Source organism: Eptesicus fuscus, chromosome 6 (genome assembly GCF_027574615.1).
Source record: "Eptesicus fuscus isolate TK198812 chromosome 6, DD_ASM_mEF_20220401, whole genome shotgun sequence".
Lineage (NCBI taxonomy): Eukaryota > Metazoa > Chordata > Mammalia > Chiroptera > Vespertilionidae > Eptesicus > Eptesicus fuscus.
This window is the reverse complement of record NC_072478.1, coordinates 6,110,779-6,177,973: the sequence shown is the minus strand read 5'-3', so window position 1 is coordinate 6,177,973 and position 67,195 is coordinate 6,110,779. Positions and strand designations below refer to the sequence as shown.

Here is a 67,195-nt window from a genome sequence, read left to right as displayed (position 1 = left end):
TTAAAGATTGTTTTTTACCATTCCCTTGGCACCTCAAGATAAACAGAGATTTGCATTTTCAGTGCCATCCTACCTTATAATAGAGAAACATGCAAATTGACCGCACCTCTGCTATGCCCATGATTGGGCCTGCGAGAGGCTGGGGGCAGGATTCCGGGTGGCCTATCCGGCCGTTGAGAAGACCAAGATGTCGGCGCCCAATCCTCTTAGTTCCGGGGGTCCCGGGGGCGATTGCCACCCCGGGGGGGCGTGGCCGGGCCGAGCCAGCCGCTCCCGGGGGTCCCGGGGAGATTGCCACCCTGGGGGGGGGGGGGGCGTGGCAGGACTCGCCCAGCCCCTCCCAGGGTCCCTGGGAACATTGCAGGCATGTGGTTGCTGAGACCCAGACCAGGCCTCTGGTCACAGATTCATAGCTTTGCGGAGACCTAGGGCAGGGATCTGCCTCATCTGCAGAGAGACAGAGGTTCTGCAGTGCCCCCAAGACGTGGGTGGGCCCAGCCAGGGATCAAGGGGCATGGAAGGACTCCTGGCAGAGGGGCAAGGACCCTCACCCCTGAGGCGGGGGTTGAGGGGTGGAGCCACCTCAGTGAAGGGGTGCTGCACTGCAGGGTACTGGACTGACTGACATGATTCAGAGAAGCTCCCAGTGCTAATGGGCCTCGCTCAGGTGGCCTTCACACTTCAGAGGCAGTGACTCCTGCTCCTGCCTTGACCCAAAAGCAAGCTTGCTACACCCTGCCGCATGGCAGAGCATGCCTAGGCAGTGAGTGGGAAGCCTTCCACCTGCTTCGGAGAAGGGGGGGGGGGCAGTAAAGAATGGGGGGAGAGGAAAGAATGTGGAGCATCCGCAATGAAGAGGTGCTTGAGAAAGAGGCTGGGAAGCCTGACTGGAAGGTTTGTTCTGTTTGCTGGGCTGCTGCCCCTCAGGAAGTGCAAAGAGCATGGCTCTGAGGGCTTCCTGTGTGCTCTGAGGGCTTCCTGAGTCAAGTTCCACAGCCAACTGGAATTGGCCTCAGTTTCCTGGTCTGTAAAATGGATGAAGTGTGTCCCAGTACCTTCACTGAGCTTTGATGGCCAATTGAGATACTATATAAAGAAAATGAGGGAAGAAGTGAGAAAGAAAAGGAAGGACAAAAAACACAAAAGAAAGACTGAAAGGAACCTGTAAACCCATTGTCACTTAAATAGGGAATATAGTCAGTAGTGTTGTAATGATGGTATGATGCCAGGTAGGTACTAGAAATATCGGGGAACACTTTGTAAAGTATATGATTGTCTAACCACTATTCTGTAACTAATATAAAACCTGAAACCAATACAAAATAATGTTGAATGTAAAGAAATGAAAATTGGAGTGAGATTTTTATAAATTTCAAAGTTTAAATAAAAGCTGTAAAGGAAGGAAGGGGAGAATAAAAAGTGTTTTTCATTTTGCCACTTCATTAAAAAGACAGTTGTCTTTATATGGTGTTTTTATACTTTTCTAAGTCATTATCTCATTTTAATTTCCGGGCAACTTAAAGACAAGATAAGTATTCCCTCCACTATTCAAAGAAAGGAAATCTTGGTGTCTGGTCTTAATGATTCAATTGTCAAGCCCTTATTGTAAAGCAGGGTTAGTAAAATTTTCTGTGCAGGGTCATATCTATACTAATAAAAGCCTTGGGGGTGATCAGGCCAGCAGGGGAGGGTATTTGGGGGCAATCAGGCCTGCAGAGGAGCAGTTAGGGGTCAATCAGGCCAGCAAGGAAGCAGTTAGGGGGCAATCAGGCAGGTAGGTGAGCGGTTAGGAGCCAGCGGTCCCGGATTGTGAGAGGGATGTCCAACCTGCAGGGTCCCATATTAGAGAGGGTGCAAGCTGGGCTGAGGGACACCCTCCCCAGTGCACAAATTTCGTGCACCAGGCCTCTAGTCTATTAATAATATAGAACCCATGAAAAGATATCAATGGAAGGTTTTACCTCAAGGAATGGCTAATAGCCCTACTTTGTGTCAAAAATATGTGGCTCAAGCTGTTCAGCCTTTAAGGGACAAATACTCCCAATGTTACATTATTCATTACATGGATGACTTGCTCTTAGCAAGCCCACGGGAAGAGCAGACTTTAGCCATGTTTTCCCAATTGGAAGAGGAGCTCCCTAAATGGGGCTTAAGAATTGCTCCAGAAAAGGTACAGAAAGAAACAGCTTTCCAATATTTGGGAACCATAATTGAAAACCAATGCATTAGGCCTCAGAAAGTGGAGATAAGAAAAAATTGTCTTAAAACTTTACATGACTTTCAGAAATTATTAGGGGACATTAACTGGTTAAGACCTTATCTAAAGATCTCTACAGGGCCAAAACTGGTTTGGCTCAATGGATAGAGCGTTGGTCTGTGGACTGAAGGGTCACAGGTTCAATTCCGGTCAAGGGCATGTACATTGGCTGCGGGCACATCCCTGGTGGGGGGTGTGCAGGAGTCAGCTGGTCGATGATTCTCTCTCATCGATGTTTCTAGCTCTCTGTCCCTCTCCCTTCCTCTCTGTAAAAATTCAATAAAATATATTTGAAAAAAAAAGATCTCTATAGGAGAAATGACAAATTTATTTAATTTACTTAGAGGTGACTCTAATCTTTCCTCTCCCCAAACATTAACAGATGAAGCTAGGAATGAGTTGCTAAGAGTTGAGCAGGCAATTTCTTCAGCCCAAGTAGCACGGGTACAGCCCGAATTACCTTTATTGGACAAATTAACCCTACTGCAAATAGTCCCACTGGAGTCATCTTTCAAAATAAAAATTCTCCTGCCATTATTGATGGGTCCACCTACGGCATAAATCCTCTAAAACTTCAGTTACATATGTAGAACTATTGGCCCAATTAATATTTCAAATTAGAAAACATTGTAAACAGCTTAGAGGGGAAGAGCCCCAGTGTATCTACCTCCCCCTCACTGGGAAGCAATTAGAAATGTTATTTCAGACTGATATAAATTGGCAAATTGGGTTAAGTGGATATTCAGGGGAACTTAGCTGTCACCTATTATAAGATAAATTACTACAATTTTTATATAATACCTCCATCATTATACCAAAAAATACTAGGCAGGAACCTATTCCTGGAGCTTTAACTGTTTTTACTGATGGATCATCTAATGGGAAAGCTGCCTATCAGACAATAAATTCAGACCGAGTCATACTGACCAGTCATACTTCTGTACAAAGAATTGGACTAGAAGCTATTAAGGCTGCATTGCAGGATTTCCAAGAGCCTCTTAATATCGTCTCTGATTCCTTTTATTCTGAGAACTTAGTGAATAGAATTGAAACTGCACGGTTGAAATGGTTTAGTGACCAAAGTTTATTTTTACTATTCAAACAAGTTCAGCAGATTGTACAACAGAGACAATATCCTTTTTATATCACTCACATCAGGGCTCATAGTGTCTTACCTGGTCCTTTAACAAAAGGAAATTGGTTGCTTTATTAAAAGAAGCCTTAGAATCTCATCAGTTTTTACATCAGCCTGCCAAAATGCTGTCTAAACAATTCTCAATCACTTGACAACAGGCAAAACAGGTTATTAAGGAATGTCCCACTTGCATGTTACATCTACCTCAAGGGCCTAACACAGGAGTCAACCCTAGAGGTTTGCTAAGAGATCATATCTGGCAAATGGATGTAACGCATTATACTTCCTTTGGACGCCTTGGGGCATTACATGTCTCTGTAGACACCTTTTCAAAAGTAATATGGGCTACTGCATCTATAGGAGAAATGGCAAAACAGGTTATTAATCATTGCCTAGCTGCTTTTGCCATCATGGGAGTTCCAAAAATTATTAAAACTGATAATGGGCCTGCTTACACAAGCTGTCAATTTCAGGAATTTTGTAAAAAGTGCAAAATTCAGCACATTACAGGAATACCATATCATTCCCAAGGACAGGCCATTATTGAATGACAGCATCAGCGGCTAAATCCCAACTTGAAAAACAAAAAGGGGGGATGATGGAGAAATCACCTGTGGTAGGCTGCACCAAGCCTTAATTACTTTACATTTTTTCTCTTGTGATGCTGATGGAAGACACCTATGGAGCTACATTGGTGTCAGAATAAAACAAAAGAAAGTGGTCTAGTTAAAAGGAAAGATCCCGAATCCGGTTTATGGAAGGGACCCTGTCCATTATTAACCTTTGGCAGAGGGTATGCTTATATATTTCCAGAGAATTGTTCCAAACCAGTGTGGATTCCTGCTAGAAATATTAAACTGCAACAGGGATCCAAGAGAGAAACTAGCCAGAATAATGAGGACCTTGCATCTGGAGCCACACCATGCAGCTGCAGACAATCAACCACCTCAGTCACAGGGAGCAGCGACTCCAAGCAATCCACTGAAGATGAGGAGCAGGAGGAAGATGAGCCGGACAACAAACAGCCCAGAGACCACCTGGGGCATGGTAAAGAAGACGGTACAGAACGCCTGAGAACGTCACTCTTGCCATGCTAGCAGTCATCAGCTATACAGTAATATTACCTGGGACAAATGTCAAGTATTTTGGACTTATGTTCCTGACCCTTCATGGGTAAGAGCCCTTACGTGGACTGATCCCCGCCTAATGTTGTCACCAATAATACCAAACACGTTGGTAATCCAGGAGGAACATGGATAGGGCAAGAAAGTGTAATTACACAGGTGTTTCCACGCAGCTTCCCTCTTGTATGACACAAAATCAAACCACTGCTCCTTTGTGTGTAAAATTAAAGAGAGGCTTCTGGCTTGCGTGGACACCAAAGGAGGGGAGGCAAAAGCAAAAATACGTCTACTATCACTACTTGCTCCTGGGAGAGGTGCAGAAAATGTAACTAAGACCTTGTCTACACAAAAAGAAATTGACAGCCAGTTTGAAATTGGATTGCCATGGCCTAGAGCAAAGAATATCCTTACATGATATTATTCTACAATGTCATTATAATTTTTGATATTTTACAATAGCATATTGTACAATTATCCCAAACAAACTTAAAAACTAATTCTTTGAATGCTTGGCAGCAATTTAAAAAAGGACATGAAAGGAATTAAGGCACTGGGAAGGCACTTGAGCATTCTATATTGGCCTCTCTTGCCTAGAGGGACCCTCTTCTCACAATTTAATTGCCCACAGCTGTTGCCTGAGCTTTCTGTTCATGCTGAGGTTGAAGCCTTGTGGTGGCTGGTACCATGGATCTGTCTCTCGTCCAATGGCGTGAGCTGGGCCCTCCCTGGAGAAGAAACCTGGGTTCCCCAAGATATGTGATCAGTGCCCGGGCCCCGCCAGCAGGCGAGGGTATCCCAAGGCAGGTGCTGGGCATGGAGGCCATGGGGGCATAGGCTACCAAGGAGACAGAACTGAACCTCACATCACCTTGCTTGGCCCCAGAGGATGGCTGGTTAGCCAGAGACGGGTAAGATTCCTCAGGGAAGGAACAACCTAAGACAGGCACAGTCACAGAGGGGCCATCAGGAGAGAACTTGGGGATCAACAGAGGTGGGGCACAGACCCTCACCCCCCCCCCCGCAACATTGCAGGGGCTTGAACCCCCACCCCTTCTGAGGGAGGTCTCCTGCCCTTATGGCTGCTTTGCTTCCCACGCCCAGCACAGATAGGGACCCAGGCAACAGAAAGAGACTTGGCCCAGCTCAGATCAGGACCCAGGTAACAGACAGAGACTTGGCCATCAGCAGCTGCCCTATATCTAAATCCAGCCTAGCACCAGGAATGCTCAGAGCCTACTCAAGAATGCAAAAAATTCTTTCCACTAATATTTACAGGGTTGCCGAAACCAGTTTGGCTCAGTGGATAGAGCGTCGGTCTGCGGACTGAAAGGTCCCAGGTTCGATTCCAGTCAAGGGCATGTACATTGGTTGCGGGCACATCCCCGGTGGGGGGGGCGGGTGCAGGAGGCAGCTGGTCGATGTTTCTCTCTCATCGATGTTTCTAGCTCTCTATCCCTCTCCCTTCCTCTCTGTGGAAAATCAATAAAATATATTTAAAAAAATATTTACAGGGTAAACTAAGATTGTTGTTAGAGTATTAAATTTGACAGTAAAATAGTAGTCAAGTTTTCAGATTAATTTAAATTGGCTAATTGAAATAAGTGAATATTCAAGAAAAATTAATTGTACTGGACAAAGAGCTGTTCCTAAAGTATTAACTAAAATTTCTATTGGTAGTTCATTTCATGGTAAAATTGCTTAACATGCAATGAACCTAAAGCAGTCATATTTTTGTGCAAAAAAAATAAAATTTAAAGTTATCAAGACTGCATTATAAAATTTTCCAAAAGCCTCCTAATAATTAAATACAAAAAAGGGGGGGGGGATAGTGGAGTAATGTTAGGTAAGGAAAAATATCCTCTAAGTAAATTACATCTAGAAAAAATTTTTACTTTGAAAATTAATTTTCATTTGTAATGCTAACAGCAAGACACCCATGAAAAACACACATGGTGTCAAGATAAGCCAAAGGAAAATCATTTGGGTGAAAAATAAAAAGGATCCCAAGTCAGATTTATAGAAAAGATTCCTTTATTAACTTTTGGTCGAGAATATATTTGTATATTTTCAGAAAACAACTCCAAGACCATGTGGATTCCTGTAACAGAGAGGAATTGACAGGACTACTCCAGCCATGAAGACAAGAGGAGAAACAATCCAGAGATGGAAGACGCTGACGACGCCTTGCCATGCTAGCAGTCAGCAGCCATGCGTCGCTGCAGGTTGCCCAGGACCAAACCAGAGAGGGTCGGACCTGCATTACCACCATTTGTCCACCATCCAGAACTGAAATACCATTGTTGACATGTACACATAAGGAACTGTTTGACATTGAAATTGGGACTCAAAACTATTGGACATTGAAATTGGGACTCAAAAAACTGTTGGCCCAGAAAGAAACTTACTACAGACTGATTCATTTGCTTCTCAGCATAACCATTATTGCTTGTCTCATTTTTTGTTCGTATATGTCTATTTCTAGTCTGCAGATGCAAGATTTTTTTTTTTTTTGCAAGATTTTTTAAAGAAAAGAAACGGGGTAGATGCTGGAAACCGATCATTATCTCACTAATTAGAAAGGTGTGGACAAAAAACCTGGAAGGCTAGTCAACCTTGAAGCTCTGAAAGGTCAGAGCCAACAACTCCCTATCTAATTAAGACAATGGTAACTGAGGCAACTTCCCCACCAAATAATCATGTAAATCCTTACTGATAAGATCATCTACCTGTTACTGGAATTACCTGCCTAAGGGCAATGGGTGTATCCCAAACCTGAATAAAAGGGATGGCAAGGCCAAAGCAAGGCGTAGTCCTCCCACTAGAGGTGGGCTCCCGCCTGGCCCCCAATATTCCTAAATTAATACTTTTCTAGTCTCTTTCATTTGTGTGCGGCCTTCTCCAGAACCCAAAGCCTGAACCGGAACCCTGAACCACGCGGGACGTGAAAGGGGTTCCCACAAACCTTGTTCAAGTTCCCGCTGCCCCCTTACCCGACAGCACCTGAACAAGACTGTTTCCCAAGGGGACCTCGGGAGCCCCTCACTGCCTACGGAGGGCGGGACCCAGCACCTGCCCTTTGGCCACTCGGGCAGGCAGCATCCCCTCAGTTAACAGGCCACAAAGAGGTTCCCAGGAAGAGGTCATTTACCCACGGTCATGCATTAATTAATTTGACAAGTATTTATTGAGTGCCTGCTATTTGCCAGGTGTGGGGGACACAGCTGAGAACAAAACAAAGGTACCTGCCCTGAAGGTAGAAGCTTGTGTTCCAGCCAGCAGAGACGGGCATCAGACAGATCAGTAAATTCAACATTTTGTTAAAAGGAGTGCCGTGGTGAGAAAGTACAGTGGGCAAAAAATCAGAATTGGGGTGTCACTTTAAATGAGAGGGAGAGAGTGCTCAGGATGGGTCTAGCTGAGGAGTGTGGGGAGGGGACAGGCGCCGAGGCCCTGAGGCTGGAGGAAGCCTAAGTGTTGAAGGGACAGTGAGGAGGCTGGGTGGTGGGAGGAGAGAGGAGATGAAGCTGGGGAGGTGAGGCGCATGGGAGGGATTCTGCGATGGCAAAGGACCTTGAACTTGGCTTTTTTTCTGAGCTAGAAGGGAACTTCTGGAAGGTTTGGGACAGTGAAACGTGAGACCACACCAGTTCGGGTGGAGCGAGGAGGGGTGAAAAGTGGGCGGGTTCTGTATATGGTGTGGGCCGTCCTTACAGGAAGGAAGGGATGGCGGGGATGACCCCACTGCTGGCCCGAGGGACTGGGAGAGTGGAGTCATGAGTTCCCACCTGGAGCCTTCTGAGGGGCCTGGGGGAGACCAATCTGGGGGTGGGCAGCAGGGGTCTAGCTCTGTCCCTTACTTTCTGAGCCCCAGGACTCCCAGGTGCCAATATAGTGCCCTCCCCAGGCCCCTGGGTCGTGGCTGGCCCTTGGTCTGGCCCTTGACTCCCAGGGTCCCAGGTGGTCCAGTGTGGGCGCCTGCCATGATTCCTCCTCCTCCAGGGGACCTGAGAATCACATGAGCATGCCTGGCTCTTCTCTAGGCCAGGAACTGGGGGTGGGGCATTAACGAGGGGTGGCCTGAGATCCTGGCCTGCCTCCCTCTTGCCTTCGGTGCTGGGCTGACCTTGGCCAAGCCTGGGCCTGGTGCTGCCCGGGCCGCTGAGTGGGAGTGGGGCTGGACCCTCTGGACCTCAGCGGGCTGCCGGGTGACCAGGCCACCTCCCCCTTGGTCTCTCCGGCTGGCTGGCACTTAGCACCTTCTGTGTACTGGGCTCGGCGTGGGCCTAGGTCTTCTCTCCAGCAGCCTGGGCAGGGGCACGAGGGTCAGTGCAGTCAGTCCACAGCTTCACCCCGCAATGTTCCGGGGGACCGGGGGTGTTCTGTGCTCCACTGGACCGCAGAGTCCTCATCTCCGGCCCTGACTAGTAAATGCTCCTTGTAATGAAGTAGGGAAAAAAGGTGGGGAGGGCCCTGGCTGGTGGCTCAGTGGTTAGACCACTGGTCCACAGACCAAAGGGTCATGGGTTCAATTCCCTGTCAAAGGCCTGGGTTGCAGGTTTGATCCCTGTGCAGGAGGCAACCAATCGATGTGTCTCCCTCCTATTGATGCCTCTCTCACTCTCTCTCTGTCTCCCTCCCTCCCTTCCAGCTGTCTAAAAAGTCAAGATATCCTCAGGTGAGGATTAACAACAAAAAGGTGGGGAGGTACAAATTCCCGTACTCAGAGGGCCTCAGGCATTAGGCTCTGGAACGCCCAGCTCCCACCTTCCACACCTGGAAACCAGAACTCGCGAGGCCCCTGAGGAGGGGCGTGCGTGAGGGGCTGCCTTCACCCCATTTTCCTGACGCAGGCAGGAGGGCGGGAGGAGCCAGGCACAGGGCCTGCATCTGGGGCGGACGAGGGCAAGGTCCACTCCCGACTCCAGCAGGTGGGGAGGTGGGGAAGACGGGGTCCGGGATGGCCTCTACCGCTCCCCTGAAAGCGGGGCTGCCAGGCCCTGTGCCCATCGGGGAGGGAGCGCCCAGCCCTCAGGCTGATGGGCAGGGGCTCCTGAGGTGGGAGCTCTGAGCACTTGAAGGCAGGGAGGCGGCGACAGCAGGTTGGGTGGAGGGGCAAGGGACAGGCCCTCTGGGGAGCTGGCAGGAGCCGGGACGGATCAGCTGTCCTCTGGGCGGGGGAACATGTCAGCAGGACTCTTCAGCCATGAAAGAGGCACCCAGGCCTCAGTGGGGTCCTCAGGGTCCCAGTTTGGCCCTAGCTGTCCCCGTATTTGAGGTGGGGGAGTCACAAGGAGGGGTACATGTGGAGGGTAGGCGGGGGCTGTCGGGGTCCACGTCTGGGGACCGCGGCGGCAGGCGGCAGTCAGCAGGTGGCCAGCTGGTCACACACCCAGCCGTCGAGGTAGCTGCCGCAGAAGGCGTCGTTCCACTGCCCGGAGCCCAGCAGCATCACGCAGTCCTCGCCCTGGGCCCCGTTGTTGGGCTCCCCGGGCCGCCAGTTGCTGCAGCAGAGGCTCAGGTTGGCGCAGGGGGAGGGCCCCACTGCCTTCAGCCTTTACTCACCCCTCTGAACCTGGGTCCTGTCACCCCACCCCGGGGTCCCCACCCCATCTCGGTGCAGCTCAGAGACACACCTGCCTTCTCTCATCCAGCCCAGGCCTCCCTCCCACCCTGACCATCTCCCGCCGTGACAGTCCAGAAGCTCCCCCAGGTCTGGGCCTGGGGCACGTGCCTCCAAACACCCCCCCTCTATCACAGAGACGCCCCCTCTCTCAGTCAGCCTGGGGCCATCTCCCTCTCCTTCCCCTTCTCACCTATAGTCCAGGGGGCGCTGGTCCATCCAGACAAATTCTCCCTCCCTGTCCAGGTCCCGGAGGCCAATCCAGGAGCCCTTCTTGTTGCTGTGTTTGGCCAGGAAGTCCTGAGGAGCAGGGCCGGGCTGGAGGGCTGCCGAGCTGAGCCTGGGTCCGTCCCTCCACCAGCCAGGAGGCAGTCGGGGCTCCCCCTCCCCCTGATCACATGCAGAGCCCAGGCCCACCTGCTCCTCCTGGCTGTGGATGCTGACCAGCCTCCCCCGGAGCCGGCGGCAGGCCTGCCGCGCCTGGAACCACCGCTTGGCGCCCTCCCCGAAGTAGTAGCACTTCCGCTGGAAACTGACCCACTGCTCAGGGCACGTGTTGCACACGGAGCCTGCGACGGGGGAGAGACTCAGGGGCGGCTGTGGTGGGCACCGGAGTGGGTGTTGTGGCTGGTGCCTGGCGGGCACCGTGGCAGGCACGGCGGTGGGCAGCCTGGTGGGTACCTTGCTGGGTGCCCTGGGTACAACGGGCGGGGGGTGGCAGCATGCCTCCTGGAGTCACACCCCGGGGCCTAACAGAGGGACGCGCCGGCCCCCTGCTGCCCTGGGCCTCGGAGGCTGACCGGTAAGACCAGCCCCCACGCAGGAGCCCCTCAACTGCCAACGCCAGCGCCACAGAGGGCCCCCAAGAGCCGAACATCCATCAGCCACCGACACAGCTGCCACAGAGCCCTCGGCCACCAGCACGTCAGTCATCGATGACGCCAGCACAGCTGCTGCCGCTGCACGGCGCTCGCCCGCGTCACCAGCACAGGCCACAGCGCCTCCGTCACCCGCGTCCTGACCACAGACGTTCTCGTGGCCGGGAGCACTCGGCCACCAGCACAGTAACTACCAATGCCTCCAGAGTCAATGGCATCTCATCTGCCACACCATGTCCCCAGGCGCCACCCCTGCCAGCAACGCCTTCATCACTAGCCTCACCGCAGCGCTGGCACCCACCATGGCAGCAACATCTGTCCACCAACACCATGGCCGGCACCGCCCTCACCAACACCAGACCAGCCATGTCTTTTATTTTTTTACAGAGAGGAAGGGAGAGGAATAGAGAGTTAGAAACATCGATGTGAGAGAAACATTGATCAGCTGCCTCCTGCACACCCCCTACTGGGGATGTGCCCGCAGCCAAGGTACATGCCCCTGACCGGAATCAAACCTGGGACCCTTCAGTCCGCAGGCCGACGCTCTGTCCACTGAGCCAAACCGGTCAGGGCAGACCAGCATGTCTTAACCACCAGTGCTGACGGCGGGGCTGAGACCAGGCCCCTGCACTGTCCTCGCCAGCTGCTCCGATGACAGCCCCACCACCATCACCGCCAGCACCCCCAAACCAGCCCGTGGCCACTTTCGGGGATATTTTGATTTTCTTCTCATTGGCCAGGCGAGGGTGTGGGAAGGGGAAGGGGCTGAAGGGTTGGGTCCCCATGGCCTCGACCGAAGGCCACCTTGGTCTCTCCCGTTGCCCCTGCCCCAAGGACACGCTCAGGCACTGTCTCTGCCCCCAGCATTCCCAGGGGGAGGGCTGAACCCTGTTACTGGCCCACTCACGCAGGATCTTAATCGATTTTCTTCGAGTGGCTTTGGGGGGGTGCTGTAAGGAGTCTGGGGTTCACAGGAGGTGGTGAGCCCTGGGAGGAGCAGAGCTGGGGGTGCGTTTCGCTCACGAAATGGCACCCAGCACGCAGCCCTCGGGGTGCCATGTGAAGAAGCAAGAGAACATCGCTGGTCCCTTCAGGGAAAGGGTGGGGAAGGTGTCGTGGCTGCGTGTCACCTCGTCACTGAGAGACAGCCCTGGAGCTGGCCATCCATCAGAGGTCATCCCTCAGAGTGAGCTGGCCCAGACCCCCCTCCCAGCCTGCCCCGGGGCACTGGGGCTTCCTGCTGGAAATCCCACGGCCGCACCGTGTCCCCGGGGACAGCACTCCGCCCCCCGAGCACAGAGCCTTCCTCTTCTCTCCCTCAGCCGGGCCTCGGGGCTTCCCAGAGGTGGAAGACCAGAAGTCGGGGGGGGGGGGGAGGGGGAGGAGTGGTGGAATGGACCTCAGGTTAAAGGCACAGTGACTGAGTATCGACTCCCCCTGCAGCGGGCTGGCCTGCTGGGGCCACCCATGGCCCTGTCGCTGCCAGCATTGCCTCCATCACTGCCACCTCCGGGGCCTATGCCAGGATGCTCGTCATCCCCACAGCTGCAGTGGTGACCCCACTACACCCTCGGGCTGGGTCACACCATCTTCTGGGGGGGCTGTGGCTGAGGGCATCCTACTCATGACCCTCTGCTGAGCCATGGTGGACAGAGGACTGGTCAGTAAAGAGAACACAGTGACTGCTTTTACCTGGGGGAAAACATGTGGGACCCCCGCCCTCAGGTGTGGAGGGGTGCAGCTGGACTCAGAACCGGCTTCCTCGTGCGCCCTCCGTTAGCCCTGCCACACACATACACACACACACACACACACACACACACATACACACACACACACACACACACATACACACACACCCCTCCACATGGTCTTCACATTCATGCACCACCACCACACACCTGTGTTGTCACATGATTATATCAACACGCCTCTGGGCTCAGACGCACGCACTCACCGTTGGACACTCGAAGCTCTATCCACAGCTTTGCCACCTCCTCCTGGAGTCTTTCCAATGAATCCAAGGCCGTGCGTCTCTCATTTAAGCCTTGGGTGGTTGGACGGGGGCAGTGGTCACAGACAAACGTGTGGGCCTCTCCTGGTCCCGCCCGTCCCCGGACCCTCCCAAGCCTCACCCTGGGACTTGAAGTTGCTCAGGTCCTCTAGCAGTCCATCCAGGTTCCGAGAGAGCTCAGAGTCTGATGGCGGGGGGCGGGGGGCAGGACGGGTGTCAGGAGTGATGCCTGAGGGTCTCGAGGTCCCCATGGCTCTAGGACATCCCCCCTCCACCCCCAGCTCTCACCCTGAATTTCCATTCTCTTCTGTTCTGCTTGGATTTCCTCCATGCTCTGCAGCGCCTGGGCCACTGGTTGCAGGGCAGAGGCTCAGTGGTGAGCAAGTCTGTCAGGGCCACGCATTCCCCACACAGGCCCCTGGGCTCCTAGCCGGGGGCTTAGGGCCGCCTGCTCACTGTGCAGCTCACGGGTGGCCGGCAGCACTGCCTCCGCATGCTCACCAGTTCCCTTCCTCCCTCTCCCCCAGGCCCCGCTGAAGCCACTCACCCTGGGACTGCTGGGCCATCTGGTCACCCTTATGTCTTTCCACGTCCTTGGAAACCTGAGAGACTGGGGAGGGGCGGGAACGTGTGTCCTCAGGAGCCAGGCAGGCAGGTCCTTGAATCCCCCAGCCCCAAGTGCAGGGACCCCCTCACCTAGTCACAGTGGCTGCAGCTTTTGGTTTTTAATTCTGGTGGCAACAGTACGCAGGCAAGTGCCGGCAGTAGAAAGAATCTGTGTGCCTTTCCTCCCTTCAGAATTAAATGTCAAAGCAGCAGGCCTCTGCTGAAAGCTCACTGGATGCTAGGGGCCTTCTAAGTGCCGCACAGATCTCAGCTCTCAGCGCTGAAATGATGCCCATTTGGCAGGTGACTAAGCTGAGGCGCGGAGCAGTTCCATAACATTTCACCAGGCGCTTCTCAGGGCCCTCCCCTGCCCTCCAAGAGTCACTGGGCTTACCCCCCACATGGGGAAGGAGGAACCCAGGCTGACCCTTGAGTTCCTGGGGGGACACTGGAGCCCAGTTCTCCTCCCACATCCCACAGTGGTCAGTGGCAGAAGCAGGACAAGAGCCTGGTTTCCTAGCCCTTCCCACGCTGTCTCCCCCCACCCCCCCACATACCGTTCCGGGCAGCGATGTCCTCCAGCTGTCTCAGGCCCTGCACGGTGTCCCGGTCTGGGCAGGGGAGAGGGGAGGAGAGGAGAGGAAGGGGGTTCAGCTTGCCCCACCCGCCCACAGCTACCTGCCAGCTGGGGATGGAGGCCTCGGGGATATCACGTGGGAGGTGCCCCAAGGGTGGGAGATGGGGTTGCCGAGTGGGAGTGGGGCCGCTGAGAGTGGAGCAGGAGACAACGTGGGAGATGTGATGGGAGACCGGCTCGAAGGGATGTGTTGGGCCCCCAGGATCGTGGAGGGGGTGTCTGGGAGGGAACATGAGGGGTGGCCCGTGGGGCTGGGGATGCTCTCACGCCACAGGAGAAGCAGGGTCAGCAGCCCGGCCCACAGCGTGGCCGTCACCAGCCCCAACAGCACAACCTGCGTCCCGCGCCTGCAGCACGGCCGCCGCCCTCTGCGCAGCTGCAAGACATCTGCCAGGAGAGGGGCGAGGAGGGGCGCAGGTGAGGCTGGGCTCCCGCTCCGTCCCTCCCCCAGGGCTCAGGGCCCCAAGGCCTGGGAGCCTGCCAGAGCCCACCCCTTCCCCTCACTCTACATTCATGTCCATCTGCGCATCTCAGCCTGTCTCTCTGCCCATCCACCCCAGGATCTGCCGCTCCTTCTGCCCCAACTGCAGCCGGCAGCGAGCCTGACTCGGGGCCAGGCCCTTCCAGAGAGACCCACGGGGCTGCGGGGGGGGGGGGGGGGGGCTCCTCCGTGTGCTCCTCTGCAGATGGCCGAGCCCACCCAGCCCTCCTGCCCCTCTTCCCTGGTACAGGTTCAGCCACCCCCACTAATGTCAGAACCCCCAGGCCTCACCCGAGCTCCTGACCCCACAAAACTCTACCTTGAGGGTCCTCTGCAGGTCCAGCCCCCCTCCCCTCATCCTGGCTGTGAGGGTTCGTCATGCTGAACCTCACTTGCTCTGAGTCCCCGTGGGACCTGCTCTTCCACCCCGTTGGGCTGCGGTGCCCCAGCTGGAGCCGCCTTGCTGTTGGGAGGCTGTTGAGTCAGAGAGGGAGGTAGCCCGGCTTCCCTTTCTGAGTGGCTCTGTGCCTGCCCCCCCATAGCGGGCCTTTCCTAGAAATTCACTCTTCTTCCCAGGGAGGGGCCCGGAGCCCGGGGTGGAAGGAGGAGGTCAGGGCTCTGGCTTTTGCCAAAGTCAGCTCCAGAGCCCTCTCACCTGAGTATGAGCTTTCCTCCATGGCAGTGCTGGTTGGGTGCTCCCCACCAGCCAAGACTGTTCACTTGCCGGGCTCAGTCACAGCGGCGGCTGGATCTGTGTTCTAACAAGGGTTAGGGTTAGGCGTCAGCCCTAGGTCCTGGCCCAGGACGGCATCCGAGGGTCGAGAAGCTCCGCGGGCACCAGCGGATGCTGCTTGGTTCACGGCCAGGCGTCAGTGTCGCCCGTAAGGAGACACAGCTGGTGTGAAGGGCCCCGGGCCCATCCCAGGTGAGGTACAGGGCACGTGCTCAGTAAGCGTGCACCCGTGACCTTGGCAAGTGGCTGAGCCTCAAAACCAGTTTCCTTCTTTGTAACGTGACTGAATGTGCAACGCGCTTTGGACAAGGCCTGGCACGTAGTCCTCTCCTCAGCACTTGTCAGCCTTGCTGCCTGTGCACCCTGGGCCCGGGACACAACCTTCTGAGCCTCCGTTTCTTCCTCACTAAAACGGGGTCTGGGACAGTGCCCGACCCGTGAGGCCACGGTGGGGTCGCAGGAGAGAAGACTGCACACGAGGCTGTCAGCACAGGCTGAACACACGGGTCTTCAGACACGAAGCCTTTATCAGGCATCTGCTCTGTGCGGTCCTGCTGGGGGTGCAGAGCCCGTCACCAGGCCACAGCTACCTCTTCTGCCAACCTTTCCAAACACCTTTAAAGTCGCTTGATTTTATTTAGTTATTTTTTTGGGTTAATGCTCACTGATTTTTAGAGAGAGTGGAAGGGAGGGAAAGAGGGGGAGAGAAAAACGCTGATGTGAGAGAGACACATCAATTGGTTGCCTTCAGCAGGTGCCTTGACCTGGGCTGGGGATCCAACCTACAACCCAGATACATGTCCTGGACTGGGAGCTGAACCTGCGACCCTTTGGTAGGAGGGGCTGACGCTCTAACCACTTAGCACACTGGCCAGGGTGAAGGCAATTGACTTTAAAGCACCTACTATGTGCTGAAGAGCGTGGACTTTGGGTCAGACAAGCCTGGGGGTCGCTGGCTGTCCCTCTTGCTGTGTGACTATGGGCAAGTGGCTTCCCCGCTCTGAGCCTTGGGGGAGTGAAGAGGCGGGGCTGCCAGGCTCTGATTACTCGCAGCTCGAACCAAGTATTTGGTCATCTTGGAGGAGGCCAGAACGTCCCCGTTGTGTGGCTGGACATGCCAAGCTGGTCAGACCTGGGCTGAGTCCTGGCTTCTCCCCGATGAGTGACTCCGTTTGCTCTCTGTAACCTGGGGTGAGCGACAGTGCTGACTCCACGGATGAGGTACAATGGGGTGTGAGAAGCCGGCATGCAGCAGCCGCTCAGTAACTCCCTGTGGGTGCTGCCAGCTGAGAGGATAAGTGGTTTGCCCATTTCCCAGGGCTTGAACCCAGGAACTGTGGCCTTGAAGCTTGTTTGCTCAACCACCTGGGCCAGGGCCTCCTGGGGGGCATCTGCTGGCAAGCGTCAAGGTGACGGAGCAGAAACCGGCCGTTTGTCCAACATGAGAAGTCTTGCCTCTGCTTACAGCCTTCCACGACTCCCCAGGGCCCTCCATCATCAGCCCCTGCACACGCCTCACTCATCCTTTTGCCTGGCTTCCCCTTTGCCCCGCCAGGTCCCTGGGCACCTGAGAGCCTGCCCAGGACCCCCTCACACTGCCCACTGCCCTTCCTCATACAGCTCCCCTCTTGGCTGTCCCTCGAGACTCAGCCCAGAGCTCGTTTCTTCTAGGAAACCCATGTCCACTTCCCACCACCAGCCCCGGCACACACACACGGAGTCACACGTGTGCACACACATCCACACCCACACAGGCACACCCTCAGAGGCACAGACACACATTTGCACAGTGACGGCGTCACACATTCCCACTCACCCACTGCGAGTTCTGCGAGTTGCTGTCCTCCTGGCCCGTTGGGGCCACCGGCAGAGGCCGCAGAGGCCCCGGCGGTGGCGAGGCGTTGAACCCGGAGGCACACTTTCTCCTGAAAGCAGAGCCACCCCAGCTCTCTCTCCACAGACCTCACCGTGGGCGCGCCCAGATGATCGCGCCCACGCATGGCCCATCTGGGGCGCCACAGCCCGGCAGAGGCCCTTCTGTTGTCATCTCCACGTCTCAGGTGAGCGAACAGGTTCAGAGACGCCACCCGCGTTCCAAACTGCTAACGGAGGTGAGTGGTAGGGTCAGGGTTTGAACTGGAGTGACTGGGCAGGAAGAGGGGAGAGAGTGGGAGAGGGAAGGAGAAAAGAGAAAGAAAGACACGTGGGATAAATGTTAAAATTGTGGTCAGATATTGGTAATTTTGTTGTACAGTTTAATTTAGTAGCAGCATGTACTAAGCACACTCAGCAGCCTAGAGGTAGTGACACATTTAATGTTCGTAATCACCCTATAAGGTAGATGCTTTGTCACCCAGGCTGCCTTATGGGTGAAGGATATGAAGCACAGAGAGGTTAAGTAACTTACCCAAGGTCACACAGTTCGTGCGTGGCAGAAGCAGGATTTGAACTCAGGCAATGTGAGTCTCAAGTCTAAAGCCCTAACCATCATGCCACCTCGCCTTGTATTTACAGGGACTCCTTGGCACTTTACCCACCTCCCTCTTTATCCCTAGAGCAGCGGTCGCCAACCTTTCGGACCTCACAGACCACCAGTGGCCCGCGGACGACCGGTTGGCAACTGCTGCCCTGTACCATGTCCCTGACCTTTAACCCATCCCCACTCTCAACTGGGGACTGCCCAGAGCCACACACCCTGCCCCCGATGGCCCGCCTTCTCGCCCCAGGCTCCACACCCTGGCTCTCACTCTGGAGGGTGCCCCCTTGTGCCCATGCCCCAACCAGACCTGAGCGGGCAGCCACCACCAGATGGGGAGGGTCCTGGCTGGAATGGCCCCGGGGGCATGCGCTCCATGACAACAAGCACGGCACTGCCCTGTCTGTCACCTGTGTCCCCAGCATGGGAACCGGGAGCCTCTGCTCATGTCTGCTGAACGGATGGCCGGGGGGCTGGGATGCTCCTTCTGCACCCCCACCCTGATCTGGGCTAATCAAGGGGCTTGAACCATTGCGTGGCTGCCAAGGGACAGAGGGTGACCGCTTTAAATAGGGAAGAGTGTCGAGTGGGCATCAGAGAGAGGCCACTGGGGCTGCTGGGTGGACAGAGGACAGCATGAGGCCTGGAGGGACCTAGGAGCTGCGGGGGGAGGGGGGAAGGGGAGGGCGAGGGGGGAAGGAGGGGGAAGTTGCGAGGACTGTTTTTGGAGGGCCTGGCGGGGATGGAGACACGATGGGGGGCTGGCGCTGGGGCCAGGGGCCAGAGGAGGTGGCCCGGAGCAGCGGCTCTGGGGGGGAGGGAAGCAGGCTGACGGGAAAGAGACAGGCCTTGTAAGGGGACTCAGAAGATGCTGTAAGTGACCGGGGTCAGCCCAGTGTCGGGGGGGGGGGGGCAGTGGGCTGTCCTAGCGTTGAGGACAGAGAAGATGAGGACAAAGTGTTGGAACCGGTGGTGTTGGCGGCCGGAGGGGGCGCTGGTTGGAGTGTGGTGTTTCCAGGCCGGCTCTGCCCGGGGCTCTGGGGCAGCCGCACCCGGACCCACGGTGCTCGCCCAGGCTCCCCGGCTCGGTCCCTGCCAGCAGCCAGTTTAGAGAAGATGCTTTGGGGGAGAAATCTCAACGGGGGTCCCCGTCACGAGACCGCCCTCTCCTTCCCCTGGGCAGTATCAACCCGCGTCCCTCACCCACTTTGGGGGAAAACAGGAACGTGTGGGATGTGGACCGCGGCTGAGGTTATCGGTTCTCCTTTCAGGGTGGGATCCGCGAGCATGGGGCTGCGCTCGCTCATCGCCCGTCGGAGTCAGGGTCTTCAAGGACTCGGTATGGTCCCCAACCAGCCCCCACCCCAGCCCAGCCCTGACCCTCACAGCCCCGACTCCCCCACCCATCGATGCTCGGATCTCCAACGCTAACCTGCGCTCGGTGCTGCGCGGAGCCGCACCCACAGCATTGAATTCAGAACCTCAGAACCTCAGCACCGGCGGCACCAACTGCAAACGTGGTGCAGGACCTCACCGCCCTGACCCGAACCCCATCTTGGAACAGCCCTGGACTGACCCCACCTGCTGAACCTCCCCTGGAGGGAAAGGGACACGTGAGGCAGTAGGTGTGCCCAACCCAGGAGGGCTTCCGGGAAGAGGTGTCTCTAAGGCCGGGTTCCCTTTCTCAGACTGTGACGTTGTGGCTGGGTGATTCCTGGCGGTGGGCTGTCCTGTGCACTGGAAGTTACTGGGCAGCAGCCGGCCCCGCTTACTCCTTCCCAGTGGCACCTCTCTCCTCCCTCCCACCCAACAGCGAAAACCAGACGTGTCTCCAGGTGCTGCCAACTGCTCCCAGGGGCAGGATCACCCCGTGCAGAACCACTGCTTGGAAGCGCGATTTAAGGAGGAAGGGAAGGTGCTGGCTTTAGACTTCACCTTTCACTGTTTCTCTGTTTGCAGTTACCTCTCCATTTGGTCCACAGATCACCTCTTTCCTCTTTCACTCCCTCAGCCATGATTGGCCACCTGCTGTCTGCCAGGCTCTGGAGACAAGCTGAAGCCCCAGTTCTCCTGAGGGACGAAGACAGAATTTTGTTTTTACCTGCAGTAAAATACACATAAAACTTAACATTTTAATCATTTTCAGTGCCATCAGGTACATTGTCGTGCAACCATTCCCACCACCCGTCTCTAGAACTTTATCATTTTCCCAAACTGACGCTCTGTCCCCACTAAACACTGACACCCCCCGCCCACCACCGCTCCCCGGCCCCCGGCTCCCACCATCCACTCTGTCGCTACGGCTCCGTCCCCGAGGGCCCTCCCAGGAGTGGGCCCACACAGGGTCTGTCCTGTCCGTGACTGGGCTGTTTTACTGAGCATAATGTCCTCAGGGTTCATCCATGTTGTAGCAAACGTTAAAACCCGTAAGTCCGCAATTTCAGGGGGCGGAACGCAGGAGGGGGGAAACCTTGGGCCCGAAGAAACCTGGGCCCGGGGCACCCTCTGAGCAGGCCACCCGGGGGAAGCGGAAGCTGCGGCTCCATTTTCATCCTCCAGCAGCCCAGGTCCTCCCCGGGGCTTTGTGGCCTCAGAGTCCGGAGCTGGTGCCACACCCTTCCCGCCCGGCACTCCACACACGCTCCCTGAGGCCCCAGGGCCTGGAGCAGGGCCAGTGGCCTTTCTGTCTCCCCAACTTGACCAAGTGGCTTAAGCAGCCTCTGTTCTCTGGGGCCTCAGTTTTCCCCACAGAGAAGGGCCTGGCCATCGTCCAACCTCCTCAGATGCCCACAGAACTGCTATGGGAGCGGGCAGTGCTAGAGAACTGGGCCGGCCCAAGGGACAGCTGCTGCCTCTCGGGAGGGTGAGGGACGCAGCGTGTGGGGCTCTCAACATGTAGATATACAGACACACGCACACACATGTTCACAAAGGGACGCAACACCGTCACTTACAGACACACACACAGACAGACATGGACAGCACTACACAACTAACATGCACAACACATACACACAACACATGCACACAGACACAATACAATAAAAGATAGACAGGCACTACACAACTAACATGCACAACACATACACACAACACATGCACACAGACACAATACAATAAAAGATAGACAGGCACTACACAACTAACATGCACAACACAACACATACACAACACATGCACACAGACACAATATGATAAAAGCAGACACGACACCACACACATGCAAAGATTCTGACATGTAGACAAATGCATCACAATCCAACCACATCACACACACACCACAGACACAGACACAACTCAGGGATGTCTACACAACACATACACAAAGACACACACTACAGGACACTACCAAACCACACACACATTACATAAGACACACATGGCATACATAATCCATGCACACAGATACACACAGATACAGACAAACATAAAAGAAACAGACACAACACAAACAAGCATACACACAACACCACAGACCACACATACGACCCATAGACATCTATGCAACACATACACAAAGATGCAGTTCAAACGACATACCCAAGCCACAGTTGAACATCCCCACGCACACAGATACAACACAGTAAAACCATAGTCACGCACAATACATACACATAGAAACATAAATGCCGACAAATGCCTAGACACCCACAGAAGTACACACAAAGCACACACATATAGACACACAGATATAGACATGACACAATTAATCTACAGGTACAATATAGACACAACCTATGTGCACATAGATACACACACAACACAATCGCATGCACAAGCCCATAAACACACACAGGTACAGGAATGTACACACACACACAGAATGCACACACATGCAGAGACACAGCACACAGATATGAGCACTGCACAGACACGCATCTGCCTTCTCTAGCCTTCTGCAGAGCTGGGGTGCTGGCTGGGCAGAGCGGTGCCCTCCCCGCCTGCCGCCCTGCCTGACTCGGCTCTCTCTGCTCTGCAGGCCTCACTTCCCCTCAGGACCTCTTGCTTTGCCTCTTCACAGCCCCTCACCTCCAGCGTGCCCGTCCTTACTGACTCCCCACATCTCTGTTCAGTCCAGCCCCATCTCCTGAGCTTCATTTGTGATGCACCGACTCACTCACTCGTTCATCTATCGAGTGAGGCGCTGGGCACTGTACTGGGCAGCTGGGCCAGCATAGTGAATAAGGCAGACAGAAATCCCTCTCCTTGGGTCTGCCCTTCTATCCGGATGGATAAATAGATAGATAGACAGACCAATAGCTGATGGTGGCAAGTGCCGTGAGAGCCATGGAGCAGGCAGGACTGGGGAGACAGGTGCTGTTTAACTAGAGTGATCAGGGACGGTTCTCTGATGGGGGATGTTGGAGCTGGGACCCCTAAAGGGACCGAGAGAAGCAGCCGGGAAGGGTATCCTTGGCAGAGGGAACAGCAAGTGCAAAGGGCAATAGCCTGCAGGCTGGGTGTGGCTGTCACTCCCACTCCTGATCCCCCCTTTGCTTGGCTGGGGATCACTGGGTGGGCTGTACACGGTGTGTTGAAGACGCATCGAGGAAGCCAGGTGACTGGAGTTGAGTGAGCCCAGATGAGGTCGCTGCCCCAAGCTGGTACCGTATCACCATCACCACCCACCATCACCACCCACCATCACCACCCACCATCCCCACCCTCCATCACCACCCACCATCACCACCCACCATCACCACCCTCCATCACCACCCACTATCACCACCCACCATCACCACCCTCCATCATCACCCTCCATCACCACCCACCATCACCACCCACCATCCCCACCCTCCATCACCACCCTCCATCACCACCCACCATCACCACCCTCCATCACCACCCACCATCACCACCACCCCCCATCCCCACCCTCCATCATCACCCACCATCACCACCCACCATCACCACCCACCATCCCCACCCTCCATCACCACCCTCCATCACCACCCACCATCACCACCCACCATCACCACCCTCCATCACCACCCACCATCACCACCCACCATCCCCATCCTCCATTACCACCCACCATCACCACCCACCATCCCCACCCACCATCACCACCCTCCATCACCACCCACCATCACCACCCACCATCACCACCCACCATCACCACCCACCATCCCCATCCTCCATCACCACCCACCATCACCACCCACCATCCCCACCCACCATCACCACCCACCATCCCCACCCTCCATCACCACCCACCATCACCACCCTCCATCATCACCCTCCATCACCACCCACCATCACCACCCTCCATCCCCACCCACCATCACCACCCACCATCACCACCCTCCATCACCACCCACCATCCCCACCCTCCATCACCACCCACCATCACCACCCACCATCACCACCCACCATCCCCATCCTCCATCACCACCCACCATCACCACCCACCATCACCACCCTCCATCACCACCCACCATCACCACCCACCATCACCACCCACCATCCCCATCCTCCATCACCACCCAGCCATGGGCCCCCACCTCCTACGTGTCTCCTTTGGTTGGTCCCGTTTCTCCTCTTCCACGACCCCACCCTCAGCCACTGTCCTTTCTCCTGGATAATGGCGGCAGCCCGCGCCCCCCCCTCCCCGCCCCCGTCTCATCTTCCTGCCGCCCCCTTACAGCCCCTTCCCTGTACAGAAGCTGGGTGACCATACCTTTCCCATGCCTACGACCTTCATGGCTCCCCCTGCTACACCCCCAAAGCTCCAGCTCCCCCATCGGGAGTTGAAGAGCCTTACTGCTCAGGCCCTGACTGCTCTCAATCCCTCTCTCTCTCTCCCATTTTTAAAAATTGATTTCAGAGAGGAAGGGAGAGGGAGAGCTAGAAACATAAATGATGAGAATCACTGATCAGCTGCCTCCTGCTGCCCTCTACTGGGGATCAAGCCCGCAACCCGGCCATGTGCCCTTGGCTGGAATCAAACTTGGGACCCGATGCTCTAGCCACTGAGCCAAACCGGCTAGGGCCTGACTGCTGTCCCTCTAGCCTCCCCACCCCCACTCCTCCATGATTCCCAAGGGCCTGACCATAACCACGCTCTCTCGCACCCCTTGCCCTGGCAGGTCCCGTGCTGGGAGTGCCCAGCTGTCTGCAGCACCAGCTTGCACAGAGGCCTTTCTGAGGGGAGGCCAGGCCAGGCGCCTCCTCTCAGCCTGCACCCTCTGTCCTTGTCCCCAGCCCTGAGCTCCTGTGCTGAGCGGGCTGGGAGCTCCCCACGGGCAGAACCTGGGTCCGATTCCTGGAGGGGCCGTGGGCTCACAGCCATGGGCACCCCTTTGCTCTCCTTCCTGCCCCTCGCCCTTGCAGAGAGCAGACAGAGGGAGCATCGGGAAGAGGCTGGCTCTGCCTGGTCGCCTTCCTGGGACTCGGGGCCTGGAGCCAGGCCGGCTTTGTTCTGTGTGTTGGGTGGAGAGAGGTTGGGGGGCTCAGGAGGAGGGGACCCAGAGGTTGGCTTATCCACAGCTTTCCTTCTGGAGGGCCTCTCAGGCCCACTGCCCACTCCCTCCAACTCCCAGGCTACCACGCACACGCAGGAATCCTGGGAGCATTCCAGGCCTGTGCTGGATTTGGGGATTTCTCTCTGTCAATGCCATGGTTCAGTGACCGGATAGAACCCAGTGTGGGGATCAGGCTGGAGGATCGCTCTCAGCTGCCCAGGCATCCAAAAACTCCTCAGGGACCCATAAGTCCAGGACCTCAGGACCCCAGCCCCTGAAGGACCCAGGAAGCCAGGACTCCGGTCCTGCCCTCAGGGACCCAGCCCCCAGCCCCTTAGGGACTCCTCTCTAGGATTGTGTGTTTTCTAATCCACCCCAATGGGTGAGAAAGCTGTGTTGCTGGCTAGTGCATTAGTGAGCCGGAACAGTAGGAGTGCTGCCCCCTGCTGGACACCCAGTCACTGTCCCCCACTGGGTGTAAGTGAAAGGTGGAGTCCTAGCTCCACCCCCGCTCCCTGCAGGCTGACTATGCTGTCCAGGCCTCAGCTTCCTCAGCTGTGAAGTGGGGAGAAGCACAGTCTCCCACATAGGCTGTCATGTGCGTGAAGCCTTCCAGAGGACTGGGTGCTGCCATCTTGTGGCTATGTGCGCCGCCATCTTTGTGATGGAGTGATGGTTAGGAGCACATGGGAGGTTATTAGTGCTGCTTCCCGGAGCACAGGGCTGCCCTGTGCCTCCCATCATCAACCCCCACCCCCTGCAAAGGCCCTTAGACGAAAACTCAAATTCCCTGCAGCCAGCAAGGCACGGTGTGGCTGGCACGCACCCGCATGCGTGGATCTCTCTTCGCTACGGCCACACCCGCAGGCTTTTCCGATTGTTAAGCCCCTTCCCTGGTCCTTCCTCATCCTCCAGGACTCTGCTCTCTGAGAGAAGTGACCCCAGCGAAGGGGCCCCTAGCCCCCCAGTCATCCCTTTAATGGTCTCTGTGACTCCTGCCCCCTGTGTGAATGTGTCTGGTTTGCCAATGGTCATCACCAAGTTGTCAGCTCATCGCTCAGGGCTCGGCACACAGTAGGTGCTTTACAGGCATCACATCTGAATCCGGTTCCTATGATTGTTGTAAGAAATTGCCAGAGACGTGGAGGCTTTAAACTGCACACATTTACTACCTTGCAGTTGTGGGGGTCAGAAGCCCAGTGCAGTCTCTGGGCGTGGACGGGGCTGTCCTGGAGGCTCTGGGGGAGAATGTAGATCTAGAGGCGCCACTTTCCTGGCTGTGCCCCTTTCTCCATCTTCAGTCGGCAGCGCAACACCCTCCCATCTCTCTGCTTCTGTTGCCATGTCTTTTTCTCTGACTCTGACCCCCCAGTCCCTGTTATAAGAACCCCTGTGGCAACATTGTCCCACCTTACCCCCCCCCACCCCAGGAATCCAGCATCATCTCCCATCTCCAGACCCTTACCTTAACCCCATCTGCAAAGTCCCTTTGCCACACGAAGCCACATATTCACAGGTTTGGGGTTAGGATGGGGCCTCTCTGAGGGGCCTGCTCAGCAGGCCACAAGACCCCAACGGTGGGCGCTGTGGCTCTGATTATTCCCACTTGAGAGATGCACAAACTGAGTCTCAGAGAGGCAAAGTCACGTCCCAGGCTCACCCAGAGACCAAGTGGCAAGGCCCGGTTTTGGGCTCTGGGCATTCTGTCAGCATCTGCCAGACTCATCCATCTGAGCCGTCTGTACGGGGTCTGGGGACAAAGGAGAGGCTGGGGAGGGGGTGTTGAGGAGGCGCTGAAGAAGGTGGGGGAGGGGCTGCCCAGGGTGGAAGAGAGGGTGTCCTGTCCCACCCTGGGGGCTTCCCCAGACCCTCAGCCTTGGGATCCCAGGGGTTTTCCTGGAGTTGGGAGGAGAGAGGTGGGAGGCTGGAGAGGACTGGCTGCTCGGTCCCAAGGCCGTTTCCCAGGAAAGGGGTGACGGGTGGGACCAGCTTGTCCAGGAAACCCTGGCTACTGACTCAGTCCCAGAAAGTGTTGTCACGTGGCCGCTCCGGGGATGCTGGGACACCCACTGGAAGAAGGCAGAGGGCAGCTGGAAACCCGGGCACATGCCCAGGTTTCGCTCCTGCCCCTCCTCCGGCTGCCCAGCAAGAGCCACCTCTGCCTCTCCAAGGCAGGCCATCCACCCGCCAGCCACCTCACGCCTCAGGCAAAAGTTGGGGGGGGATTGATTTTCTAGAAAGTTCCACCCCAACCTCACCATGTGCGCACACGAACTTCTATTCCTCCTCCTCTCCTCCTCTCCCTGCCAGGCTGTGAGCCCAGGGAGGCAGCCAGGACCTGAACGCCAGCATTCCACTTATGACAGCCTCCAAGCACACAGAAAGGTGAGTTTTAACCCGGCCAGTGTGCTCAGTGGTTGAGAGTCACCAGTTTGATTTCTGGTCAGGGCACATGCCTGGGTTGTGGGCTCAATCCACAGTAGGGGACGTGCAGGAGGCAGCCAATTGATGATGTTTCTCTCTCATTGATATTTCTATCTCTCCATTTCCCTCCCTTCCTCTCTCTTTAAAAATTAATAAAAACATTTTTTAAAAGTTGAGTTTTAGTCCTAACTGGTTTGGCTCAGTGGATAGAGCGTCGGTCTGCAGACTGGAGGGTCCTGCATTTGACTCCGGTCAAGGGCACATGCCCGGGTTTCGGGCTTGATCCCCAGTGGGGGGAGGGCAGGAGGCAGCCAATCAATGATTCTAATCATCATTGATGTTTCTATCTCTCTCTCCCTCTCCTTTCCTCTCTGAAATCAATAAAAAAATTTTTTAAAAAGTTGAGTTTTAAAATGTAAAACTCATCCTTAGATTCTGCAATCAATATTTTCTATAAATGCTTTGTTACACTATCCTATCTAATAAAAGGGTAATATGCAAATTAACCATCACTCCATCACAAAGATGGCGGCGCCCATAGCCACAAGATGGCAGCACCCAGTCCTCTCAGCCCAGCCAGAGTCCCCCAGTCCCGTGGCGGGGAAAGGGGGCGGCTGCTGAGAGTGGGCCGTGTAAGCAGCCTGGCAGAATGCTTGCTTCGTCGCCGCAGTGACGCAGTGACGAGGCAAGCGTTCCACCCTGGCCACAGAGGGCCTCTGGACAGCGGGCACAGAGCAGCCGGGGCGGGAACACTTGTGTCATTGCCCCAGTGACAAGGCAAGCATTCTGCGCCAGGCTGCGGATGGTCCTCTGGGCTGCAGAGAGCCTCTGGGCAGTGGGCGCGGAGCGGCCAGGCCCCACAGAGAGCTGCTGGCGCACGGATTCGTGTGCAGGGCTACTTGTGTATATATATATTTACTGCTCAATCCATCTTATTTTTATGCAGTTCAAAGTTAGCTGTATATACAACTCAACACCAGGAAGACAAACAATCCAATAAAAAAATGGGCAAAGGACCTCAATAGACACTTCTCCAAAGAGGACACAAGGTGGCCAATAGACATTGGAAAAATGCTTAGTGCTCCTAATCATCAGAGAGATGCAAATAAAAACAACAATGAGGCCCTAGCCAGTTTGACTCAGTGCATAGAGCATAGGCCTGTGGACTGAAGGGTTCTGGGTTTGATTCTGGCCAAGGGCACATACCTGCGTTGTGGGCTTGATCCCCAGTGGGGTGCGTGCAGGAGGCAGCCCATCATTGATATGTCTATTTCTCTCTCCCTCTCCCTTACTCTCTGAAATCAATAAAACTATATTTTAAAAAAAGGACAATGAGGTACCACCTCACACCTGTCAGAATGGTTACCATCAATAAATCAATAAACAACAAGTGCTGGCAAAGATGTGGAGAAAGGGGAACCCTAGTGCACTGCTGGTGGGAATGCAGACTGGTGCAGCCACTGTGGAAAACAGTCTGGAGTTTCCTAAAAAAAACTAAATATGGATCTGCCATTTGACCCAGTGATCCCACTTCTAGGAATATATCCTAAGAAACCAGAAACACCCATCAGAAAGAATGTATGCACTCCTATGTTCATAGCAGTGATATTTACAATAGCTAAGATCTGGAAACAGCCCAAGTGTCCATCAGTAGACGAGTGGATTAAAAAGTTGTGGCACAGCCCTAACTGGTTTGGCTCAGTGGATAGAGCGTCGGCCTTCGGACTCAAGGGTCCCAGGTTCGATCCAGGTCAAGGGCATGTACCTTGGTTGTGGGCACATCCCCAGTAGGGAGTGTGCAGGAAGCAGCTGATCCATGTTTCTCTCTCATCGATGTTTCTAGCTCTCTCTCCCTCTCCCTTCCTCTCTGTAAAAAATCAATAAAATATATTTTAAAAAGTTGTGGTACATTTATATCATAATACTACATATCTATAAAAAAGAAGGAACTCTTACCCTTTGCAACAGCATGGATGGGCCTGGAGATTATTAAACTAAGTTAAATAAGCCAGTCACAAAAAGGCAAATACCATATGATCTCACTTATATGTGGAATCTAATGATCAAAATCAACTCTATGATGAACAACATAGAGTCAGAGGCCTGGATACATGGAACAGACTGACTAATGTCAGAGGGAAGGGGGGTGGGACTGGATAAAGGAAGATTAAGGGATTCGCTCAAGGACATAAATGCTTGGACACAGACACTAGTGTGGTGAGGGCCAAGGGAGGGAGGGTGGCGGGGGCTAAGTGAAGGTGGCAAAGTGGGCGGAAATGGAGGACATCTGCAATAGTGTCAACAATGACAAAAAGTTTGTTGTGGACTTCCTTCTCACTTCCCCTGAAACAGTCCCGCCTGCAGAGCATGATCCCCAATGTTTGTCTGCCACTCCCCTTACTTTTTTCCCTTTTGAGTAAAATGACATAGATTGAAATGCACAAATCCCAAGAGTTGTTGTGTTTTTTTTTTTTTTTTTTTAGCTTTTTCTAAATCAATTTTAGAGAGAGAGAGGAAGAGAGAGAGAGAGAGAGAGAGAGAGAAACCTTGATGAGAGAGACACATCGATCGGCTGCCTCCTGCACACTCCCCCACTGGGGACTGAGCCCGAAACTGGGAATTGAATCTTGACCTCTTGGTTCATGAGTCAATCACTGGGCCTCTTTGAGCTTTTACAAATGCATTCACCTTGTAATTCAAATGTCTATCAAGATCGCAGAACATTTCCATCGCTCCGGAAAGTTCTTTCATGGCCTTTCCTGGGAAATCCCTGCCTCTGCTCCCAGACAACCATGTTGCCATGTTTTTTCCTAGCTAGCATCGTTTTGCCTGTTCTAGAACTTCATGTAAATGGGCTCCTAGAGTCTACACCATTTTGTGAATGGTTGTTCCCACTCAGCCTAAGTATTTTCAGAATCCTCCGTGTCCAGAGACCCTGACCTCTTGTTCTCCGTTGCATGCCATGCCTGATGTATAATAATCTAATAAGCACTGGAGAAATGTTTGTGGATAAGAAAGTAATTGTATTGAATGAATGCAAATGATTTCATTGCATAAATGAATGAATGAAATGGCTTCTTGTTCCCAGGAGACTTGATCTCACTCCTTTTCTCCAGCTTCTCTTGCCAACCTCCTTAGTCATGATTCAGGGGCTACAGTTCCAAAGAGCAGAGAACCTCGACCCCCCCAACCACCACCACACACACCTCTTGTTTCCCAAGTCCCATAGTCTTCCCACCACAACATGTTGTCAGGGACATATCATCCCCAGCTTCCTACCTTCCCCATTATCTGCTTCAACTTCCAGCTTTACTAGTATTTCCCTCCCTCCTGCTCTTCTCTACATATTCCCCCTCCCCCGGCCCCCAACCTGGTTCTAGAACTGCTGAAATGTATCCTGGGTCAAAAGTTCCCTCCCTGAGCAGTCAGAGCCCTGGGACATTGCTAATGGGGCCAAAATGGTGCAACCACTTTGGAAAAATGGCCAGACAGTTTCTTATCAAAGTTAAACACTCATCTGCTATCTGACTCACTGCCAGGCATTTACCCAAGAAAAGTGAACACGTAAAGCCATAAAAAGATTTGTACAAGAATGCTCACAGCAGTTTAATTCACAGTAACCTACATGGGAAACAATGCAAACATCAGTCACCGGGTGAATGGATACCAGACAGCGGTCCAGCCACACAGTGGAAGATGGGTCAACAGTGAAAGGGAACACACTGTGGATACACACAGCTGAATAGGTACATCTCAGACATTATGCCTAGAGAAAGAGTCACAACATACGGTGATTCAATTTAAAGGACATTTGAGGGGAGACAAGTCTAGGTAACAGTGGTGCAAGCAGATCTTGGGATCATGGTGGCCTGGGGCAGGGGTGCGAAGGGACTTGAGGGGATGATGGAATGTAATGGTGACTACACCGCTGTATACTTTTCTCAAAACTCTGACTTAGAGCTTGAAATGGGTGCATTAAAATTGAAAACATTTAAATGGTGGTATAAAATGCGCATAATATAAAATTTGCATCTGAACCCTTTTTAAGTAGGCAGTTCAGGCCCTGGCCTGTGTCACTCAGTGGTTAGAGTGTCATCATGTACACCAAAGGACTGTAGGTTTGATTCCCAGTCAGGGAACATACCCAGGTTGTAGGTTCGATCTCTAGTAGAGTTAATTATATTCACATTGTTGAGCGACAAATCTAGAAGTTTTTTATCTTGCAAAAGTGAAGCTCTATACTCATTAAATAACTCCCCACACCTCTCTCCCCATAGGTCCTGGCACCCACCTGTCTGCCTTTTATTTCTATGAGTTTGACTACTCTAGGTACGTCAAGTAGGTGAAATAATACAGTGCTTGTCCTTTTATTGCTGGTTTATTTCATATAGCAACAGAGACTTGGCAGATGTGACTAAGGATTTAGAGATGGGGGATGTTACATGTCAAAGAATTTGGTTGGTTTTTGTCTGTTTTTTGGCAACGTGCACTAAACCCTTGGGATTTCCCAAGTTGATAGGAATGTCTTTGATCTTCATGGGGACCCATTGGCTCATACCTGAGTTTATAGCAAGGAGATGGCTCAGGGTGGGGGTTGGCCATGCCAAGGAACACCAACCATGAGGGGTGGGGATTTCAGACACCCAACCTCTGGGGAGGTGATGGAGGTGGAGATGGAGTGCAATCACATGACCAATGATCCCATTAAGCACCTTCATAATGAAGCCCCAATACAAACTCTGGACACCAAGGCCAGGATGGTGATCTGTCCTGAGAACATGGGAAGAGAACATGGGAGCTCTATGCTTGAGACCCTCCCAGCCCTCACTCTATGGGTCTCCTCATTGGCTAGTCTGAATTTGTGTTCCTTATAATAAAACTGTAGGTCTAGAGCTTTCCTGAGTTCTGAGCAAATTATAGAACTAATTTGAAGGGGATTGTGAGATCCTCTGAATTTGTATCGGTTGGTAAGAATCAATTGGTCAGAGGTGCGTGTGGCCCAGGTACCCCCAAACTGTAGTTAGGGCAGTCTTGTTAGGAACGGTTCCCTTAATCTGTTGGTGCTGTCTTTACTAACTTGGGGTGGTTAGTGCCACAACTGCATTGCAGGATGACAGGAAACCATCCTGGATTCTAAGGCTGGGCCTGAAAGTGCAATCACAAGTGTCCTTATAAGAGGGAAGCAGAGGGATACTGACCCAGAGGAGGCAAGGGGACCACTAAAGCAAGATGCTGCCCTATTGGCTTTGAGATGGAAGAAGAGGCCACAGGCCAGAATATGTGAGAGATGCAGCTATAGAAGCCGGAAGACAAGGACACAGATTCTCCTTGGAGCTTCCGGAGGGAACCTGGCCCTGGTGTCACCCTGATTTTGGCTCAGTGAGACTAACTGTGGGCTTCTGACCCCCAGAATGCGCTGTCTCAATCCATCAAGTGGTGGTCGTTTGTAACAGCAACCTTCGGAGACCCACACACTCCTCCAAGCTGACCATCTGAAAACCCATCAGTGTGGCTGCCGGTCCAGTAGGTGTGCTGTCTGTCAGGGAGTCATGTCAAAGAATTTGGTAGGTTTTTGTCCGTAGCTGTAGAAGGCCCAGAGAAGGGTCGGAGGGCTGGCTGGTTACACCACGGAAAGGCTTCCCCTGGCCAGGGTGTCTGGGTGTTATTCTCTCTTCTTCCAGCTCAGTCGAGGCTCTCAGGGCGGGGCACCCTAGGGCTCAAGCAGCTTTGGACTTGAACTCAGTTCTACACAGACGTAAAGGCTGCTAGCCTGTCACACCCCTTAGACCTGTGTCCATTGGAAATTCCCAGAGAGCCCCCAGCCCCCAAGACAGGGGCAGGAAACTGGGAGTACAGAGTGAATTCAGATACAAAGTTCCTGCGTTTGGGGGACACCCTGCACCCCCAAATGTGTTCTGCCATACTTAACACCTTCCAACACTCTCTACCTGCAAAACTTTCCCTTCCCAGCTCCACGTGCTGAAATCTCATTATTCCTCGAAAGTCCATGTTCTCTGGGATGTCTTTTCTGAGTACTCCACCCAGTGGTCACAGAACCAAGTGTCCCTAGACGTAAGGGACCTACACCTGCCTCAGGGCCTTGTCTCAGGTGCCCGAAATCTCCAAGGACAGGGGCCACCCCTTCGGCATTTCGGCACAGTCCCTCTCCCCAGGACACAGGTGGCTCCTTCAAACTCCTCCTACTGTCACTCATTCATGCATTCCTCCACTGAGTCACTGGTCACATTGTTCCTGTGCCCAGCTGGAGTGGAATGAGCCGGTCCCGGTGAGGGTGGGGGTGGGGGTTAAGGACTGGGTCTGACTCACTCCCATGTCCCCAGTGCCCCACAGCCCTTCTGGCTCAGTGCAGACCACTCACTGGGTCTGGGAGCATCATAGAGCCATGAGGTCACTTGGGGAGGGTGGGGTCCCTCACGGGTATCATGCCAGGGTCTCTGGGATAAAGCTTAGAAGAGCTCCCCAGAGCCAGGCGCTAAGATGGATCTTATCTCAAACATTTATTGATGCTCCTTAGGGCTTCACGGACAGTTCATAAAACCCATCTTTGAGGCCTCCCAGACTAAGAAAAATGCAAGAAAACCAGACAGCTCCATCTCCCAGTCACCTGGTCTTGGCTAGGGAGGGAGGTGGGGTCTGATCAAAGGGCCCAGGAGCCAGGATTTCGGAAGAGGTGGAGGCTGAAGTTAGGCTCGTGTGGGAGGGCTAGTGGTCAGGTGGGAGAGGAGGTCCCAGGGTACATGCACTGGACTCCGCTGAGCGGGGTGGGTAGTTCTTAGGGGGGGGGGGAGAGGAGGATCCGATGGTGGTGGGCAAAGCCAGGAGGGTGAGTAGCTGCAGCAATCGCAATGGTGGGTGTTGTAGGGGCACTGGTGGGCTCAACAGTTGTTCCTCTTCTCGCAGATCCAGTTGTCCTTCTCGTTGCCGCAAGGGGCATCGTTCCACAGCCCCGTGTGCAGCATCATGACGCAGTCCTCCTGCCCCCGAGCGTCATTGGGCTCTCCCAGGTTCCAGTGGCTGCAGCGGTTTGGCGGGGGTGTTGCTGGGGTCTAGGCTGAGGGTGTCCCTGGGGTCCAGCCTTCAGGGTGCAGCCTGTTTATATGGCTTGGGCCTCCTCTGGACACCCTGAGCGTCTAACTTAAGCATGCACCGGGGATATAACTTTCTAACGCCCAGAATTTATCCCTCAGCCAGCCCCCAATGGCTAGACTGCCCTGCCCGTCCCTAAGGAGCTCCTGAGATCTGCAGAGGACTGCCTCAGGGCCTGGCCTGGCCCCTTCCCCAGCCCCTTCCCTCACCTGAAGCTGAGCGGGGCTCCGTCCACCCACTGGTAGCCCTTGACCTTCCTGGCGCGGCGCACAGCCCTCAGGCCCAGCCAGTAGCCGTGGCCTCCTGTGTTCCGAGACAGGAAGTCCTGGATGGAAGGATGGAAGCAGAGACTGAGCACCTCCGGAGGCTGCCCCCTCAGTGAACTCTGCCTCCGCCTCCGCCTCGGCCACCCGCGCTGCGCACCTGCTCATCCAGGTCCCCGATGATCACCAGGTGCGCGCCTGTGCCTGCGCAGTAGCGCTGCGACTCTTCCCAGGAGGCCTTCTGCCCCGAGAAAAGGTAGCAGGAGCCCCGGAAGGGCAGCCACCGCGTGGGGCAGGGCTCGCAGGAACCTGTGGGTGGCAAAGGCCAGGGAGGTAGACTGCTCCCAGGTGGAGCAGATGAAGGGGTTTGGGGGGCGCAGGTGTAGGTCAAGATCAAAGGGCGGATATGGGTGGATCAGGGAACCAAGGGGCCTACGGGTAGGGTTCACTTATCCCCTCCCCGCACCCCGTCCTGCTCACTGTTTCCAAATCGGGCGGCCTCCAACGCCCGGAACAGCTCACTGCGGATGCCCTCGCGGTCCCTTCCCGCCTCAGCCAAGCGCTGTGTCACTGCGAGGTCAAGGGAGTCCAGATGACAGCTGGGGTTAGTGTCAGGTGCAGGTTGCAATTAGGTTACGGTCAAGAATATCACGGTCGGGAGAAACTAGGATGGCGGCATAGGTAAACACCTGAACTTGCTGCCTCGCACAACCACTTCAAAACTACCACTAAAAGACAAAACGGACATCATCCCGAACCATGGGAAGGCTGGCTGGGTGGAAATTCTACAACTAGAAAGAAAGAGAAAAGCACACTGAGAATCAGAGGAGGTGCGGAAGTAAAGTGCAGAGGTATGGAGGCGCTCGCACAGAAAGGGTTGGACACTGAGGACACGGTTGTCTTTCTCAATTGGGAAGGAGACACAAGCCCCTGACTGCTCTGAACTCCAGTTCTGGGCAAGACTCTGGGGACCCAGACTCATATGGGGGGAAACTGGACTGTCTGGCATCAGGCCGGAACATGAGGGCGGCTTTCTCTCAGAGGTGCTTGCAGTGATTACCGTGGGACACTGAGACCCAGGGGCCTCTTAGGGCAGGGCTAAAGGTCAGCCATTTCTGTTTGCTCCACCCTGTTGATTCCCTGATACCCTACCCCACCCAAGCTGTGTGCAGAGGGTTTTGCATATGAATGGCCTGGCCCTTTGCAATCTAAAATTACCTAACAAGCTTCAGCTGGGTCAGAGAGACCCAGAACTTCCAAAAGAAGACCCAAGGCCCCACAGCAGCTTGCATTGCTTCACAGCTGGGCATCATCTGGGCACCTCCAAAACCCAAACAAAGAAGAGGAATCTGCAGATCTCTCTGTAGCTCCTGCCGGGTGGCCTCAGACAGAGGCTAAATTAGCACCTCCTTGGAGATCTAAGAGCCAGTGTACCCAGGGGTCAGAGTAGGACCATCCAAGATTACAACTCCTCAGATCCATAAGGGACACACTCAGGAGGCAGACTCAGTGAGCACCAAAGCCCCACTGAAGCAAGTCTTGCCCCATAAGGGTGTCTCCAGCACAGAAGTTCTCCCATCATAGACACAACTGATTGTCACAGCCAATTGGCCTGGAGGCCAATTCCTCCCAGTGATACCAACAACAATCAAGGCTTAACTAAAACAAGATTATGCACACAGCCCACAAAGGGGTTCACCAAGAATGTCCACCTCAGGTAACTGGGGAGGCTAAGCCCTATAGGATACCTAGGTCACAAAGCCACTCTATCAACACAGGGCAGCAGCCAAAATGCGGAGACAAAGAAACAAGTCACAAATGACAGAAATGGAGGAAAGAAAACCACTGGATATAGAGTTCAAAACCACAGTTATAAGGTTATTTAAGAATTTTGTAGAAACCACCGATAAATTTAGTGAGACCCTCGAGGATATGAAAAAGGACCAACTAGAAATTAAGCATACACTGTCTGAAATAAAGAATAATATACAGAAATCCAAGAGCAGACTAGAGGATCACAAGAATCAAGTCAAAGATTTGAAATACAAAGAAGCAAAAAACACCCAACCGGAAAAGAAAAAAGAATCTAAAAATATGAAGATAGTGTAAGGAGCTTCTGGGACAACTTCAAGCCTACCAACATCAGAATTATGGGGGTGCCAGAAGAAGAGAGAGAGCAAGATATTAAAAACCTATTTGAAGAAATAGTGACCGAAAACTTCCCCCACCTGGTGAAAGAAATAGACTTACAAGTCCAGGAAGCACAGAGAACCCCAAACAAAAGGAATCCAAAGAGAACCACACCAAGACACATCATAATTAAAATGCCAAGGGCAAAAGACAAAGAGAGAATATTAAAAGCAGCAAGAGAAAAACAGTTAGTTACCTACAAGGGAGTACCCATATGATTGTCAGCTGATTTCTCAAAGGAAACTTTGCAGGCCAGATGGGAGTGGCAAGAAATATTCAAAGTGATGAATAGCAAGAACCTACAACCACGATTACTCTACCCAGCAAAGCTATCATTCAGAATTGAAGGTCAGATAAAAAGCTTCATAGATAAGAAAAAGCTAAAGGAGTTCATCACCACCAAACCAGTATTATATGAAATGCTGAAAGGTATTCTTTAAGAAGAGGAAGAAGAAGAAAAAGGTAAAGATAAAAATTATGAACAACAAATACATATCTATCAACAAGTGAATCTAAAAATCAAGTGAATAAAAAATCTGATGAACAGAATAAACTGGTGAATATAATAGAATCAGGGGCATAGAAAGGGAGTGGACTGACAATTCTCGGAGGGAAAGGGGTGTGGGGGGTGCGGGAAGAGACTGGACAAAAATCGTACACCTATGGATGAGGACAGTGGAGGGGGGTTAAGGGCAGAGGGTGGGGTGGGAACCGGGTGGAGGGGAGTTATGGGGTGGAAACAGAGGAGCAACTGTAATAATCTGAACAATAAAGATTTATTTAAAATAAAAGAATATCACGGTCAAGGACTGCTATCGCTAGGTATGGGCCCTCTGTGGTTGTGGTTAAGAGTTGTAGTCAAGTGCAGAGCCCCAGGGTCAGGGTCGGGATGCTAGACACGATCGGGATTAGCGGGCAGGATCACAGACCAGGGTCTGGGTCCCGGAGGGATCAGGATGTAAATAAAGGTCGGGGCTGGATGGTGAGGGGTCCCGCCCTCACCGCGCTCGCTCAGTTCTCTCAGGGCGCTCTCCTGCTGCAGCAGCTTCGCCTGCGCCTCCCGCAGCTCTGCGCCCGCTTTCTTCTGCAGCTCCTGCGTCCTCAGGCCTGGATGGGGCGGGACGTCTGAGACCTCCAATCCTGCTACAAGGCCCGCCCCCAGCCCCCAGGCCCCGCCTCAGCCCCCAGGCCCCGCCCCAGCCCACAGGCCCCGCCCCAGCCCCAGGCTCCGCCCCAGCCCCAGGCTCCGCCCAAGCCCCCAGGCCCCGCCCCAGCCCCCAGGCTCCGCCCCAGCCCCCAGGCTCCGCCCAAGCCCCCAGGCTCCGCCCCAGCCCCCAGGCTCCGCCCCAGCCCCCAGGCTCCGCCCCAGCCCCAGGCCCCGCCCCAGGCCCGGTCTCACAGCAGCTGTGGCAGGCTCCGACCTCTTCCTTCAGCGCGCCCAGCACCACCGACTGCTTCGAGGCTGGAACGACCCCCGCCCGACCCACACACGCCAGGTCACCCTCGGGGACTCACGGGGACACCCTTCCCCACTCCGGGCCAGCCCCGGGACCTTGGGGTACCCACCCACCTCCTCATAAACCCAGGAGCCCCTGGTCTGCACGCACCGTTCGTTCTCAGCAGGTCCTGGCCGCCCAACAACGCCCCTTGCTGCTTGGAGGCTGCGGAGAGAGGCTCCTGCGGACGCGGCCCCGGGGACTGGGGAACCCCCTCGCCCCAGGGATGCGGGAACTCCCGTCTTGGGACGCAACGAGAGGCTGGGCAGGGGCACAGCGCACAGGATGCGCCCAGGGGCCGAGGGTAGACACACACACAAGGCCACACACACACATTCATGCGTGCACAGGCACCCTCATGGGGTGCACACAGCCCCAGGGTGCACACACACTGTCACGTGTGTTCACACGCCGCCCCAGGCAGGGTGGGGGACCCAGCTGTTACGCCTGGGGTGGAGGGAAGAAACAGCAGGGGGAGGGGAGGCGACTGGGACACGGTCTTCCCATCATACCCGCCACTTACCCTTGGAAAGGAGGATGCTCAGGATGAGTGTCCACAGGACTGTGGTGACCAGGAGAGCCAGGGCCAGGAGGAGGACTCGCCGTACCCAGGGGCCCCAGCGGCCCCAGGACCCTTGAATAACAAAGGACTCGTGGGTCCCTCCTGTACCAGGACAGTCCTGGAACCCTGAGCCCTGAGGACCCAGCCCTGGACGCAGGGGTCCCAGGAAACGGATTCAGAGAGGTTAAGCAGCTTTAGGTGACAGAGTTAAAATCCGAATCTATGTCCAGTTGGCTCTGGGGCCTGTGTCTCTCCTGCACCCAGGACTTGCTCCCTTTCTTGGATGTCGTCCTCCCTGGCCCATCAAATCCCCAACCAGAGGGACCCAAGGGGGCCAGTGAGGCAGCCCCATTGCTGGCTCGTACCTCCGGGGACCTCCTGGAGCCCGCCACCTACGTTGCAGTACTCCACAGTGTCCATGGTGAGCAGGCTCCCGCCTGGGCATTGGTGTAAATATAGCCTCTCCCTCACCCTGCCCCGCCTCCTCTCTCTTCCTTCCTTTTCATGTCTTCCCTTTCCATTGCTGCTACCAAGGACCCATTGACCAATCACAGGGCTGGGCCCTTTCTGGGCTGAGCTAGGGGGTAAGGGTGAGGTGGAGTGAAGGAAGTGGGAGAGTAGGGGGGGAGGTAGAGGGAGTGGAGGGGGATGGGCAGTGGAGTGTGAGCACTTGCTGGTGTGTGTGTCTATCTGTGCACAGTCAGTACCAACCTCCTTTGCCTGGTAGCTATAGCAACATCTCCAGGCTGGTGCTGGGGGCTTCGCTTTGGTCCCCAGCTCTTATGGGTCAGAGGTTGGGTTTCCTCCCAAGAGGGACAGGCCTCCTTCTTGGTCCCTGAGAAAGCCCCCTCAGGCCTGGACTCTTGGGTCAGCTCAGCTTCACTCCTAACTCTCCCACAGATTACCTACCGGAGGCTGATCCTGAGTTCAGTCCTCAGAAGGGAGGACACAGATGGTCAGCTAAGCTTCTGGACTCAACCCTTGAGGGGTGCGGGGGTGGGTGGGGGTGGGGTGGAGGGGTACATGTATGTAGCTTCTAGAAGCCTCAGTGTTTCTCCCCTGTGCAGAGGAGGACCTCTCTCCAAGGGATGCTGTGATAAGGAAATGAGGCTGTGGATGTTAAGTCCTGGCACCATCCCCAGGCACAAACCCACTAAATGTCCATTCATTCGTTCAACAGATACCGAACGCCTCCCGTGTTCAGGCATCGGTCTAGGAACTGGGACTTGTCCTATGGTGGGCAGAAGTGTAATGGCCATTGTATTGCGAAGCTGACTTCAGACCCAAAAACAAGGCAGGCAACTCCATAGTATGGTAGAATTCACTGTAGCGTTACTTACTCACGGGGAGATGGCGCTGGAGCCGGACAGATGACCCGGCAGTCTGTGCAGATTATTTCCGCTGCCAGACCCCCGTGACTGTGCTTTTCATGGTATAACTGAGGTACTGATGAGCGACAGGACAGAGGGACGAGGACACAGGAGTGCAGGGGCCATTCTCCTGATGGTCTTGTGATGGATGGTTGTCTAAATCGATACTATCACCAGTTTGGTATTTATCCCGGTTGTCCTGCCGTTTTGTCGTTACTAACAAAAATATTTATGACTCCACTTTAAGGAGCACAGATAATCATCAACTAGAAGGCTTGATATGCTTGCTGAAGATAGTGAGGTTGGTCACAGCACAAAACTTAAAAATGAAATGAAATCCGGACACAGAGATGCAGTGGGTTTTGCTCACACCTACACCAGTGCCCAAGTGAGCAACGTCCCTCCTTGGAGCAAACACTGTGATGGGGCAGGGATAGACCGACAGTAAATGATGGACATAATGAAAAGGAAGTTGTATAGAGAGTGATTCTCAACGGGAGGCTCCTGCCCCCCAGGGAACATTGGGTCATATCTGGAGACATTTGTGGAGTCACTGTTGGGGGTGGGGGTTGATACTGGCATCTAGTGGCATGCCGCTCAATACCGGCCCCCAATGCTGAAGGTGCAAACCCTAATACAGTGATGGGCAACCTTTTGAGCTGGGTGTGTCAAACTTCGCCAAAAAACTGAGCATAACTCGGGTAGTGTGTCACTTTGAGGAAAAAACATTATTTCGCGATATTTATAGTTTAAATAACATAAATGTATAATTGTTATATGTAAATGTATTTAATAAACCAAAAACTAAATATTTAACTTACCTGCTTAGTGACTTCTTTGTTCATCCGTCAGTCGGTTTCTTTTGTTGGTCTTGATATTATTTAGCTTGTGTGGGGTGCCGTGAACTAAGATAAGTGAGGGGGAGGGGGAATTCTTTAACTAACCTGCCTATTAGTGACTTTTTTGTTGCTGAATTTCATTGGCTAAATCTTCAATTGAAGGTTGGTATTTTGTACACTTCAGGCCCAAGCAAACGCTACTAACTTCATCTGTCAATCTGTTTCTTTTGTTGGTTTTGATATTATTTAACGCTGAGAATAAGGCCTCACAAAAGTATGTAGAGGGAAAAATTGTGAGTAAAGCCATTGCTATACTTTTCAGGGTGCTAAAAGTGTCTGGTAGTCGGTTCCAGGCACTCCAAATTTCCTGTTCGTAGTGGCACTCCTCTTGATTCTCCAAGCGGCACCTTTCCAGATTCTCAAGCTTTGACCTCAAGTGGACAAACACCTGAGCCCAGATACTGTCTTGAAATTCTGCAAGTTGCATCTCCAAATCATCAATTTGCATCCATTGGAAACCATTTGATTCCAAACTACTGTAGACTACTACATCAGGATACTTAATTATTTTCATGGTCTGTTCTAGACTTCTAAATTGACTAAATCTATCACTAAACTGGTCAAGTAACGAGTCTAAAACATGCTGGTACTTCATATGCAAGAGTGCCATTTCATTTTGTACAGCTGCACTGGCCTTCTCAAAATACTTTGTTACTCGAGGAAAATACTTATAAGTTTTAGTTTCTACATCTCGCTTGAAAATTTTAACTTTACTTTCAAAAGCTTTTATGTATCCAAACATAACGTCAATACTTTTGCCAAAACCTTGTAACTTTAAGTTCAGTTCATTAATATGAACAGAGAGATCTGTAAAAAACATCAGGGTGTTGACCCACTTATCATCATTAAGCTGAGGAAAGTTTCCCAGATCCTTATCGTCAAGAAATACCTTAATTTCTTCAAAGCACTTCACAAAGCGCTCAAGAATTTTGCCTCGGCTCAGCCATCTTACATTATTGTACATCAGCAGTCCACTGTAGGTGGAATCAACCTCCAGTAAAAGTGCCGAAAATTCTCGCTTGTGAAGGGGGCGAGCAGCTATTAAATTAACTATTTTTATAACAACTGACATTAAGTCGGTGAATCCTGCCTTGGCACATAAAGCCTCCTGATGGATAATACAATGAAAAGACACAATCGGATGTCCAATAGCTTCTGTAAACAATTTGACAAATCCGCCCCCCCCCCCCCCAACATTGCAGGGGCCTGAACCTTAGCCACTTCTGAGGGAGGTCTCCTGCCCCCATGGCTGCTTAGTGCTTCCCATGCCCAGCTCAGATCAGGACCCAGGTGACCGACAGAGACTTGGCCGATAGCAGCTGCCCGCTCAGTCCAATAAGAATTGTTTGAGTTGTCTTGTACCCATGGTGTGGGGAAGTGGGTTTATGATATCTAAATCCAACCCACCACCAGGAATGCTCAGGACCTACTCAAGAAGGCAAATAATCCTTTCCACTAATATTTACAGGGTAAAATAAGATTGTTGTTAGAGTAATAAATTTGACAGTAAAATAGTAGTCAAGTTTTCAGGCAAATTTAAATTGACTAGTTGAAACTAGCGAATATACTAGAAAAATTAATTGTACTGGACAAAAAGCAGTTCCTAAAGTGTTAACTAAAATTTTTATTGGTAGTTCATCTCATGATAAAATTGCGCACCATGTAATGAACCTAAAACAGTATTATTATAGTGCAAAAAATTAAAATTTAAAAGCCATCAAGACAACATTATAAAATTTTCAAAAGCCTCCTAATATTTAAATCAAGTAAGGGGGGGATAGTAGAAGAATATCATGTAAGGAAAAATATCCCGTAAGTAAATTACATCTAGAAAATTAATACTTTAGAAAATTAATTGTAAGGCTAAAAGCAAGACACCCATGAAAAACACACAAGGTGACAAAACAAGCCAGAGGAAAATCATTTGGGCAAAATTTGAAGAAGGATCCCCAGTCAAATTTATAGAAAATATTCCTTTATTAACTTTTGGTCGAGAATATGTTTGTATATTTTCAGAAAACAACTCCGAGACCATGTGGATTCCAGCAACAGAGAGGAATTGATAGGACTACTCCAGCCATGAAGACAGAAGAGAAGCAGTCCAGAGATGGAAGACGCCAACGTCGCCTTGCCATACTAGCAGTTAGCAGCTGTGCGTCACTGCAGGTTGCCCAGGCCCAAACCAGAGAGAGTCGGACCTGTATTACCACCATTTGTCCACCATCCAGAACTGAAATGTCATTGCTGACATGAACACATAAGGAACTGTATGACATTCAAATTGGGTCTCAAAAGAACTGTTGGCCCAGAAAGAAACTCACTACAGACTGATTCATTTGCCTGTCAGCATAACCATTATTGCTTGTCTCATTTTCGGTTCTTATAAGTGTATTTCTAATAGCACATGATCTCACTCATCTAGGGGAAATAATGAACAACATAGACTGATGAACAAGAACAGACCCAGAAACAAGGAGGCATGGATCAGACTGTCGGGCCTCAGAGGGAGGGTAGGGGAGGATGGGGGTAAAGGGGAGAGATCAACCAAGGGATTTGTGTGCATGCATATGAGCCTAACCAGTGGTTAAGGACAACAGGGGGGTGGGGGCATGCATGGGGAGGGGTGTGGGATGGGAATGAGGGGATGAGGACAAATATGTGATACCTTAATCAATAAAGAAATAAAAAAAAACACAATTTGACAAATCCGACTTTTCCCCCCACCATATTTGGTGCCCCATCTGTCGTCACTGACACAACTTTAGAGATATCAATGCTTAGGTCACGAAATGTTTGTATAACAACCTTACATATTTCGCTTCCTGATTTACTTGTTGACACTGATACTAACTTTATCAACTCTTCTCTCATTGTGAGACCATCAGAATATCGACCAATAATGGCCAACTGAGCATGTGATGTGACATCAGTAGTTTCATCAAGAGAGATCGAAAAATATTTACACTTCCTTATGTCTCTCTTTAATTGATGTTGTACATTTGTGTTCAGTCTCATTATTCGGTCTTTTATGATATTTCTACTGAGTGGTAACTCAGATATTCTCTTAATAATTGCATCTTTATTCTGCATATCGTGAAATAGAATTGGTGCACATCTTAGGAGAGTTTCTTTAATATATTCTCCCTCACTGAGCGCTTTTCCATGCTGAGCTATAGAGTGAGCAATGCTCAAACTTGCAGATGTTAAATTTGTAGAGCCTTTCATAAATTTAAGGATGGAATTAGATTGGCTCTTATAAAGGTGTAGCTGCCTGGAAATGTATTCCTTCCTTTCATCCTCATTTTTTTCCAAGAGCTGGGAATGATTAGTTTCAAAATGTCTATTTATATTCCACGTTCAGCTTACTACCGTTTCAGTACATAGAACGCAAAATGATCTGCCGTTTTTTTCTATAAAGCCATACATCTCGGTCCAAGTCTCTTGAAATGGTCGGCCACTGCTACTACCACTTCCTTTACTTAACCTTAGTTTTTTATTTTTTGGGTTCTCCATCAGGGGGGCAGTGACAGAAGATAGAATTCTAGATAGCTTGTTAGGCCTGCAGGCAATTAGGGGTTAACTAGCCTAACTAACCACAAAATGGTGCATATAACTGTCTTTTAGGAAAGGGCAGGGTTAATAAGCAGAAATAGGGGTTAATAAGGATGCACAACAGTAATAGTGGTGAAATGGAGTCTGCACTATGGAGCAAGATGGTGTTCCTTATTTGAATTAAAATGGCTGCCGCTATTTCTAATGGCGGGAAACTGCACCCATAGAACGCCTCTCCCAGCCTCCCCCTCACTTATCTCAGTAATGATGGATTGGAAATCCATGACACCCCAGAACAGTAGATAATGGTTGCTGTGGTTAACTGTTATTTGGTTACTGGTAATGGCAGGGCCCCCAGAGATGCATCCCCCTGTGTTCCACTGCTTCCTGCTCTGCTGGCGAAAGTGAGGGCAAAGATCCTGGCTTAACCGGAAGTCCCAGAACTAGACGCTCTGTGCCGGACTTCTGTTGTTTTGGCCTACAGACCACCGGCACAGAGTGTCTAATAGGGGAGGATGAAACATTTGCGACTAGAGTCTTTCTAACTCCAAGACTCTAGTCGCAAATGTTTCATCCTCAGGAGCAGCAAATGTTTAATCCTCGGCATGCTGCCGTCTCAGTGGCCGCGTGTCATCAGAAATGGCTACGTGTGTCAGTGCTGACACGCGTGTCATAGGTTCGCCATCACTGCCCTAATAGAAGACACTAAAAGTCCTCAGTGCTATGGAAGCAAATGCCAAGGAGGATAAAGGGCGTGGGAGTGCTGGGCTGGGGCAGGTGACCAGGGCAGGCCTCCCTGAGAAGGTAAAATGTTATATTTTATCGAGTACTTCCTCTGTTCCAGTCTCTCTCTCTCTCTCTCTCTCTCTCTCTCTCTCTCTCTCTCTCTCTCTCTCTCTCAGATCTAAATGAGAATCCTGAGCCGAGGGCGGAAATAATCAGTTAAGGATAGTGGGAGGAATTCTGTTCCGTAGGGAACGAGGAGTGTCAATGACGAGTCAGATGGCAACCTCAACCGGTGATAAAGTGTTTGTTGCCCACTGTATCATGTTCCTGTGGCCTTGAAGAAGACAGATGTAAATGTATTGTGAAATAGTTACTATAGCCTCTTTGTCCTCCAGTCACCTTTCTGCTTTCTGTCATTAGACTAGTTTGCATTTTCTGCTCAGCATGACTATTAACGCTTCATTCCTCTGTGTTGCACAGTAGAATTTGGTTGTGTGGCTGCACCCGTTGGATTACACTTCCACCTGTTGATGGACCTTGGGGCTGCTCTAAGTGCAAGTATTTATGGGCTGTGCTGTCATTGACGCTCGCACACAGCAGCCCCTCACTAACTTATTTAACAGATATTCATTTAGTGCCTACTACGGCCTCTCATTAATTCACTTAACCACTATTTACAGAGCGCCTACTATGTGCTCTGTTAAAGCCCTTGGCCTTGAAATGGCAAGTAAGACAGCCAACCCTTGCCCAGCTGGACCTAAATCTAAATATTTGAAAAGCGGAACATTAGGAAGAATATCTGGGTAGAAACAATTTCTTAGTCAAAATATCAAGAAGACAACAAAAACTGATGAATACATTAAGCCACATTTTAAAAACTTCTATTTTGTTTGTGTCATGCTTTGTTAAGAAGCCGATCTTTAAGTTAATTGTCATGCAGGTACACATACTGTTTCTTAATTTCTAATTGCTGCTGTATTTTCTTTCTCATTCCTGGCTTATCTCAAGGATATCCCATTTGTGAGTACTTTGTCTTAAAAAAGAAAAAGGTTTCATTTATTTTTTGTACTATTTTTGGTTTGAAGATATGGTATTGCTTACTAGTTAAGGGTCAAACTGCCTGGGTTAAATCCCAGCTATGCTAATTACGAGCTATATAATCCCAGGAGAATTAAAAAACCCTTCTTCCTGCACCTCAGTTTCCCATCTATAAATAGGAATAATATCACTCTAGTTCCTACCTCTTTGGATTATTGTGAACTTATATGAGTTAATACGTATAAAAGCTCTTTAAACCTGGTGATTTTGCTATTTTTCTTCAATTATCTCACCTTTTATTTAAACAAAAATTCCTTACTCCTACCTTCTTTTGGTTTATTTTTGCTTTCTAAAAACTAATTTACCAAGTAAATCCTTAATTCCTTCCTTTTTACTATATTGTCTTCCCTGTCCCTCCCCCTTCTCTCACTCACTTTTTATTCCCCTGAGTTAAAACAAGTCTTTAAACACTTTTTGCTGCTTCTCAGATCTCATTGTGACTCCTCAGATGGTGCATACCCATCAGATGCTGACTCACTCTCTGCTCACTCTTCCTGTAATCTGTCTTATTAATTTATAGAAGTTCCATTAAGTATGATAAATGCAGATGCAATCATCATTTCCCATGTGGTGGCTGGCTTTCCACTTTATCGTGCCTTTTTTGTTGTTAATCCTCACTCAAGAGTATTTTTTCATTAATTTTTTTTTGAGAGTGTGGAAGGGAAGGAACGAGAGAGAGAAAGATAGAAAGAAACACCGATAGAGACACATCAATTGGTTGCATCTGTATATTGGTTGGGGATCAAACCTGAAAACCCAGGTACCTGCCCGTGACCAGAATCAAATCCAAGACTCTTTGGTGTTCAGCAGACGTTCTAACCACTGATCGAACTTCAAAGGCCACGACTCTTTATGGGGCTATTTTATGTTTAATAAATCTTTATTGTTCAGATTATTACAGTTGTTCCTCTTTTTTCCCTCCATAGCTCCCCTCCAGCCGGTTCCCACCCCACCCTCTGCCCTTACCTCCCTGCCAATGTCTTCATCCATAGGTGTACGATTTTTGTCCAGTCTCTTCCTGCACCCCCACACCCCCTTTGCACCGAGAATTGTCAGTCCACTCCCTTTCTATGCCCCTGATTCTATTATATTCACCAGATTATTCTGTTCATCAGAGTTTTTATTCACTTGATTTTTTAGATTCACTTGTTGATAGATATGTATTTGTTGTTCATAAATTTTATCTTTACTTTTTTTTTCTTCTTCCTCTTCTTACAGAATACCCTTCAGCATTTCATATAATACTGGTTTGGTGGTGATGAACTCCTTTAGCTTTTTCTTATCTATGAAGCTCTTTATCTGACCTTCAATTCTGAATGATAGCTTTGCTGGGTAGAGTAATCTTGGTTGTAGGTTCTTGCTATTCATCACTTTGAGTATTTCTTGCCACTCCCGTCTGGCCTGCATAGTTTCTGTTGAGAAATCAGCTGACAATCGTATGGGTACTCCCTTGTAGGTAATTAACTGTTTTTTTCTTGCTGCTTTTAATATTCTCTCTTTGTCTTTTGCCCTTGGCATTTTAATTATGATGTGTCTAGGTGTGGTCCTCTTTGGATTCTTTTTGTTTGGGGTTCTGTGCGCTTCCTGGACTTGTAAGTGTATTTCTTTCACCAGGTAGGGGAAGTTTTCTGTCATTATTTCTTTAAATAGGTTTTCAATATCTTGCTCTCTCTCTTCTTCTGGCACCCCCAGAATTCGGATGTTGGTATGCTTGAAGTTGTCCCAGAGGCTCCTTACACTATCTTCAAATTTTTGGATTCTTTTTTTCTTTTTTCTTTTCCAGTTGGGTGTTTTTTGCTTCTTTGTATTTCAAATCTTTGACTTGATTCTTGTGATCCTCTAGTCTGCTGTTGGATCTCTGTATATTATTCTTTATTTCAGTCAGTGTATACTTAATTTCTATTTGGTCCTTTTTCATATCCTCGAGGGTCTCACTAAATTTATCGGCAGTTTCTAGAAGATTTTTGAATAACCTTATAACTGTGGTTTTGAACTCTATATCCAGTAGTTTGCTTTCCTCCATTTCTGTCATTTGTGACCTGTTTCTTTGTCTCCGCATTTTGGCTGCTGCCCTGTGTTGATAGACTGGCTTTGTGTGCTAGGTGTCCTATAGGGCCCAGTGGCTCAGCCTCCCCAATTACTTGAGGTGGGCACTCTTGGTAAACCCATTTGTGGGCTGTGTGCACAGTTTTGTTTTATTGTTTTATTTTATTTTATTTTTTGGTTATTTATTTATTTATTTTTTAATTTCTTTATTGATTAAGGTGTCACATATTTGTCCTCATCCCCCCATTCCCATCCCACCCCCCTCCCCACCCCCCTGTTGTCCTTAACCATTGGTTAGGGTCGTATGCATGCACACAAGTCCTTTGGTTGATCTCTCCCCCCTACCCCCTCCCCTCCCCTACCCTCCCTCTGAGGCCCGACAGTCCGATCGATGCCTCCTTGTTTCTGGGTCTGTTCTTGTTCATCAGTCTATGTTGTTCATCATTTCCCCTAGATGAGTGAGATCATGTGTTACTAGAAATATACTTATAGGAACCGAATGTGAGACGAGCAATTATAGTTATGCTAACAGGCAAATGAATCAGTCTGTAATGAGTTTCTTTCTGGACCAACAGTTCTTTTGAGACCCAATTTCAATGTCCACCAGTTCCTTATGTGTACATGTCGGCACTGACTTTTCAGCTCTGGATGGTGGACAACACAGTTTTGTTTTAGTTAAGCCTTGATTGTTGTTGGTATCACTGGGAGAATTGACCTCCAGGCCAATTGGCTGTGAGGATCAGTTGTGTCTACGATGGGAGAACATCTGTGCTGGAGACACCCTTATGGGGCAAGACTTGCTTCAGTGGGGCTTTGGTGCTCACTGAGTCTGCCCCCTGAGTGTGTCCCTTATGGATCTGAGGAGTTGTAATCTGGATGGTCCCATTCTGACCACTGGGTACACTGGCTCTTGGATCTCCAAGGAGATGCTAATTTAGCCTCTGCCTGAGGCCACCCAGCAGGAGCTATGGAGAGATCTGCAGATTCCTCTTCTTTGTTTGGGTTTTGGAGGTGCCCAGTTGAGGCCCAGTTGTGAAGCAATGCAAGCTGCTGTGGGGCCTTGGGCCTTCTTTTGGAAGTTCTGGGGCTCTCTGACCAGCTGCAGTTTGTTAGGTAATTTTAGATTGCAAAGGGCCAGGTCAGTCATATGCAAAAGCCTCTGCGTACAGCTGGGGTGGGGTTGTAAACTGGGTGGGGCGGGGTCTCAGGGAATCAACAGGGCGGAGCAAACAGCAATAGCTGACCTTCAGCCCTGCCCTAAGAGATCCCTGGGTCTCAGTGTCCCGTGGTAATCACTGCAAGCACCTCTGAGAGAAAACCTCCCTTGTGTTCTGGCCCAATGCCAGACAGTCCAGCCCCCCCACCCCACCCCATATGAGTCTGGGTCCCCAGAGTCTTGACTGGAACTGGAGTTCAGAGAAGTTGGGAGATTGTGTCTCCCTCCCGATTGAAAAAGACAACCATGACCTCGGTCGCCAGCCCTTTCCTCGAGCGCACCTCTGTACCTCCACACTTTACTTCCACACCTCCTCTGAGTCTCAGTGTGCTTTTCTCTTTCCTTCTAGTTGTAGAATTTCCACTCAGCCAGCCTTCCCATGGTTCTGGATGATGTCCGTTTTGTCTTTTAGTTGTAGTTTTGAAGTGGTTGTGCGAGGCAGCAAGTTCAGGTGTTTACCTATGCCGCCATCTTGGTTTCTCCTCTTTATGGGGCTTTTGATTGGTCATCAATGAGTAAGTAAATGTTGGTGTGCACGCACTCTGAGTAAACTAGTGGTAAACTAGTTGTATAGGCAGTGGCGTGTCTAGATATCAGTAACTTGGGGTCTCAAGAAGCAGAAACCATTTGAGATTCATGGAACTGTGGCATTTATGTAAATTCACACACACATGTGCACACACACACACACACACACACAGCCACATAACTATGTGTACTTAAGGACATGTATCACGCAGCTACTGGATGCCCACAGTACAGAGAGAGGAAGAGAGATTAGACATTAAAGGTCAGCAGTGCTCACAGGACAATGCAGGGCTGGGAAAGGTTATCTCCCACAAAATGGGAAGGTCCTGCTGCTCTTCCTAATGTCCCTTTGTTCCAAGACTCAAGGCCCATCTTGCCCTCACCATCGGAAGTGGAGCTGGAGTCCACTGGCCCGCCAGCTGACTTAGCAGCAGGGCGTTGCTGGGAGCAGAAGGTTGTGCGAGGACACACCCTCCCTCTGCGGCTCTGGAGGACAGCAGTGCTCAGGAGGGCGAGGGCCAGTGGGAGGAAATGGAAAACCACAAGGATTGCACAGTCTCATCAGAATGTGCTCTCGGGAAGGGACCTAGCTGGAATTGATTTATCAGCCCTTATGGAGGAGACAGAATGAACGCGCTTGGGGATCACGGGAGGCTTTCTGCAAGAGTTAGCATTGGAACGGGGCCACCAAGGGCATGTATAGTGTTGACAGGAAACGTAAGGTCTAGCAGGCAGAGCGCACAGCCGAGGCACAGGCAAGGGGGCAGGGAGAGGGGTCTCCTTTGAATATACCTGAAACTGAAGCGATGGTGGGGAGCAAGGAGGAGCTGTCCAGCCTAGTGAGGCAACCAGAAAGCTGCCTGCCTCGTGCCTCTTGCACAAAATTAGGTAAAATGCAAGGGGAAGGGAGGTCCCAGGTGTGAGGAGGGCTACAGACCTCTCTCACCTCTGGCCATGACCCATAACTGGGAAGGGAGACCCGTTTTGGGTGGTGACGGGGAACCTGTGACTTGGGAATTTAACACAATGTGATGAGTCTAGGAAGCACAGGGGACTTATGAAAGTCTGGAAAGTCTGGGAGGGCCTCCTGGAGGAGGCAATGCCTGGAGAAGTAGAATTATAGACACAGTCCATCTCAAACAAATTTGGTTCTCGACCAAGTTGTTCATGAAAAAAAAAATCTTGGTTGTTGAAGAAACTTCAGTTCTCAACCTGACAACCCTTTCAGGTTGATGCATCAGCATGACAAAGAGCGTCTCTCAGGCCACAAACAAGGGAGACAATGCACAGTGTGAGTCAGCTTGCCACTAAAACTCCCTTTGTTAACATCTCAGGAAATTGTGCGGTGAGTGTGTGTGTGTGTGTGTGTGTGTGTGTGTGTGTGTGTGTGTTTGCTGCTGGTGAAATGAACCATTAGCACAATTTTAAAACATAAAGAGGCCATCAAGAGTGCTAATGTTGCCCTGGCCGGTTTGGCCAGGATAGAGCATTGGCCTGTGGACTGAAGGGTCCCAGGTTCGATTCCGGTCAAGGGCACGTACCTTGGTTGCAGGCACATCCCCAGTAGGGGGTGTGCAGGAGGCAGCTGATGGATGTTTTTCTCTCATCGATGTTTCTAACACTCTATCCTTCTCCCTTCCTCTCTGTAAGAAAATCAATAAAATATATATTTTTAAAAAGAGTGCTAATGTTGCTGGGGGTCTGAAAGAAGCAATGATCACAGGCCATTGAAGAGGTAGAAGGGCTGTTGTTGATTTGGATAAAGAAAAGCAGTTCGCTGGTGACAGCGATTCGGGGGCAATGACACGTGAAACAGGGAAGATGCAGCGGCTGTCCTGGAGACAGCCTGGGGCCGAGTGCTGGAAGTGCTCCCTTTAAGGCTGAGGGGGTGGTTCGATAATTTAAGAAAAGAAGTGTTTGTTTACAGATAAAACAGTACATTAGACGTGCACTGTATATAAGAAGGTTAAAACGGAATCTTTTGGGGGTCTGCAACAAATTCATTTAATTTACGTTATTTCTAATGAGAAGCAATGAGAATTTAACAAATTTAACAAATCGCTTCTCGAACAGCCTTCTGGAACGAATTAAGCTCTAGAACTGGGGCTCCACTTTAGACCGAATTGTTTTATTTGGTGATGTCCACAATATATGGGTGGTGAGAGAGTTTCCCAACATGACATCAACACATGGAAACATTGGGAGTGGGGAGGGAGCAGGACTCTTCAGAGAGGCTGAGAGCAGCCGCCTGGGGCTGGGGTGTCAGCTGGGGCCTGATCGCACCAGGACTTGCAGAGTGCGGACAAGGGGTTTGGACTAATGTAGGAAGAAGGCAAAAGCCACAGGATTTATTTAGCCCTGAGACCAAGGGCACTCTGTGATTTCTGTTCTCTCCCAGCAGGGGACCCAGGTCAGTGCAACGGGTATGTTTTGCTTGGGTTGTTGCAGTTAATTTTGGGTTTGCTTTTTTATTGTGAAAAAAATTATGCATGCAAACATGTATGTAGAAAAAAAGCCCATGAAAACCCACATCTTTCACTCAGCTTTATCAAGTTCTGACATCTTCACATAGGCCAGGTCCTTTTTCTTTTCTTTTTTTTTTAAATTTAATACATCTTTATTGTTCAGATTATTACAATTGTTTCTCCTTTTCCCCCCCATAGCTCCCCTCCACCCAGTTCCCACCCCACCCTCTGCCCTTATCTCTCCCTGACTGTCCTCATCCATAGGTGTACGATTTTTGTCCAGTCTTTTCCCGTACCCCCTTACCCCTTTCCCCCTGAAAATTATCAATCCACTCCCATTCTATGCCCCTGATTCTATTATATTCACCAGTTTTTTCTGTTCATCATATTTTTATTTTTTTTAAAAATATATTTTATTGATTTTTTTACAGAGAGGAAGAGAGAGGGATAGAGAGTTAGAAACATCAATGATAGAGAAACATCAATCAGCTGCCTCCTGCACACCCCCTACTGGGGATATGCCCGCAACAAAGGTACATGCCCTTGACCGGAATCGAACCTGGGAGCTTTCAGTCCGCAGGCCGACGCTCTATCCACTGAGCCAAACCGGTTTCGGCTGTTCATCATATTTTTAATTCACTTGGTTTTTAGATTCAGTTGTTGTTAGATATGTATTTGTTGTTCATAATTTTTATCTTTACTTTTTTCTTCTTCTTCCTCTTCTTACAGAATACCCTTCAGCATTTCATATAGTCCTGGTTTGGTGATGATGAACTCCTTTAGCTTTTTGTTGTCTGTGAAACTCTTTATCTGTCCTTCAATTCTGAATGATAGCTTTGCTGGGTAGAGTAGTCTTGGTTGTAGGTTCTTGCTATTCATCACTTTGAATATTTCTTGCCACTCCCGTCTGGCCTGCATAGTTTCTGTTGAGAAATCAGCTGACAGTCGTATGGGTGCTCCCTTGGAGGTAACTTACCTGTTTTTCTCTTGCTGCTTTTAATATTCTCTCTGTTCTTTTGCCCTCGGCATTTTAATTATGATGTGTCTTGGTGTGGTCCTCTTTGGATTCCTTTTGTTTGGGGTTCTGTGCACTTTCTGGACTTGTAAGTCTATTTTTTTCACCAGGTGGGAGAAGTTTTCAGTCATTATTTCTTCAAATAGGTTTTCAGTATCTTGCTGTCTTTCTTCTTCTGGCACCCCCATAATTCTGATGTTGGTACGCTTGAAGTTGTCCCAGAGGCTTATTATACTATCTTCAAATTTTTGGATTCTTTTTTTTTTTTGCTTTCCTGGTTGAGTGTTTTTTGCTTCTTTGTATTTCAAATCTTTGACTTGATTCTTGCGTTCCTCTAGTCTGCTGTGGGGTCTCGGTATAATAGTTTTTATTTCAGTCAGTGAATGTTTAATTTCTATTTGGTATTTTTTCATATCCTCGAGTGTCTCGTTAAATTTATCAAGGTGACGGTGCAGAAACCGGCCGTTTGTCCAACTCGAGAACTCTTGCCTCTGCTTACAGCCTTCCACGGCTCCCCAGGGCCCTCCATCATCAGCCCCTGCACACGCCTCACTCATCCTTTTGCCTGGCTTCCCCTTTGCCCCGCCAGGTCCCTGGGCACCTGAGAGCCTGCCCAGGACCCCCTCACACTGCCCACTGCCTTCCTCATACAGCTCCCCTCGGCTATCCCTCGAGACTCAGCCCAGAGCTCGTTTCTTCTAGGAAACCCATGTCCACTTCCCACCACCAGCCCCGGCACACACACACGGAGTCACACGTGTGCACACACATCCACACCCACACAGGCACACCCTCAGAGGCACACGCACACAGACACACATTTGCACAGTGACGGCGTCACACATTCCCACTCACCCACTGCGAGTTCTGCGAGTTGCTGTCCTCCTGGCCCGTTGGGGTCACTGGCAGAGGCCGCAGAGGCCCCCGCGGTGGCGAGGCGTTGAACCCGGAGGCACACTTTCTCCTGAAAGCAGAGCCACCCCAGCTCTCTCTCCACAGACCTCACCGTGGGCGCGCCCAGATGATCGCGCCCACGCATGGCCCATCTGGGGCGCCACAGCCCGGCAGAGGCCCTTCTGTTGTCATCTCCACGTCTCAGGTGAGCGAACAGGTTCAGAGACGCCACCCGCGTTCCCAAACTGCTACTGGAGGTGAGTGGTAGGGTCAGGGTTTGAACTGGAGTGACTGGGCAGGAAGAGGGGAGAGAGTGGGAGAGGGAAGGAGAAAAGAGAAAGAAAGACACGTGGGATAAATGTTAAAATTGTGGTCAGATATTGGCAATTTTGTTGTACAGTTTAATTTAGTAGCAACATGCACTAAGCACACTCAGCAGCCTAGAGGTAGTGACACATTTAATGTTCGTAATCACCCTATAAGGTAGATGCTTTGTCACCCAGGCTGCCTTATGGGTGAAGGATATGAAGCACAGAGAGGTTAAGTAACTTACCCAAGGTCACACAGTTCATGCGTGGCAGAAGCAGGATTTGAACTCAGGCAATGTGAGTCTCAAGTCTAAAGCCCTAACCATCATGCCACCTCGCCTTGTATTTACAGGGACTCCTTGGCACTTTACCCACCTCCCTCTTTATCCCTAGAGCAGCGGTCGCCAACCTTTCGGACCTCAGGGACCACCAGTGGCCCGCGGACGACCAGTTGGCGACCGCTGCCCTGTACCATGTCCCTGACCTTTAACCCATCCCCACTCTCAACTGGGGACTGCCCAGTGCCACACACCCTGCCCCCGATGGCCCGCCTTCTCGCCCCAGGCTCCACACCCTGGCTCTCACTCTGGAGGGTGCCCCCTTGTGCCCATGCCCCAACCAGACCTGAGCGGGCAGCCACCACCAGATGGGGAGGGTCCTGGCTGGAATGGCCCCGGGGGCATGCGCTCCATGACAACAGGCACGGCACTGCCCTGTCTGTCACCTGTGTCCCCAGCATGGGAACCGGGAGCCTCTGCTCATGTCTGCTGAACGGATGGCCGGGGGGCTGGGATGCTCCTTCTGCACCCCCACCCTGATCTGGGCTAATCGAGGGGCTTGAACCATTGCGTGGCTGCCAAGGGACAGAGGGTGACCGCTTCAAATAGGGAAGAGTGTCGAGTGGGCATCAGAGAGAGGCCACTGGGGGCTGCTGGGTGGACAGAGGACAGCATGAGGCCTGGAGGGACCTAGGAGCTGCGGGGGGAGGGGGGAAGGGGAGGGTGAGGGGGGAAGGAGGGGGAAGTTGCGAGGACTGTTTTTGGAGGGCCTGGCGGGGATGGAGACACGATGGGGGGCTGGCGCTGGGGCCAGGGGCCAGAGGAGGTGGCCCGGAGCAGCGGCTCTGGGGGGGAGGGAAGCAGGCTGACGGGAAAGAGACAGGCCTTGTAAGGGGACTCAGAAGATGCTGTAAGTGACCAGGGTCAGCCCAGTGTCGGGGGGCAGTGGGCTGTCCTAGCCATGAGGACAGAGAAGATGAGGACAAAGTGTTGGAACCGGTGGTGTTGGCGGCCGGAGGGGGCGCTGGTTGGAGTGTGGTGTTTCCAGGCCGGCTCTGCCCGGGGCTCTGGGGCAGCCTCACCCGGACCCACGGTGCTCGCCCAGGCTCCCCGGCTCGGTCCCTGCCAGCAGCCAGGTTAGAGAAGATGCTTTGGGGGAGAAATCTCAACTGGGGTCCCCGTCACGCGACCGCCCCCTCCTTCCCCTGGGCAGTATCAACCCGCGTCCCTCACCCACTTTGGGGGAAAACAGGAACCTGTGGGATGTGGACCGCGGCTGAGGTTTTCGGTTCTCATTTCAGGATGGGATCGCGAGCATGGGGCTGCGCTCGCTCATCGCCCGTCGGAGTCAGGGTCTTCAAGGACTCGGTATGGTCCCCAACCAGCCCCCACCCCAGCCCAGCCCTGACCCTCACAGCCCCGACTCCCCCACCCATCGATGCTCGGATCTCCAACGCTAACCTGCGCTCGGTGCTGCGCGGAGCCGCACCCACAGCATTGAATTCAGAACCTCAGAACCTCAGCACCGGCGGCACCAACTGCAAACGTGGTGCAGGACCTCACCGCCCTGACCCGAACCCCATCTTGGAACAGCCCTGGACTGACCCCACCTGCTGAACCTCCCCTGGAGGGAAAGGGACACGTGAGGCAGTAGGTGTGCCCAACCCAGGAGGGCTTCCGGGAAGAGGTGTCTCTAAGGCCGGGTTCCCTTTCTCAGACTGTGACGTTGTGGCTGGGTGATTCCTGGCGGTGGGTTGTCCTGTGCACTGGAAGTTACTGGGCAGCAGCCGGCCCCGCTTACTCCTTCCCAGTGGCACCTCTCTCCTCCCTCCCACCCAACAGCGAAAACCAGACATGTCTCCAGGTGCTGCCAACTGCCCCCGGGGGGCAGGATCACCCCGTGCAGAACCACTGCCTGGAAGCGCGATTTAAGGAGGAAGGGAAGGTGCTGGCTTAGGCTTCACCTTCCATTGTTTCTCTGTTTGCATTTACCTCTCCATTTGGTCCACAGATCACCTCTTTCCTCTTTCACTCCCTCAGCCATGATTGGCCACCTGCTGTCTGCCAGGCTCTGGAGACAAGCTGAAGCCCCAGTTCTCCTGAGGGACGAAGACAGAATTTTGTTTTTACCTGCAGTAAAATACACATAAAACTTAACATTTTAATCATTTTCAGTGGCATCAGGTACATTGTCGTGCAACCATTCCCACCACCCGTCTCTAGAACTTTATCATTTTCCCAAACTGACGCTCTGTCCCCACTAAACACTGACACCCCCCGCCCACCACCGCTCCCCGGCCCCCGGCTCCCACCATCCACTCCATCGCTACGGCTCCGTCCCCGAGGGCCCTCCCAGGAGTGGGCCCACAAAGGATCTGTCCTGTCCGTGACTGGGCTGTTTTACTGAGCATAATGTCCTCAGGGTTCATCCATGTTGTAGCAAACGTTAAAACCCGTAAGTCCGCAATTTCAGGGGGTGGAACGCAGGAGCGGGGATACCTTGGGCCCGAAGAAACCTGGGCCCGGGGCACCCTCTGAGCAGGCCACCCGGGGGAAGCGGAAGCTGCGGCTCCATTTTCATCCTCCAGCAGCCCAGGTCCTCCCCGGGGCTTTGTGGCCTCAGAGTCCGGAGCTGGTGCCACACCCTTCCCGCCCGGCACTCCACACACGCTCCCTGAGGCCCCAGGGCCTGGAGCAGGGCCAGTGGCCTTTCTGTCTCCCCAACTTGACCAAGTGGCTTAAGCAGCCTCTGTTCTCTGGGGGCCTCAGTTTTCCCCACAGAGAAGGGCCTGGCCATCGTCCAACCTCCTCAGATGCCCACAGAACTGCTGTGGGAGCGGGCAGTGCTAGAGAACTGGGCCGGCCCAAGGGACAGCTGCTGCCTCTCGGGAGGGTGAGGGACGCAGCGTGTGGGGCTCTCAACATGTAGATATACAGACACAAGCACACACATGTTCACAAAGGGACGCAACACCGTCACTTACAGTCACACACACAGACAGACATGGACAGCACTACACAACTAACATGCACAACACATACACACAACACATGCACACGGACACAATACAATAAAAGCAGACACGACACCACACACATGCAAAGATTCTGACATGTAGACAAATGCATCACAATCCAACCACATCACACACACACCACAGACACAGACACAACTCAGGGATGTCTACACAACACATACACAAAGACACACACTACAGGACACTACCAAACCACACACACATTACATAAGACACACATGGCATACATAATCCATGCACACAGATACACACAGATACAGACAAACATAAAAGAAACAGACACAACACAAACAAGCATACACACAACACCACAGACCACACATACGACCCATAGACATCTATGCAACACATACACAAAGATGCAGTTCAAACGACATACCCAAGCCACAGTTGAACATCCCCACGCACACAGATACAACACAGTAAAACCATAGTCACACACAATACATACACATAGAAACATAGATATGACAAATGCCTAGACACCCACAGAAGTACACACAAAGCACACACATATAGACACACAGATATAGACATGACACAATTAATCTACAGGTACAATATAGACACAACCTATGTGCATATAGATACATACACAACATGATCGCATGCACAAGCCCATAAACACACACAGGTACAGGAATGTACACACACACAGAATGCACACACATGCAGAGACACAGCACACAGATATGAGCACTGCACAGACACGCATCTGCCTTCTCTAGCCTTCTGCAGAGCTGGGGTGCTGGCTGGGCAGAGCGGCGCCCTCCCCACCTGCCGCCCCTGCCTGACTCGGCTCTCTCTGCTCTGCAGGCCTCACTTCCCCTCAGGACCTCCTGCTTAGCCTCTTCACAGCCCCTCACCTCCAGCGTCCCCGTCCTTGCTGACTCCCCACATCTCTGTTCAGTACAGCCCCATCTCCTGAGCTTCATTTGTGATGCACCGACTCACTCACTCGTTCATCTATCGAGTGAGGCGCTGGGCACTGTACTGGGCAGCTGGGCCAGCATAGTGAATAAGGCAGACAGAAATCCCTCTCCTTGGGTCTGCCCTTCTATCCGGATGGATAGATAGATAGACAGACAGACAGATCAATAGCAGATAGTGGCAAGTGCCATGAGAGCCATGGAGCAGGCAGGACTGGGGAGACAGGTGCTGTTTAACTAGAGTGATCAGGGACGGTTCTCTGATGGGGGATGTTGGAGCTGGGACCCCTAAAGGGACCGAGAGAAGCAGCCGGGAAGGGTATCCTTGGCAGAGGGAACAGCAAGTGCAAAGGGCAATAGCCTGCAGGCTGGGTGTGGCTGTCACTCCCACTCCTGATCCCCCCTTTGCTTGGCTGGGGATCACTGGGTGGGCTGTACACGGTGTGTTGGAGACCCATCGAGGAAGCCAGGTGACTGGAGTTGAGTGAGCCCAGATGAGGTCGCTGCCCCAAGCTGGTACTGTATCACCATCACCACCCACCATCTCCACCCTCCATCACCACCCTCCATCACCACCCACCATCACCACCCTCCATCACCACCCTCCATCACCACCCTCCATCACCACCCACCTTCACCACCCACCATCACCACCCTCCATCACCACCCTCCATCACCACCCTCCATCCCCACCCACCATCACCACCCACCATCCCCACCCACCATCACCACCCTCCATCACCACCCACCATCACCACCCTCCATCACCACCCACCATCACCACCCTCCATCACCACCCACCATCACCACCCACCATCCCCACCCACCATCCCCACCCACCATCCCCACCCGCCATCACCACCCTCCATCCCCACCCTCCATCACCACCCACCATCACCACCCTCCATCCCCATCCTCCATCACCACCCACCACACACCCCCATCCCCACCCACCATCCCCACCCACCATCCCCACCCTCCATCACCACCCACCATCAACACCCTCCATCACCCACCATCCCCAACCTCCATCACCACCCTCCATCCCCACCCACTATCACCACCCACCATCCCCACCCACCCACACCCACCATCCCCACCCTCCATCCCCACCCACCATCCCCACCCACCATCACCACCCACCATCCCCACCCTCCATCACCACCCTCCATCACCACCCACCATCCCCATCCTCCATCCCCATCCTCCATCCCCACCCTCCATCACCACCCTCCATCACCACCCACCATCACCACCCAGCCATGGGCCCCCACCTCCTACGTGTCTCCTTTGGTTGGTCCCGTTTCTCCTCTTCCACGACCCCACCCTCAGCCACTGTCCTTTCTCCTGGATAATGGCGGCAGCCCGCGCCCCCCCCCCCTCCCCGCCCCCGTCTCATCTTCCTGCCGCCCCCTTACAGCCCCTTCCCTGTACAGCAGCTGGGTGACCACACCTTTCCCATGCCTACGACCTTCATGGCTCCCCCTGCTATACCCCCAAAGCTCCAACTCCCCCATCGGGAGTTGAAGAGCCTTACTGCTCAGGCCCTGACTGCTCTCAATCCCTCTCTCTCTCTCTCTCTCTCTCTCTCTCTCTCTCTCTCTCTTTTTAAAATTGATTTCAGAGAGGAAGGGAGAGGGAGAGTTAGAAACATCAATGATGAGAATCACTGATCAGCTGCCTCCTGCTGCCCTCTACGGGGGATCGAGCCCGCAACCCGGCCATGTGCCCTTGGCTGGAATCAAACTTGGGACCCTTCAGTCTGCAGGCCGATGCTCTAGCCACTGAGCCAAACCGGCTAGGGCCTGACTGCTGTCCCTCTAGCCTCCCACCCCCACTCCTCCATGATTCCCAAGGGCCTGACCATAACCACGCTCTCTCGCACCCCTTGCCCTGGCAGGTCCCGTGCTGGGAGTGCCCAGCTGTCTGCAGCACCAGCTTGCACAGAGGCCTTTCTGAGGGGAGGCCAGGCCAGGCGCCTCCTCTCAGCCTGCACCCTCTGTCCTTGTCCCCAGCCCTGAGCTCCTGTGCTGAGCGGGCTGGGAGCTCCCCACGGGCAGAACCTGGGTCCGCTTTCTGGAGGGGCCGTGGGCTCACAGCCATGGGCACCCCTTTGCTCTCCTTCCTGCCCCTCGCCCTTGCAGAGAGCAGACAGAGGGAGCATCGGGAAGAGGCTGGCTCTGCCTGGTCGCCTTCCCGGGACTCGGGGCCTGGAGCCAGGCCGGCTTTGTTCTGTGTGTTGGGTGGAGAGAGGTTGGGGGGCTCAGGAGGAGGGGACCCAGAGGTTGGCTTATCCACAGCTTTCCTTCTGGAGGGCCTCTCAGGCCCACTGCCCACTCCCTCCAACTCCCAGGCGCCCGCGCACCCGCAGGAATCCTGGGAGCATTCCAGGCCTGTGCTGGATTTGGGGATTTCTCTCTGTCAATGCCATGGTTCAGTGACCGGATAGAACCCAGTGTGGGGACCAGGCTGGAGGATGGCTCTCAGCTGCCCAGGCATCCAGAAATTCCTCAGGGACCCATAAGTCCAGGACCTCAGGACCCCAGCCCCTGAAGGACCCAGGAAGCCAGGACTCCGGTCCTGCCCTCAGGGACCCAGCCCCCAGCCCCTTAGGGACTCCTCTCTAGGATTGTGTGTTTTCTAATCCACCCCAATGGGTGAGAAAGCTGTGTTGCTGGCTAGTGCATTAGTGAGCCGGAACAGTAGGGGTGCTGCCCCCTGCTGGACACCCAGTCACTGTCCCCCACTGGGCGTAAGTGAAAGGTGGAGTCCTAGCTCCACCCCCGCTCCCTGCAGGCTGACTGTGCTGTCCAGGCCTCAGCTTCCTCAGCTGTGAAGTGGGGAGAAGCACAGTCTCCCACATAGGCTGTCATGTGCGTGAAGCCTTCCGCACCGTGCCGGATGGAAGGAGCACATGGGAGGTTATTAGTGCTGCTTCCCGGAGCACAGGGCTGTCCTGTGCCTCCCATCATCAACCCCCACCCCTGCAAAGGCCCTTAGAGAAAACCCAAATTCCCTGCAGCCAGCAAGGCACAGTGTGGCTGGCACGCACCCGCATGCGTGGATCTCTCTTCGCTACGGCCACACCCGCAGGCTTTTCCGATTGTTAAGCCCTTTCCCTGGTCCTTCCTCATCCTCAGGACTCTGCTCTCTGAGAGAAGTGACCCCAGCGAAGGGGCCCCTAGCCCCCCAGTCATCCCTTTAATGGTCTCTGTGACTCCTGCCCCCTGTGTGAATGTGTCTGGTTTGCCAATGGTCATCACCAAGTTGTCAGCTCATCGCTCAGGGCTCGGCACACAGTAGGTGCTTTACAGGCATCACATCTGACTTCGGTTCCTATGATTGTTGTAAGAAATTGCCAGAGACGTGGAGGCTTTAAACTGCACACATTTACTACCTTGCAGTTGTGGGGGTCAGAAGCCCAGTGCAGTCTCTGGGCGTGGACGGGGCTGTCCTGGAGGCTCTGGGGGAGAATGTAGATCTAGAGGCGCCACTTTCCTGGCTGTGCCCCTTTCTCCATCTTCAGTCGGCAGCGCAACACCCTCCCATCTCTCTGCTTCTGTTGCCATGTCTTTTTCTCTGACTCTGACCCCCCAGTCCCTCTTATAAGAACCCCTGTGGCAACATTGTCCCACCTTACCCCCCCCCACCCCCGGAATCCAGCATCATCTCCCATCTCCAGACCCTTACCTTAACCCCATCTGCAAAGTCCCTTTGCCACACGAAGCCACATATTCACAGGTTTGGGGTCAGGATGGGGCCTCTCTGAGGGGCCTGCTCAGCAGGCCACAAGACCCCAACGGTGGGCGCTGTGGCTCTGATTATTCCCACTTGAGAGATGCACAAACTGAGTCTCAGAGAGGCAAAGTCACGTCCCAGGCTCACCCAGAGACCAAGTGGCAAGGCCCGGTTTTGGGCTCTGGGCATTCTGTCAGCATCTGCCAGACTCATCCATCTGAGCCGTCTGTACGGGGTCTGGGGACAAAGGAGAGGCTGGGGAGGGGGTGTTGAGGAGGCGCTGAAGAAGGTGGGGGAGGGGCTGCCCAGGGTGGAAGAGAGGGTGTCCTGTCCCACCCTGGGGGCTTCCCCAGACCCTCAGCCTTGGGATCCCAGGGGTTTTCCTGGAGTTGGGAGGAGAGAGGTGGGAGGCTGGAGAGTTCAGGCTGCTCGGTCCCAAGGCCGTTTCCCAGGAAAGGGGTGACGGGTGGGACCAGCTTGTCCAGGAAACCCTGGCTACTGACTCAGTCCCAGAAAGTGTTGTCACGTGGCCGCTCCGGGGATGCTGGGACACCCACTGGAAGAAGGCAGAGGGCAGCTGGAAGGGACCGCTCCTGCCCCTCCTCCGGCTGCCCAGCAAGAGCCACCTCTGCCTCTCCAAGGCCGGCCATCCACCCGCCAGCCACCTCACACCTCAGGTTAAAGTTGGGGGGGGGAGGATTGATTTTCTAGAAAGTTCCACCCCAACCTCACCATGTGGGCACACGAACTTCTATTCCTCCTCCTCTCCTCCTCTCCCTGCCAGACTGTGAGCCCAGGGAGGCAGCCAGGACCTGAACGCCAGCATTCCACTTATGACAGCCTCCAAGCACACAGAAAGGTGAGTTTTAACCCGGCCAGTGTGCTCAGTGGTTGAGAGTCACCAGTTTGATTTCTGATCAGGGCATATGCCTGGGTTGTGGGCTCAATCCCCAGTAGGGGACGTGCAGGAGGCAGCCAATTGATGATGTTTCTCTCTCATTGATATTTCTATCTCTCCATTTCCCTCCCTTCCTCTCTCTTTAAAAATCAATAAAAACATTTTTTAAAAGTTGAGTTTTAGTTCTAACTGGTTTGGCTCAGTGGATAGAGCGTCGGCCTGCAGACTGGAGGGTCCTGCATTTGACTCGGGTCAAGGGCACATGCCCGGGTTTCGGGCTCAATCCCCAGTGGGGGGAGTGCAGGAGGCAGCCAATCAATGATTCTCAATCATCATTGATGTTTCTATCTCTCTCTCCCTCTCCTTTCCTCTCTGAAATCAATTAAAAAAATATTTTTAAAAAGTTGAGTTTTAAAATGAAAAACCCATCCTTAGATTCTGCAATCAATATTGTCTATAAATGCTTTGTTACACTATCCTATCTAATAAAAGGGTAATATGCAAATTAACCATCACTCCATCACAAAGATGGCGGCGCCCATAGCCACAAGATGGCAGCACCCAGTCCTCTCAGTCCCGCCAGAGTCCCCCAGTCCCGGGGCGGGGGAGGGGGGCGGCTGCTGAGAGTGGGCCGTGTAAGCAGCCTGGCAGAATGCTTGCTTCGTCGCCGCAGTGACGCAGTGACGAGGCAAGCATTCCACCCTGGCCACAGAGGGCCTCTGGACAGTGGGCGCAGAGCGGCCGGGGCGGGAACACTTGTGTCATTGCCCCAGTGACAAGGCAAGCATTCTGCGCCAGGCTGCGGATGGGCCTCTGGGCTGCAGAGAGCCTCTGGGCAGTGGGCGCGGAGCGGCCAGGCCCCACAGAGAGCTGCTGGCGCACGGATTCGTGTGCAGGGCTACTTGTGTATATATATATTTACTGCTCAATCCATCTTATTTTTATGCAGTTCAAAGTTAGCTGTATATACAACTCAACACCAGGAAGACAAACAATCCAATAAAAAAATGGGCAAAGGACCTCAATAGACACTTCTCCAAAGAGGACACAAGGTGGCCAATAGACATTGGAAAAATGCTTAGTGCCCCTAATCATCAGAGAGATGCAAATAAAAACAACAATGAGGCCCTAGCCAGTTTGACTCAGTGCATAGAGCATAGGCCTGTGGACTGAAGGGTTCTGGGTTTGATTCTGGCCAAGGGCACATACCTGCGTTGTGGGCTTGATCCCCAGTGGGGGGCGTGCAGGAGGCAGCCGATCAATGCTTCTCTCTCATCATTGATATTTCTATTTCTCTCTCCCTCTCCCTTACTCTCTGAAATCAATAAAACTATATTTTAAAAAAAGGACAATGAGGTACCACCTCACACCTGTCAGAATGGCTACCATCAATAAATCAATAAACAACAAGTGCTGGCAAAGATGTGGAGAAAGGGGAACCCTAGTGCACTGCTGGTGGGAATGCAGACTGGTGCAGCCATTGTGGAAAACAGTCTGGAGTTTCCTAAAAAAAACTAAATATGGAGCTGCCATTTGACCCAGTGATCCCACTTCTAGGAATATATCCTAAGAAACCAGAAACACCAATCAGAAAGAATGTATGCACTCCTATGTTCATAGCAGTGATATTTACAATAGCTAAGATCTGGAAACAGCCCAAGTGTCCATCAGTAGACGAGTGGATTAAAAAGTTGTGGCACAGCCCTAACTGGTTTGGCTCAGTGGATAGAGCGTCGGCCTTCGGACTCAAGGGTCCCAGGTTCGATCCAGGTCAAGGGCATGTACCTTGGTTGTGGGCACATCCCCAGTAGGGAGTGTGCAGGAGGCAGCTGATCCATGTTTCTCTCTCATCGATGTTTCTAGCTCTCTCTCCCTCTCCCTTCCTCTCTGTAAAAAATCAATAAAATATATTTTAAAAAGTTGTGGTACATTTATATCATAATACTACATATCTATAAAAAAGAAGGAACTCTTACCCTTTGCAACAGCATGGATGGGCCTGGAGATTATTAAACTAAGTTAAATAAGCCAGTCACAAAAAGGCAAATACCATATGATCTCACTTATATGTGGAATCTAATGAACAAAATCAACTGATGAACAACATAGAGTCAGAGGCCTGGATACATGGAACAGACTGACTAATGTCAGAGGGAAGGGGGGTGGGACTGGATAAAGGAAGATTAAGGGATTCGCTCAAGGACATAAATGCTTGGACACAGAGAGTAGTGTGGTGAGGGCCAAGGGAGGGAGGGTGGCGGGGGCTAAGTGAAGGTGGCAAAGTGGGCGGAAATGGAGGACATCTGCAATAGTGTCAACAACGACAAAAAGTTAGTTGTGGACTTCCATCTCACTTCCCCTGAAACAGTCCCGCCTGCAGAGCATGATCCCCAATGTTTGTCTGCCACTCCCCTTACTGTTTTCCCTTTTGAGTAAAATGACATAGATTGAAATGCACAAATCCCAAGAGTTGTTGTGTTTTGGGTTTTTTGTGTTTTTTTTTTAGCTTTTTCTAAATCAATTTTAGAGAGAGAGAGAGAGAGGAAGAGAGAGAGAGAGAGAGAGAGAGAGAGAGAGAGAGAAACCTTGATGAGAGAGACACATCGATCGGCTGCCTCCTGCACACTCCCCCACTGGGGACTGAGCCCGCAACTGGGAATTGAATCTTGACCTCTTGGTTCATGAGTCAATCACTGGGCCTCTTTGAGCTTTTACAAATGCATTCACCTTGTAATTCAAATGTCTATCAAGATCGCAGAACATTTCCATCGCTCCGGAAAGTTCTTTCATGGCCTTTCCTGGGAAATCCCTGCCTCTGCTCCCAGACAACCATGTTGCCATGTTTTTTCCTAGCTAGCATCGTTTTGCCTGTTCTAGAACTTCATGTAAATGGGCTCCTAGAGTCTACACCATTTTGTGAATGGTTGTTCCCACTCAGCCTAAGTATTTTCAGAATCCTCCGTGTCCAGAGACCCTGACCTCTTGTTCTCCGTTGCATGCCATGCCTGATGTATAATAATCTAATAAGCACTGGAGAAATGTTTGTGGATAAGAAAGTAATTGTATTGAATGAATGCAAATGATTTCATTGCATAAATGAATGAATGAATTGGCTTCTTGTTCCCAGGAGACTTGATCTCACTCCTTCTCTCCAGCTTCTCTTGCCAACCTCCTTAGTCATGATTCAGGGGCTACAGTTCCAAAGAGCAGAGAACCCCCCCCCCCCCCGCTCCCAGCCACCACCACACACACCTCTTGTTTCCCAAGTCCCATAGTCTTCCCACCACAACATGTTGTCAGGGACATATCATCCCCAGCTTCCTACCTTCCCCATTATCTGCTTCAACTTCCAGCTTTACTAGTATTTCCCTCCCTCCTGCTCTTTACATAGATTCCCCCTCCCCCGGCCCCCAACCTGGCTCTAGAACTGCTGAAATGTCTCCTGGGTCAAAAGTTCCCTCCCTGAGCAGTCAGAGCCCTGGGACATTGCTGATGGGGCCCAAAATGGTGCAACCACTTTGGAAAAACGGCCAGACAGTTTCTTATCAAAGTTAAACACTCATCTGCTATCTGACTCACTGCCAGGCATTTACCCAAGGAAAGTGAAAACGTAAAGCCATAAAAAGATCTGTACAAGAATGCTCACAGCAGTTTAATTCACAGTAACCTACATGGGAAACAATGCAAACATCAGTCACCGGTGAATGGATACCAGACAGTGGTCCAGCCA

The 67,195-nt window shown here is 52.2% G+C and overlaps 2 protein-coding genes across 2 annotated transcripts; both read right to left on the bottom strand.

Moving 5' to 3' along the window:
* Positions 1-9,878: 9,878 nt before the first annotated feature.
* FCER2 (Fc epsilon receptor II) lies at positions 9,879-15,429 on the bottom strand. Its single transcript, XM_054716771.1, is given in 10 exon segments — positions 9,879-10,017; positions 10,330-10,436; positions 10,554-10,705; positions 12,972-13,061; positions 13,150-13,212; positions 13,317-13,451; positions 13,576-13,638; positions 14,192-14,245; positions 14,539-14,658; positions 15,408-15,429. Coding segments are annotated over 10 exon segments (945 nt in total).
* Positions 15,430-33,348: 17,919 nt separating this feature from the next.
* On the bottom strand, positions 33,349-38,926 carry LOC129149368 (C-type lectin domain family 4 member G-like). Its single transcript, XM_054717134.1, has 9 exons — positions 38,833-38,926; positions 38,429-38,539; positions 38,017-38,070; positions 37,809-37,871; positions 37,412-37,516; positions 34,700-34,789; positions 34,380-34,528; positions 34,166-34,281; positions 33,349-33,884 (listed from the first exon to the last, which is right to left on the bottom strand). The coding sequence occupies exons 1-9, from the start codon at positions 38,885-38,887 to the stop codon at positions 33,746-33,748; spliced, it is 882 nt and encodes a 293-aa protein (XP_054573109.1). The 5' UTR covers positions 38,888-38,926; the 3' UTR covers positions 33,349-33,745.
* Positions 38,927-67,195: the final 28,269 nt, after the last annotated feature.

What these genes read in the sequence shown, in the direction of transcription:
- LOC129149368 (XM_054717134.1), bottom strand. Translation starts at nt 38,887, where the DNA reads ATGGACACTGTGGAGTACTGCAACGTAGGTGGCGGGCTCCAGGAGGTC. An exon ending in GAGCATCCTCCTTTCCAAGG is followed by an intron (nt 38,071 to 38,428) that starts GTAAGTGGCGGG and finishes CTCTCTCCGCAG; the next exon opens with CCTCCAAGCAGCAAGGGGCG. An exon ending in CGGAGCCTGCCACAGCTGCT is followed by an intron (nt 37,517 to 37,808) that starts GTGAGACCGGGC and finishes CGCCCCATCCAG; the next exon opens with GCCTGAGGACGCAGGAGCTG.